Source organism: Drosophila nasuta, chromosome 3, assembly GCF_023558535.2.
Source record: "Drosophila nasuta strain 15112-1781.00 chromosome 3, ASM2355853v1, whole genome shotgun sequence".
In the NCBI taxonomy this organism is placed as follows: Eukaryota; Metazoa; Arthropoda; class Insecta; order Diptera; family Drosophilidae; genus Drosophila; species Drosophila nasuta.
The window spans coordinates 2,222,178-2,294,266 of NC_083457.1; the positions used below are offsets into that span (position 1 = coordinate 2,222,178).

At 35.9% G+C, this 72,089-nt stretch overlaps 2 protein-coding genes and 1 long non-coding RNA gene across 3 annotated transcripts; all 3 read right to left on the reverse strand.

Annotated features, from left to right (window-relative positions):
* Positions 1-41,789: 41,789 nt before the first annotated feature.
* LOC132791312 (organic cation transporter protein) lies at positions 41,790-43,691 on the reverse strand. The gene is given in 5 exon segments (XM_060800183.1): positions 41,790-42,288; positions 42,290-42,577; positions 42,579-42,918; positions 42,991-43,134; positions 43,193-43,691. Coding segments are annotated over 5 exon segments (1,488 nt in total). The 5' UTR covers positions 43,576-43,691; the 3' UTR covers positions 41,790-41,955.
* Positions 43,692-51,551: 7,860 nt separating this feature from the next.
* On the reverse strand, positions 51,552-52,654 carry LOC132790831 (uncharacterized). The gene is made up of 2 exons (XR_009632835.1): positions 51,822-52,654; positions 51,552-51,714 (listed from the first exon to the last, which is right to left on the reverse strand). It is a non-coding gene; the product is annotated as an uncharacterized LOC132790831 (long non-coding RNA).
* Positions 52,655-53,805: 1,151 nt separating this feature from the next.
* On the reverse strand, positions 53,806-55,366 carry LOC132789772 (angiopoietin-related protein 7-like). Its single transcript, XM_060798029.1, has 2 exons — positions 54,111-55,366; positions 53,806-54,041 (listed from the first exon to the last, which is right to left on the reverse strand). Exons 1-2 carry the CDS (start codon positions 55,301-55,303, stop codon positions 53,906-53,908), a joined length of 1,329 nt encoding a protein of 442 aa, XP_060654012.1. The 5' UTR covers positions 55,304-55,366; the 3' UTR covers positions 53,806-53,905.
* Positions 55,367-72,089: the final 16,723 nt, after the last annotated feature.

Genomic DNA, 72,089 nt, shown 5'->3' on the forward strand with positions numbered 1-72,089 from the left:
CAAAAAAATAATTATAAATGCAGAAAAATAATATGAAAATATTTAAAAGAGACGCCAAGCAATTTGCATAAAAAGCCAGAGAAACTTAAATTGTAATAATATACAAAAATGTGTATAAATTCCGAAGACCTATATCCATAATTGTTTGACACCTTGAAAATATTACTATTTTTGTGCAACGACTTAAAGCGCATAACAATGAAGTTGGAATACAAAATAAATTAACAAAATATGTGTTGATGTGTGTGTATTTACTGTGAATGGAATATTCGATTATTTTATTAATGAAATAAAATTCTATACTTTGATTTTTAAATAAAACCTTAATAACGAAAATATATTTATTGATCTGTGGCAATGTTTTAACCAAGAATACTTTTGATTTAGTGTACATTGTGTACTGTACATTGATCAGCGAAGAAACAGGAAAATTATCATAAAATTGCAATAAAAATGCTGCAAAAGGAAGGGCAAAAAGTTCAACTGCAACTTTGCTGCAAGTTGTTGTTGCTGATGTGGCATTTGTTATTGTCCTTATGACAACTTTGTCCAAGTGCCGCAAAAAGTGTGGACAGTCAAACATAAATCAATGCCTGTTGCAGTTGACATACTCTTTGGCGAATCGATGCTGGAACGATCTGACAATAAATTATTGCATATTTGACAGTAGCTAACACAGGAGAGAAGGGCCGTCGAGGATCATCAGTCTTAATTGATAAGTGAGTTTTTTGTTTTATTCATAGTTGAATTGTTGTATTTGTCTTATCACTGCATTCGTTACCCGTGACCACTCAACGTGTTGCAAGTTACGCCATAAAATTACCAACTACCGGCTTTGCTTGAGATCGCTCAGTGCTGAGTGTTGAGCAGGTCTCTGTCTCGTTTGTTGGGTTTATCAATTGTGTTAATCTGGCGACATTATGTCAAACAAGGACAGAACCAAGCAGCGTGTGATATGCTCCAAACGACGAATAAACGATGAATCCAACTAAGTACGAGTACAACTTATATTGGGCCCTCTCCAAAATGATCGATGGCGCGCAAACGCATTGACATATCGACATGCATCTTGCATTATTAAGCAACGTCTGGAATTTTAAATGAAGACCGAGACGGAACCGAGCCATCCACGGAAATGTTCTTGTCGCAATCCTCATCATCATTATCGTCATCTTGGTGCTGTTCTTCCTCATCTGTTGCCTGTTGTTATTCTTTTTGTTGTTGTTGTTGTTGTTGTTGGCAGGCGACGCGACGCGTCGCGTTGCGACGTTTAGTTGCGATTGCGTTTGAGATTGCTATCGTAATGATGCGATGCCAAATGGCATTCACATTCATTCTATGGGCATTCTCCTCTCACACTCACTCGCATTCACACGGCACTCAATGCCGTGGAAGGGCAGCTCCCACCAAGCAATAAGCAATAAGCAATGCAGCAAAATTAATAATTTAGCATCAACACCAATTGGTGGACCCATCAGCCCGTTCGCAATTGACAACAAAAAGAATAATAAATTATATTTTATATCTTTTAAATGCTAATGCTGATCATCATTGGACACACTCTCCCTTGACTCTAAGGTGTGCATCGGCTCCAGGCGGACATTTTGTTGGCACTCCATAAAATCTTGAATTTATACGTATTTTATTTATTTGCTGGTACTCTATAACAACGAATGTCAAGCTGGATAATATGGAATTTATATGTATTACATTTCTTTACTTAATATAATAATAATAATACATATATGTATATCGGTTCAATTCTTAATTTGTAATCATATGTTAAAAGTAATTTCTACTTTTCTTAAGAATACTATTAAAATTTAATGTTACTAGGAACACAAAATAATTCTTAGACTTAATAAACCAATTATATGAATTTATGAAGTTTATAGTACGACATTTTGTCTGAACTCACTAACAACAGGGTCCAAGATGGATTCATCTTTATGATTCCTGAATTTGTATAGTATATTTTGGAGATATATTTTGAATTTAGTAGAATACCGATTTATATATGGTGTCAATAAAGCTTATAGTAAATTTTGCTATTTTCGATATATTAATATGGTATAATTTAATAATAATATCACGCTGGCTCATTATTATTGATAATAAAAAGCGGAAATTTCATAGTAGAATTAAGTCGACTAAGGCATTTCCACTTACTTAAGTAAATGAACAATGGAAATGAACAGTTTCTATAAATGGTAAGTAACAAAATTCTTAAAATTAATAAAGACATAATAAACCAATTATACGAAGTATGATTTATTTAATTTGATGTTAATTTGAAGTATATACGGTATATAGGGTATATATATTTTTGTCGAACATTAACAAAATGAGGACAAAAGGAATTCATTTTTTATGATTATGATGACTATATTTGTATAGTATATATTTAATATATTATATATATATATATTTGTATTTTTGGTATATTAATATGATATATTTCAAAGATATTGCCAGACTGGTTTGGAATTACAACCTCGTATAATGTAAGTAAGAAAAACATTATTTACAATTCCTAAGATAAAGATTAAAATGTTAAGTTGCTAAAAAGAAAAAGTTAGTAGAAGAAGAAAAGAAGAAAAAAAAGAAATCTTAAACTATTTGATGTAGCTTACAACATTTTTCTGCAAATTGTTTCTTTAAACATGTTTAATTTACTGCAGCTGATGCAATTATCAATGCTTAATAAATAACAAATAAATTGAAATCAATTAAATAAGTAAAATCTACATTTCCTAACAAAATAATTGAAGTCTTAATCTTAATAAACAAATTAAGCAAATTGATGTAGCTTGCAACATTTTTCCGCAAACCGGGTTTTCATTGAAATATTTGTTTTATTTACTTCAGCCAATGCAATTAGGCTTAATAAAATACCAATTAATTATAAAATGATTTAGAATCTCAACGAACAGTTTCATTTGATTATCAAAAATGATGAACTCCAAAGCAATTTATTGTTTATGGCTATTGCAAACTCTATAATAATTGGCAAATAAAATTATAATTGAATCGCATATTTGAAAATGGGGAAAAGTGTTAAAGTGCAAAATGGAAAATGTGCGCACATGCTTTTTGCAGTAAGTAACTAACACAAATGCGATATAATAATTTGCCACGCCGTCAATTTCATAATGTGTATTTAGGGTTTTAACAATTTACACCCCTTTAGCAATATCCCCCAAATACTCCCGATGCAAACAGTGGAATAATGAGCAATGCTCAATATTTGATGCTGCAATTAAAAAGTATGATACTGTACTAGAAATGTGCATAAATAGTAATTATAATGCGCGTGATTTTTGGTCAAAATCGTTTCAAATTGCCTTTTGACACGTCTACTATCTGGCACATTTATATCAATATGGCAATAAAATCAATCAATCAAACTGTTAATTAACTAAGCGACTGTTTATTTACGTTTAAATTTTAATTAGTAAGTCTAGGCCTACAGATTTAATAACAACTCATAAGCGCATGCGACCAAATGGAATTTTTAAATGCAAATTAAGTGGTTAGTTCTCAACTGATGAATGAACGAAGTAAGTATACCAATTATTAGTAAAGTTATATGAATATTATTAAATAAATACAAACAAGTTTGAAACTTACAATTTGAAAGTAAAATAAATGTAAATTTTTCATAATTAAACAAGAAGGAAACCTACAGTCGAGTGCGCTCAAATAAAATTAAAAGTTTACACATATATATATACCATAGGATACATTTAGTATTGATATAGTACTACATTCAAGATATGCTATAGGATATACTAGGACCCATAGTATGTAGGCGTTATTTTTCCAAGCAAAGGAATTTTTTAAATAAGTTCAATAATTTTTTCTGATTGCAACTAAATTTTCGGGAATCATAAACACTATATTTATTATTGTATATACAAAAAATCTTTCGCTTATTATTTGTTTTTATTCGATTTGTGAGCGTGTCAAAAATTTAAAACAAATTTTATCTGCGTGCAAAAATAACAAGTATTGTCGAAAAAGAATGATTACTCTATCTCTCATAGCTTCTGTGATGTAGATGTTTATACAGATGGACAGGCAGACATACAGACATGTTTATAACGTCTCGGCTGTTGATGCTTATCTAGAACATATAAACTTTATGGAGATGACTCCTTCTCCCCGTTACATACATTTCCTGCAGGCAAAAAGTTATAATACCCTTCTACCCTATAGGTAGCTGGAATGAAAAATAATTGAACTAACGCACAGTACTCTAAATAGTTTTAACAATATTAATATACTTACTATATTACATAATATATTTATGAAATGTTTAATAATATATAATCAAATAATTAAAGATTTATTTTCCTCTATTCACTACCATTTTTGGTATTCTTATTAAAAAACTGAACACCTGTTTTATTAAGTATACATATATAGAAAAAAAAACAATAATTGAGGCCAGAGGCAATATAAATTCAATTATGTGGCGGCCACTGCAAAAACAAACACCCACAGACGCAGACCTCAAAAAAACAGATTGCAATTTGTTTGTATGTCAAAGTTCTAGAACTATGTCAATTGTCAATATCGACAAAGAAATCGCAACTTTAAGAACGCCGCTAAACTTGGCTGAAAGCCAGTGGCAGAGAAGAAGGCGTGGGGGGAGGGACAGAAGATAATGAAATGCACTTGGCCAAGCGGCAACTGCTGAAAAATTAAGTAGCCCGCCACGATTTATGAGTTGCCAGTGAGACAACTTTTCGCGGAGGGGTTTTTTTTTTGCAAAATCTTAAAACAACTAAGCAGTTTCCCATTGCAACTTTTAGTGGGGGTTATATCCATTATTTTTTTTGTCATTTTTTTTTATAAGCTTTTCTTCTCTGCGATTTGTCAAGACGCAACGTGGCCAACTGTCACTGCAACTTGGCTGCACAACTTGGCCTGCCAAAGAGCACAAATACAAAAGTTACTTGCTTAGAATTTATCTACTGTCAACTGTCTTTTGCTCCTGCTGCTGTCCCCTCATCGCCACCTCCCTCCTCCGCTCCTACTGCAATCCCAGCTTTTTGTTCCTGACCATTAAAAAAGTTATGACAGTGTCCTTGTTGACTGCGTTACAATTTTTCTGGCTAGCTCTTTGTTTTGGCAGCCAAGACTTTTGTCAGTTTGCGAGTGTGTTTGCAGCAGCTTAGTGTTTTGTTTGCTGTTGCTTACACAGAGGCTGCCACGCCCGGTGGCAAGTAGATGCTGCAGTGCCATGTATGCCATTTAATGTTGTAACTTTTATGCATACACTTGAGATTTATTGGGCAATGCGAGTACGTCTCGCTGCCGCTGGTCAATGACTGCAATAAAGACTTTTATATGAAAAAGTGTAATGCAGCAACGCCCTCGAACGCTCATTAGCCATGGCATGGCCATGGCGAGTTTACTAGACGGGCTTTTAAGTAGCAGAAGCTGAGCAGTAGCATCAGCACCAAGAGCAGAACCAGTTATGGCCAATGATGTGACATGATTGCAGACAGATTGCAATATACGAGCAAAAGCCGGCGAAACTGTGCAACAAACTGCTGCAACTGGCACATAAAACACAGGCCATACAAGTTGTCAGCTAGTTGGCAGCTGCACGGAAACATTTGCTTCCTTAAACAGTCAACCGATGCCAACTTGCCGAGACTGCGAGCTCGAGACTTCGAAGAAGACGGAGACAGCGACGGAGACGGAGACCGAGGCAGAGCCCGATACTAAGACCACTGTTACGAACATGACCAAGACCAAGACTAAGACTAAGACCAACCTCAAACTCCAAGTCCATGACCAAGTCCAAGTGCAATGCCAATGGCTTAAAATATGGTCAATGGAATTTTTATAGATTTTCCAAAGACACGGAGAGCCTGCACAAAAAGTGCGCAACAAAATTAAATGCATTTCATAATTTCAGAAGCCAAGTAAAAGTCGGGATCGGTCTATGGCTCGATTACTACACTCCAAAAAAAGGTATTGTATTTTGTTTCTAATATTATTATTAAAGAGTATGTTAAAAGTTATGAAGGAAATAATTACGAAGGTTACAAGCATAGTGAAGCTGCGCTACAAAGTCAATGTTTAACTTAACAGCCCTGTTAATTTGCATTCGACATTTGCCTTAGCTTAACAGACATTCAATAATTACTGCAAAGCTAAAATTACTTGTTCTGTTAAGAATTGTTTTGGATGCATAAAACTGTTAAAAGCATAAAATTGGTACTTTCAGTATTGCATTATTTATAATATTCTGGTCTGGATTACAAATTTATAAAAGTCTACATGGTAAAATCTTTTTACAATATATGTATTTTGAAATATTATTTTTCATATATTATTGAAACTGCAATATTTTTGTTTGACATTTTTGGTTTCCATTTCTAATTTCTCGACTACCGAACTGCTCAATCGTTTCTCTCAATGTATGCCTTTGTCATTTGGTTGTGGCTAGCTTCCAGCTACGGTTAGACCGTTGACCATTGCCCGGTTTATGGCTGCGGCAAGTGCAACAATGTCTGTCTGTTAACTTATTGACACCCATAAATGGATTGAATCATTAAAGCCAGTTCAAGCTTTAAGCACTGGCCGCTGACTCCATGATTCCGACTCAGGCCAGGCAGCGACTTTGACTTCGATTCCGACCTGGTTGGGTCCGTTTAGCTTTGTTTATTTGCCCATTGTTTTAGCCAGCAACGACAATGACAACGACGACTGCGGCGAAGACAACGATGACTGCAGCTAGACAAATTTTATTGGTTTACGCACGCGCATTGACAGTGACAATGCGACCTTGTCAGCATAAGTGACAAGCAGCCACAGCTGTTATCATAAGTATTCCTGCACCTTTTTGGGGCTGGGGTTGGATAAATGCGAAACGATTAAGCCATGTTACGAATTAAGCTACTGACGACTGTAAAACATTTAATCCAACTTAAGAATGACAGCGTGAGAAGCGAGTAATCGCTGGATAATTAGTCCTACTAAAACAAATACTATATGAAGCTATATTATAAGTAGCTTATAAACGTATAACTCTAAAATGTTTTTGATATTACACATATAAAACAAATATAATATTTTCGATTCTTAGAAATTTTTTTTAAGTGTTTTGTAATTATTAGTTGGTAAGAAAATATATTTAAATTCATATAAATAAAATGATTAACTATGTATGTACATATACATAAGTATAACTTAAAAGTCTAATGCTCATAGTCAAAAACAAATTTTCAAGAGCATAACTTTCAAGATTTGCGTAAAAGGGAATCGGAAATAAATAATCTGATTAAATATTAAATTTCAAATTAAATAGGTTTCAATACTTCTAATCAAAGGGTTTTAAGTCTCTCATTCTGCGCTAATATTGAGTCACATTAAGATGTCAAATTATAAAATCCGTTTGTCTAATGAGGCACTTAATTTAACTGCCAGTTGCATTCACTGACTCGCATTGCTATTTGTGTGTGAACGACAGTCACACCTGTCTAACGACTTTATTACCCAATCAATCAACAACACGATTCGCAATCATTATAATAACTCATCAAATCAAATCAAATCAAATGCACACGTGAGTTGCCCATAGCTCTTAAACAATTTACAGACGGTAGCCGACAACATCAACATAACTATAATAAACAACAACAAAAATATTCGTTACGAAAGTTCGCACACGAATGCAATGCAAATGCACTCGACGAACATCAAAAGCCCAACGCAAAGCTTGAAAGCACTGAAAGCAGCAGTCAGAAGCTTCCGTTCAAGGCACGAGTGCACGAAGCACGCAGCACGAGACACGACCTACTGACTCTTAACTCCCATTCTCTCACTCACACTCAATCGAGCGCAATTGGTCGAAGCACATGTGGAACACGTGGGAAAAAGCTCTCATGAGTATGAGTTAATTTTTTCGGGCTGGGCATGCACATAAGCTCATTTCCGTTCACTCTCCCACGCGCTCACGACTTGCAGGTTGTGTTGAGTTGCATCGAGTGTGGTGAGGTATGATATGAGGCTATGGTCAGGTGCGATGCAGTATGGCGAGGGGACTTTCAAAAAGATACCGGATGAAGGAAATTGGGTTACAAAATGCATTTCTCGTGTGTGCGCCGACATTTCCGTAGTCTAACAGAGTCATAACAGAGCGCAACACAACAGAGCTGAGTTCCGGTCATTGCAAGACAACTGAGAGACTCACACACACTCACAGTGTATCAAACGTACACATGTCTTGCATGTGGCTCATGTGTGAGAGCTTCGAACTGGTTGACAGGCGGGTTCTTGTCCAAGCTAAGGGCGCGCTGCACACGCACCAAATGCATTTTCAAATGCAATTAACGGCCTCTATAAACAATTATTTATATGCAACAACAGGTGAATGCAAGAAAACTATTATTATATTATTATATTAACTAAGTGCGGGTCTTAGCACAAACGATAGGCTTTTATAAATATGATAGATATTTTTCGAGTTACAACATTTAAAAGTATATTCAATGCTCACATAAAATATTGATAGAAGTAAAATATATAACAGTCCCCAGTTAAACTATATTATTTTTTTCTTCAAAAGCACACTAATTCATTTTCATTTATGGCTCACAAAAATATTAATGTAAAATAGAATAGATTTTCTTAATATGTGTTTGTAAATAAACCCTGAAAACTTAAAATTGTTTTAATTGAAATGTTTTCTTCCTTTTAATATTGTATTTTTGAAAATTATGTTTCAATAGAAATAAATAGTAGATTCTAGTAATACAAAATAAATGTAATTAACTTTTATTTAATGAGCTAGATGGAGTAATGGAGTAGCAAGCACTGCATAGTAATGAAGTTTACTTATCTGATCAAGGTTCTTTGTTAAACAAACACATACCGGCATCTATGGAACATAATTATGATACTTACGCCACATTTATTTGCATGAAGATCAAAAGCTTTTTAGCCTCTGGCTGCGCTATTAGAAGGAGTTGTGAATATTTACTGCCCAAATATGAGCGGGTAGAGCATCATAAACAACTCTTCACATGAAACTAAAGGGTTGCTCCTGTTGCTGTTTTGCTGGCATCTTTGCACAGTTGTTGGAGTTTGATGTGACGCCTGCTCGTCCAAACAGAGTCCATCTAGAGTCAGACAAAAGCGGGTTCTCCATACCCAGACTATGGCAAAATCTACGGGGAAAGAAATAGCTGGGGTTTTTTGAGTAGTTTTGTGTAATTTAAATATAAATACTCATTTAATTAGCAGCGCTGCTCTGAGACCGAGACCGAGGCCAGCAGCAAGCAGCAAGCAGTGCAGTGGGAGTGACAGGCAGACCTTTGATCTCCAGCGAATGTGTAAATATTTGACATTAATTACAAGTTGAATGCAGCCCTACAACATTAACTTCCGCCTCCTCTCCTTCCCCTCGTTGCGCCCCCGCACACATACAGAATTTCTTCCCTTTCGTTGCGGTGGCAATAACTGGAAAATTTATTTAATATTCACTTATAAAGCGAGTTGACAGCCTGAAATATCCTCGTTGCTGATGCTTTTGTTGTTGTTGTTGTTGTTGTTGTCAACGGTGGCAAATTACTTAAGCGCTTATTTGTCAACTACAATATGGAAGGGGTAGCGACACACACACAAACACTCGCACACACACACACACACGTGCTGCGAGTCTACTCGTATATTATGTACATTGGAAGCAGAAACTCATTAATAGCAAGTGCGCCAAAGGATGATCAGAGGCTGAGTCAGAAATGGGCAAAGCGAAAAAGGAGCTAGACATGATGATGCAGATGCGGTGAGGAGGGGAGTGGAGTGGAGAGGAGGAGCGGTGGAGCACAGCACACTCTTAACCCATGACAGCCGGCATCAATTATTCAGACGGCACGCGACGTTTGCCGAAAAATGGCCGCGGGCAAAATGGCGTCGGCGTCGGCGTCGCTGTTAACGTTGACGTCGGCGTCAGCGTCAGAGTTGGCGTTGGCGTAGTTGACGGCGAATTTCCGCCGCACACTTGGGAAATTAAGAGATTCAAATGTGCGTGTGTGAGTGTGTGTGGCACGAGCTCTGGCAATGACATTTAAATATGTTAAGCAACATGCAATGGCTTCAAAAACTGTTGCCTTTCTCCATGCTCAAAGCAACCAGTTATTGGGGAAATAGAAAAAAAAATATATACAAATTTATTTTGAAAAAACCTACATAACATAAATATAAATCTTAGCTCGAATTAGAGAATTTTCGATTGTATGTAAGAAAAGCCTTTCAAGGAATACAAATTTACAAATTTCTTTTGTAATCCCTAAAAACTGATTAGTTTCCACATAATACATATGTGTCTTTTATCAATCTATTAACGACTTTATGATACCAGCAAAGGCAGCAAATTTTATAAATATCTTAATGCCTAAGAAGTGGGTCCTTATAAGCACCTTGGTCTCAGGGACTCTATATTAAAGCTATGTTAGTACTAGTAAATTATAATATGATTACAGACTTAGGTTATATTAGAATTATTGAGATTAATTGAGATTAAAGTGCGCAATATTTAAATAAATTATTTGTCTTTATCATGGCATTTTCTGTAAATTGAGTGCATAAGTGAATTCATCCTTGAATTCTGGATCGCCTGAAAATGTAATTAGTGAAATGAATTGAATCAAAATTAATTTCTATTTTAGCCGATAATATTAACTAAACAAATAAACATACAAAATTGAGTATAATAACTTTTAAATTTAATAGGAAAATTAAATTTCATCTAGTGTTAATAAAATAATCAAAATTCTTTATTATTTAATTTACTGCACCTTAACTCTTTTAAAATCATTTATTGATAAAATTTGGACTGCTTTCTATCAAATTTTGTTTTAGTTTCTTTAGAAAATATTTCATTTAAAAAGAAAATTCTCAAATATATAAAATAATATTAACAACTCAAGGATATACATTTAAAACTCAAGCAATTTATCCGCTCTAAAAATACTTTGAATTTAACAATTCGAAATTTATTGCTGACTTTAATGCACAAGTTCAAATTGCTTTCCCCGATTTATATAAAAATGACATTTATTGATCTAGTGACCAAAAGTTTAATAAATTGGTTTGCTTCCGCCTGGTTATATAATTATTTTCAACCTCACAAAATTCTTTGAAGTATTATCCATTCATTTGCCATTGAGAGTGAGTGCAAATGTGAGAGTGACAATAACAAGCAAACATAAATTTCAATTATAATTAATTATTTCAGCTTCAGTGTGTAGAGTTCAATAAGAATTTAAAGTGCATTTACCACACTTACCTTCCTCCCAAAACCAATGTTGAAAAGCTCATCGGACATTTGTGTTATTAATGATGAGTAATGCGTCAGTAAATATTTGTTAATTAAATTTATTTTGCGGCTCAGTAGATGCAAAGTGTTAAATGCGTAGCATGCCTTTTGCTTGGACCAGCTTTCACTGTATTTCAATTTAGTTGAAAATAGCAGAGAAATGCAATTAAGTATACGTCGTGCATAAATATTGAAATATTCGTGAATTGTGGGGAAGACTTTGCAGCTACATCGTTTATAAGCTTATTTGAAATGGAAGAGTTGAGTGAAAAACAAGCAAATATACCAAATCAATATACCGCAAATATACTAAGTAATACATTTAAAATGTACAAGAAGGTACAAAATATACCACACTGTCAGCCAAAGCAGAAGTTTTTCTCCATAAAAAGCAATTTCTTAAGTAACTCCTTAAATTTTTATCTGTTCGCAATCAAATTTCAGAAATCGTCCAAAATTTGAAACAAACTTGATTTGCATAAAAACATAACAAGTACTGTCGAATTATGTTTCTATGACTTATAGTTTCTGAGTTATCATACGGACGGACGGACAGACAGACATATGGACAGATCAATAGACGAACCTGGTTATATTATCTTGGCTATTGACGTTGATCATATGTTGTAAATACACTTTAGATTAATTGATTACATTTGTTTTTTTTTTGTATAATATATATACATATATATATTATATTTAAAATACAATACTTTATTTGAGATCATATTGGAGCAACAATCTAATATTTAGAGACATTAACTTAGTAAATGGGTACTGAGTATCAATTCAAGTATTATTACTTATTTAAATCTAAATATTTTGGTACAACTGCCGTTGTCTATATGTAATTGTGTTTTACTATTACTTTAGTCTGTAATCGACTTTTGAATTCGATACAGGATTAATTTCCTGGTCAATATCTGAAGGTTTGAGGCATCTCTTTGGAATATATTGGACTTAATGAGTAGCTGATGCAATTGTCTTCGGAATAGCTTGAGATGATTGCCTTAGGACGGGTCTTGCTTTTAGTTGACTACCAATTAATTTACGCGCTCTTGGCCAACGATGCTTATCTGGCTAACGGAGAAGCTTCGAGGCCTTCGAGGAGCATATACAATATCATTTCATTATTACGAGTCGAGTGCGGAGAGTACTCGCTATTGTTGTTTGTGGCGCTCCCTTGACGGTTTGGCAACATTTTCAATTAATTAGCCTCCTGGCCAAAAGGCTTGGCAAACAATTTTTGACAGCATCAGCTAAAAGCAAAGCCAAAAAAAAGTCAGTTAACATTTCGGTAGTGGCAGATAGGTTCCCATTACCATTACCATTACACAAGCTGCACATCGCTTGGCTCTTTCTTTCACTCTTATCTGCGCTACACACGACAACAGCAACAACAATGACAACGACAACAGCAACAGCAACAGCAACAGCAACTGCAACAAAAACAACAGCAACGAAGACAATTTATTGACAAGACAATGGCGCTCAACGTATGTAATTAATCTCGACATAATCTGAGTTGATAATTTTTCGCCGTTCGTTGTTGTTTGTTCGTTGTTCGTTGTTTGCTGTTGTTGGTTGTTGCTTCTGGGTTGTCGGTCTATTTTGGCTGAGCTGAACTGAACTGAGCTGAGCTGAGCTGAGCTGGGCGGCTCTGGCTTTGGTCATGTGCTTTTATAGGCTGTGGGCCAGTCTCAGCTAGCTATAGCCTCAGCCTCTGTCAGCTTTATGAACTGCATGCCTGGGCTAGGGACTGCAGCAGATCCTTTTAAGGCACCTACCCATGCCATTGCGAGCCTTTTTCAATTAAGCAAAATGCCAGCGAGATGCTCATAAAGTTGCGCTGCTTTTCCGTTTAGTTTTCTATGTGTTTTTTATTCAACCCATCTTCCCTTCCTCTTGCAACATTTTCTTTTCCCCTCCCCAAATGTGGTCTGGGCCTGGCCTACATTCTGTAAGCACTCGTCATTAATTTTACAGCAAAACTGTGCTTTTTATGTCCCTTTTTTTTGCAGTTAAGTATCCGTATGTATTGTGTGTGTGCTGCTGCGTCTGTGTGGAAAGTTGCAACTTGTAGTCGATGTTGCTGTTGCTGTTGTTGTTATTGTTGTTGTTGTCTGCATATCAAAAATGCTACATGAATTGTTTTAATGCACGAGCTTCTCTCTGCTCGCCCAACAGCTGCAACAATGAATTTGCATTAATGATGAGCATTTGTGGCAGCTTCAGCACCATGCCACAGACAGCAGCCCCCTGCACCTCACTAGTTCACCCCTTGCCTCACCCCAACCTACTCCCCCTTTAACCTTGAGCACATTCTGAACTTTGCCAGCAGCATAAAACAAATGAAACTATGAAAACTTTTGCGTATTTTCTCAGTTTTTATTTTCCCATTTTTTTCCACATACCCAGTAAAAGCAGGATAAAGGTTAGCTAAAGTTTGAACAAATTATAAGTATAATTATTAAATGGGTAGCTAAAAAATCGTATAGTATTTAGTATAGCGTTTTTCATGTGAGAAAGAAATTGAAACGAACATTTTTTAAGTTAGTTATTTTTCAGTAATCTTTTGATAAAACACTTTTATCAATATTCATTAAATGGTTCCTTTTTTGATATTGATAGAAAACTACTGAAGTGAATATATACTTGCAAGTAATACTTTTATTATTTCTTTTATTATTATACCCCTTCAATATCATAAACAAATTATAATGCTTGCAAATTCACTAATACTGATCTAAATTCTAAACTCCAAGTACAATAAAAGCTAATACTGAATTTTATTTTATATATTTAAATAGGATTTGAATAAATTTCACTGATAATTGAACACTCTTTATAAATCAATAAAATTTTGTACATAATTGTGAAGTAAATGAAAGTGAAGTGCCAAAATATTGGGTGTTTACGAAATCACAGAATACAAGTGAAATTGAACTAAAATTCGTATGGAAGTATCTGTTTTTTGTGGCACCCCTGATTGTATTAATACGTAATTTGTTATTATGGTTATTAAATTGTATAAAAAATTGATAAATAATACTTAAAATCTTTTCAATCTAGATTATAAGCTCGCAGAACAATAAAACATATTTTTTATAAGTTGTTTTTGAGTGAATTGAATACATTTTCTTTATAATCATTTGGGGAATGCAAACTTTCTTGAAATATAATAAATAAGTGAAATGAACACATTTGTAAAGTTTTCATTTGAAAGGAAACGCATTTTTTTAGAGTAATTGTATAGTATCCTTTAGTCTAAGTCACTCGACTAGCGTAATTCTGTTTGTTGGTATTTGTAGAGCTTTATGGAAACTGAAAATGGCACAAAGTTGCTGGCTGTTTGGGCAATTTGCCATATTTCACTCTATCTGCATATTTGTTGTTATGGTTGTTGTTGTTGCTTTTGTGCTGGCGAAAGTGAATTTACGATCGAAACTAGCTTTAAACGTGAAATCGAATGGATTCGAATGGAATGGGATGAAATTGGTGGGTTTGGCCTGGGCTGCACTTAGAACACACCCACTTAATGGGAGTGAGTGAGGAGTACTCATAATGTCAAGCGGCATTTTGACAGCTCATCAATGCCTGATTGCCATTTAATAGCAGCAGTTAAAGTCTGTAATCGATATTAGACAATGTCCGCAAAGGCTCTTAAAACTAATGGAAAATGCCAAGTTACAAGCCATTGTGAAACCAACAGTTCAAGAGGGGAGAATTGATCTTAGGCAAACTGTTAAGTGTGTCGTCGACGACGTCGTCGTCGTCATCGATGTGTGTCTTGTCAACTGTGTTGCATGCAACAAAGTGCAGCAAAGGGTCATGCCAATATTTGCCAAACTGAATGCAAATTAAGCATGCGGTTTGCTTGCCGGCATATAAGTATAATATGAAAATATATTTATACCCGCTTCTAATAGGGTAAAGGGTATTATAACTTTATGCATCCATAATGTGTGTATATAACAGGCAGAAGAAGTCATCTGCAACCTCACAATGAAGACATAGCCATGTCCGTCTGACTGTCTGCAACAGTATATCCATATACCAAATATTGCCCTTGATATATTTTAGTATTTTTATACCCGCTACCATAGAAAGGGTATTATAACTTTATGCCTCCAGCAAATTAATGTATCAACTAGAAGAAGTCATCGTCTACCCCATAAATTATATATAGTCATATCCGTCTGTCTGTCTGTCTCCTGGATATCAGAGGCTATATGAAGAAGAGCTACTTTAAATGCCAATATATCATATTTTATACTGTATAGTATATATTGAGTCTAATAGTCTATTTAGTAGTAATAGTCTATTTACATACCAAATATAACCTTCGATATTTTTATTCATTTGGTACATTTTAAGAATAATACTGCACTGCTTTCCCTAAATTCAAACGGGTATCTAATAGTCAAGCACACTCGACTGTAGCTTTCTTACATGTGTAGTCATAAAAGAAATAAAAAATTTTGTATTTATTTTTAAGAAAATTTATTGCAATTTACAACAAATTCTCGCAATATTTATTTCTTTTATCGAATCGATTTTCTTTGGTTGTAAAATGTGCATTTTCGATTGAACACCTTCAACCCATTTATATTCAACTGAATATGGATGTTATTTTACGATTTGTGAACTACGATTAGAGATTGCAGCTTTCATTTAATGCTTTAGTCAAATTGTATTATTCCTTAAGCTTATCAACTTATTCAAATGATGCGAATGCAAATAACAAATATTGTGTAATTTGGTTAAGTTTTTGTAACAATAGTTCATTCGTAGATTGAACTATAATACTTTGTATAAAGCACAACAAACTAATGTTGATTCCAAGCTCATTTGCAAAATGCAAAGTAGCATTACACAATTTGATTGTGGTGTCACTTAAATAAACTGACCCACGACACAAAACATAACAACAAACATTCGGTTTTATTGCACATTTTTGTAGCACTGTATATTGATTTTTCTTACTAAAAGCCGCATTTATTTATTACAAGTACATTAAACCGAAAATGTCACGACATTAATTCTGTAAATGCGATTAATAAACGTCAGCATAATGTCATTGTTTGCAAATGCCCCATAGACCCAAAGCAATTGCTGCTGTTGTTGTTGTTGCTGATGGTGTTGCTGTTGTTGTTGTTATTGTTGCTGGGATAGACATTATGTTCAAGCCATTGACCACAAGTCAAGTCGGCGGTAGGCAACTAGACAGCAGCAATGCAAACATGATTTACACCCATCCATTGTCATATTGTCTGGTCGAAAAGTCAGCTTTGAATACTTCTTGAAGACACCAAGCACAATAACAACAACAACACTTTTAAAGGTAGCTAACTTTAGAATTGTGCGTGTTTCACAAGACACCTGATCATAGAAAAGAGTAAATGTTTTCTAATTCTTTATTTGTTGCACAATAGTAATAAGTTTTACAAGCAGAACACATTTATTTGGATACTCGCAACTCAATTTCATAAATTCCTAATAACCTGGAAATTCAATAAACGATTAGTTAACATTGGAATAAGAATTTGAGAAGGAAATAAATAATATCGAACCGCACATGAATAAAAAACAAGTAAGAAAGAGAATGAGTATCTCAATCTATCCGCTGTCAATTTTAAATAACAATGCTGTATTATTCTTAAATTTACCAAATTAATAGACACAATAATAATAATGGCTAAGTTTGGTATATTATTACATTCAAAGTGTACCATAGAGTTCAAAATATACCAGATTATCAACCAAAGCAATTAAAATCCGTTATAAGCAGCCGCATTTTGTCATATAAACACATTTCTTCTTCTTTCTTCAACAATTTATATGTGATTTTCAGGAATCATAATTACACATTGTAGTTATTATTATGTGTATGAAAGTGATCTTTATAATTTAAGACTAAATACAAATTTCATTTATAGAATCTCCCGTTATGTTATGTTATAGTAGTCAATAAGTGAATATATAAATATATTATTGGGTTAAGCTGCCAGACCGTAAAGAGTGAAATTTTAAATCTTATTTATTAATATAATACTTTTAATTATTTTAAAATTAGAATTAGCCTTCTTGTCGTAATAATTCTTAGATTAAACTTAATAATTAATTTAATTTATTTTAACTTTTAAGTGTACAATTATGAGGTTGATGCCAATATGTGTTCCTCTACAAATTGAACAGTTAAAAATATCATTGATAATTCTAATAAAGTGATATTCTTAAAGAAGTTAATACTTTGATAGCTAAATGATAGACATCTGGTGACTCGCAATGAGAAATTTAAGTCAACCTCGCTCTAACGGTGTGTAAGCATCGCAGATTGAAATCAGTTTGCTAGCATATAGAATTATTTAGCAGGCTTAGGTTTCGCCTAACGGTTGAATATGAAGCCTACGTTGACCTTATCTTAAATGAGTTCGTCCCTGAAACAGATTGAGTTTCTTTTTTGCGCTGTGCTCGACCATCTGAAGCATGACACGCTAATGAGTGGAGAGCGCGAGTGGAAATTAAAAGCTCACAAATTGCAAATTGCACAAACACAAGCAGAAGTGTGGTGCTGTGTTTGTGCCCCGAGGCTCCTAAAAAGGTGGCTGAAACGGGTAAAAAAAAGCAAAAAAAAAATTATAAATGGAAACCTTGAAATGTCGCACACATAAACGAAACGAAACGAAACGAAACGCAGCGAAACCGTTTTCCATGCCACAAATCGCTTTGGCAGCCGGGCGAGCACATGCAAAAAGCCAATCTTGATTACAATCAGTCGACAGTCAATGGGAGCAGCGCAGATGCAACACCGCTGCATGTTGCATGTTGCTAGGTGATAAAGATCAAATGAGGAATGAATGTCGCCGACGCAGCCTCCAACCAGCAACCAGCAACCAACTACCAACTACCAGCAACCATCAACCAGCAACTGGCTGCAAAATGTAAGCTGCATGCTGCATGCTGCCGGCCTAGTTGCATGTTGCGTAGATATTTGCATTTTGCGGGCGGTCTTTCGCCGACAAGATTTGTGGCTGCAATGCAACGCATGGCCACGCTGCAACTTGCAACTTGCAACCCGGCAGCAATCAGTAAATATGTAGAGCTGCGCCTCAAGTATTCGTAACTCTGCCCCAGCAGCAAGTGTTATCTGAGGGAAGCTGCCTTGTTGCAACACGTTTAGCTCGCAATCTCGAAATAGAAGCAATTCTTTATTGGTCTGCTGCCATTGCCACAACTACATTTATTTATTATTAATAATCTAGTATGTATATGCATAGTTCCTACGAAACAAGTCTGAAATATGCTTATTTAATTTGAATTTATATTCCTATATTGGATACACCATTGGCTTAAACTAATTTCGACTTATCCTTTACTTGTTCGCGGAATAACAAAGACACGAACTATTTTTTATACTTGCTACTCATTTTAGTAGAAGTATTAAAAAATACTAATAAATTTTATAACAAATATAAACTTAAAACATTTTTATAATATATTAAATTATTGTCCAAATGTTAAGCTAATCTGAAAATAAAAAAAGGCAAACTATTTAATTCAATAATTGGTAATCATTTAAGTTATTAATACTACACATATAAAGAAAGTTCTAATCAATATTATTAATACTACACATATAAAGAAAGTACTAATTAATATTATACCAGAATATTAACTCAAAACATGTTTATAATATATAAATGAGTTATGCAAATATTTAGACAATCCAACTAGCTAAAGCACTTTCTAAAGTATAAAATAATATAAAAGCAACGAATTATTTTGCACGCTCGTTAGTCATATTAGTTTTAAAAAAAGTTTTGTTTTAAAAAAATAACTAAAAAGGAAATTCAATTAACGAAAATATTTCATTAAGTTTACGAGTAATTTAATGTTGCGATAAAACAGAAACGAAAGAATTACTTTTCGATTTATTGTCCATACTATCAATTCGTAAAATGTATAAAATCGATTTAAACCAATCTTGAGTAATCGATTAAATTGTTTCAATGGTATCGAAGCAACGAATTGATTTGTATATTGTTTTAATTAGTTTATGTCTACTATTTCTAATAATTCGAAAACAGATATAAATGTTAATATCCACTTAATTCCTTTGCCTTTAGTCTGTTTAAGTAGAAAGGCCTAAGATGGTCAGCCTTTTCTTTCTCTTTTGTTAAGCACGTTCACATGTGTAATTTCTTTTCTCAATTTTCTAATAAAGTGTCAGAACTAAAATACAAATTTAAAAATACGTTTTTAAATAAACGAGTTATAGAAATATTCTGTCAATGTAAGAACAGAGCAAAATGTACCCAGGAATATTTTGAAGTTATTTAAGATTTATTAATTTGCATTTGTTAAACTTTTTATTCAAAAACATTTACCAAATCTTTCGGTCATAATAGCAATTTATCATGAAGCCAATCATACTTTAATTTGTAAAGCATCTCTGATGAGCTGTGCAGTATCTTGCCTTGTAATAAAAATATAATTTGTACGGACTTTATCAATTGATTTCGGTTGAAAAAAAAATAAAATAAAATGCAATGAAGCGTGTCTGGTTGATGTAGCTACAACTAATTGACAGCTTCCAATGGGGCGGTACTTTACCGTCTCAGAATCTTCAGGCGGAATTAGCAGAATTTCGTGATATGTCACATGGCTGAGGTGCATGAAAAAGTATCTGCAACATACATACATAAAACCTGCTTACAACAAGGTGGCAGAGGGAAGAGAGGAGTGCGGGTAACCGGCTTTACTTTGGCAACGGGCAAGAGTGTAAATTATTTTGCTCGCCTGTGCAAATTAATTTCAACTAACTGACAGAGACCGTCGAGTGACTAACTGTCGCATTGCTAGACTAGTTGACTAACTGGTGGAATGGCGAACTGACAAACTGGCAGTCAGCACATTGGATTACCGCCTTGCAGTATCAATTATGTATACTTTATGAGCGTTCTTTGACTTCGACTGGCAACTTCGACACACAAAAAAAAAAAACCCGTCACTTGCAAGCCCAAATTTGGCCAACGATTATGTCTGCCGTTCACCGTTTGCCAGTGACATTTTGGCCAAGTTTTTCATTTTTTTTTGTTGTAGTTGTTGTTGTTGTGTGGCTGCAACGAGTGACGCGTGCCTCGACGAAACAGCAATTAGCATTTTGTTAACATGGTCTAAAGCACCTTGTCCATGGTCTCTTTCACTTTGTTCGGCCTGAACTATGACATGACCACCAGATGCATAAATCAAAGCGCACTCCAGGTCACTGCAAAAGATGCGCCACATCAGAATTGTGGCCCGAAAGCAGCGGTAGGTTTGGCTTTCACGCCGCCTCACGCTGGCACACCTGGACCATGGCAACTATTGTATGAGCCATGGCAACACATCAACGGCTCTGCTAACTAAATCAACTGCAGCAAACAATGGAACACTAGCAAACATTCACACACACTCGTAAACAAAGCCGCGCAAATTAAAGTTAATCGAATGCTTTGACCTTTTCACACAACCACACAGAGTGCATGCTGGGTGCATGGGGCACGTTAGATTGGGTAGAAGGGGCATGGCCAGCCCTTCTGCCAATGAATGAATGCATCGCATTCGATTTGCAATTTCAGATAAACAAAAGAACCACTCAAGAATACTGCAAAAGCATTCATCCAATTCTTGCCCCACGAATACCCCGTGAATTGACTTAAAGATACAGATAATTGTGGCTTTTGAGTGACCTGCAATTAAATAATAATATTTCGAAACTGTAACCGTTTTAATTAATTTGATATCTTAGGTAAATTTGTATTATATAAGCCTTAAATATACTCTACATTTAAAAGTACTAAATCATTGAGTTACTCTGTTCTTTAAGCTAATAATACAATATAATAAAGTAGAAATCAAATAAAATATACATACATATATGTTATAATGTAAATGATTATAAATATTCATAAATAAATATAATAATTCATAAATAAATATTTTGATAAACACAAAAATTTGAAAGTAAGTAAAATTATATGATTTAATGGTACACATTAATTTACCCACTCTTTGTAAAATTCTTCAACATTTTTCCTCAATTAAAAAATATTTAATAAAATGTAATGTAATTAATAACTACTCACAAGTAATTATTTTTTAAATGCAAATTTAAGTTTTAAATAATAAAATTATAAAAATAAATAATGTAATCAACTTAATAGTAAAAATTCATTAACCAATTCTGGTTCTTATGCTTAAAATATGACATAATAAAATATTGTAAGCCAATCAAATATAATATTACCAGCTTTACTCCTTATGATTTCAATAAATTTAATATAAATGATTAAGAATTCATAAATAAATATTTTGTTAAATACATAAAATTAAAAATAAGAAAACAATAAGATGATCTTAATGATAAGAAATCATCAACTAAATCTGTTCCATATTTAATAAATATATTATACAAAAAACATTGTTCAGAAAAGCAATAAGATGTACATTTAATATAACCTTTTAGAAAAAGTCTTTAACCGACCAATATTTTTCACATTAAGAATGTAATTAGAAAAAAAATTAATTACATTAAAGTAATAATTCCTAAATAATTATTTGTTAAATTCAAAACTAAATTAACTAATATAAAATAACCAAAAGTATATTTAAAAATATTTTAAAAATATCTACATTTTGTATAAAAATTGTATTCCCTAAAGTTAATTAAACGAACTTTGCTTCATAACAATTTTAATATACCCCTCTCTAATTGCAATTATTCACAGCTAAAATATAGAACTATACGGTGAAGCAAGCCTTAATTAAAATGGTCATATCTGGGGGTTTTAATCTCTCGAATGCATCATGCAGCCAGAGTCTCGGTGTGCGGATGTGTGAATGTTGTACACTCGCTAATGTCACCGACGACATGACAACAAAATGTTTCCAATGGCGAAAAACGAAATCTATGTTAGAACTTGCTGCGATTAAAATCATTTTAGCCAAGTCTAACACACCTAATTGCTGGACAAACATCAGACAGCTAATTGAAATACCGCCTGCTTCTATGTTTTTTTTAAATTCATTTAGAACAAATGTTATTTTTTTTTTACATTTTCAAGGCCCGTCTTGACTAATGTTGGCGTTTATTTTTTCCATTTTGCATTTTGCTTTATGTAGACAATTATTTCAGCTTTATTTATTTTATTTTTGGGTGTGACCACGTTTTCCTCTGGGGACAAAAAAACAGAAAAAACTAAAACGAAAACCGTGCCAGCAATCGTGCAAATAGCAAACTGGCTAACGGACAATGCATTTTGCTGAGCTTGCAAACCGCAATTTGAAGTCGACTCTGGACCATAAATATGGGCGGTCGCCCGTTTTTATGGCAATCAAATGCGTTGTTTAATTCGAATTGACTTTTTGAACTTGACGTGAACGTGTCGCAAATCGAGCCAATGTAGCGAATGCCGCAAGTTGCCAATGAGGCAATGGGGGAAACCGTGAAGCACGTGCTTGAATCTCTGGTGACATAAAAAATATGTTAAACTGAGATTGCTCATAGACATTTGATGTGGTTTCATGTTAAATGAGTTGAAATATGTTCGAAGTGCATCTGTTCAGACTATTTGCATAAGTGAGGAAGTATTTAGTGTAAATAGTTAATACAAATATTAAGATTGGAGCAGAAAAAATATTAAAAAAAGTGATGCAAATAATAATTAAATTCCTTTCAGTATATCTTCACATTATGTATTTCATATTATGTACATATGTGTATAGCCTAAAGCCTCTGGCTCATCTCGTTGCAATAAGGATTCGTATTTGTTATTTCAATAATTTTAATCCTTAGTTGGAGTCTAATAATTATTCAGTATAAGTAAATTAGTTTATAAATATAGCTATATTATTATTAGTCTATAATAAAGCTGTAATAAATACCAGCTCATCATCTGGAGAAATATTTTAGAAGAATATTATTTTACGGTTTCTTTGGAAAACAATCTGGTATATTTTGAATTCTATGGTATATTTTGAAGTCTATGGTATATTTTGAATATAGTACTGTATATATATTTTGAAAATATAGCTCTTGGTTGAGTTTTAGTATTTTTGAGGTATATTAATAGCTTTTATATTTTTGCGGTATATTAATCCAGCTTGTGTTCTATAATATAGATATTTGAATTGAATATTGAGTTACACAATAAAAAGTATACATTATTTTTAAATAATATGGTATAATATAAATCTTCAATTAAAACTTAAGTAACAAAATACAAAAAAAAAAAAATATAAAAATAACTATAATATACAAAATTACGTATACGTGGTAAATTGAGATTGCATTAAGAGTTAAACGGAGTCACTTTTGTTTATTATATGCACTTGTCTGAACATAATCAGACTTTTTGGAGTGCTGCTTGGATATTGCAATGCAATTGAAATAGAATTGGATAAGTTTTGTTGTTAAAGTGGTAAGAGAAACTGATGGTCGTGCAATTGATAGTTGTGTATCATAAACTAAAGCCGAGTCGCTTTTAAAACTATTGCAAAACACCCAAAAAACAAAAGGCCTTTTGCACAGTATAGTTGAGCTGCCTCTGCCCCTGTTTCCCCTTTCCACCCTGGTGTATACAACTCCCCTTGAGGCTGAAGGGAAGCAAACAAATGCAATCAGAGGCTGCTCGGACACAAGGCAGGAAGCAAAACAAGTTGCAGTTGCAGGGAGAGGAAATGTGGATCATGGGCGTGGCATTGAAGCGATTTGTGTGCGGAGGGCAGCGGGTGGCAAGCGGAGACCGGTGCCAAACTTTGTGGCATAAACTTTTAATGAGTTCTTTTTATTTGCGATTTGCATGGCCACGCCCCCCATTTGTCACACAAATGAAATCTGCTAAAGCGAAATTGCATTAAAGTTGCTCTGGTTGTTGTTGCAAGCACTGTTGCCGTTGCTGTTGATGCTGCTTGTAAATTATTCACCCGCCGTGGCCCACTTCAATGACATTGCCTACTTCGACTCAAAGTTTTGGTCAAAGACCCCATCACAACCCCTTGCAGGATCAGAATCCCCCGCGCCCCTCTCCAGTTGTTCGTGGCTCAATGATGAGCGCAAAACAAAAATTGTGAAATAAAATAAATAAATATGCTTGGGCGCAAAAACTTTTAAATTGAAAATGCGCTTTGAATATTTCAGCGTTTTGCAAATTCGCTTCCTGTCCGCCATCTTGTGCGCCATTGCACTTGCTAACTGTACTTGTGCTCATCTTCATAGCTCGCTCTCCGTCTCCATCTCCATCTCCATCTACATCTGCTTCTCTTCGTTGTCTCTTCGACGAAAATAATTTGAAATTTTAATTAAAAGTATTTCGGGCAAAAGTTGCGGCGCTGCCAACGGCTCTGCTTTTCTATCAGCAGACAAATACGACAAAATCAAAAACACAAAAAACGAACGAACACAAGAGCAAGAAAAATTGAATAAAATTCCGCACAAAAATAGGGAAAACTATTTCCGGCCCTTTCATTTGCCGCTCGATGGCATCTCAACTTAAATTTTAATATTGCTGCCGAAAGGCACATTCAGCCGGAGTCCAAAACTCCGGACATGCTGCAGCTTGCAATTGTAGCCGATGCGACAAGTGTCTCTCCTCATCTGTATGCGTATTTGTCGCCAAGCATATGGCGTTCATGCGTACGAGTATATCGCGATGAGAAGGAAGCAATTTGCGTAGTTGTACTTTAGTTCTAAATATACAAGAAAGGAAAAGCGAGAATGATTGAATAAAAGAGAGGAATACAAAAGATAGGAGAAGAAAAAATGTCTGAATAAAAGAGAGAAATGTAGACTAATTGGTTTTAATAAAGCAATACTCCAGCCTGGAAACATGGAATATACTTATTGATTATTAATATTAAACTATAAGTATAGCTATAAATATGGAACACAGTTATTAATATCGAATACTAAACTACTTTAGTGCTTTTAAAATGAACATTACTATCACTTCCAATTATCCGCAAGGATCTGAAACTTAAAACAAATAATGCATTTTGTTTAGCGATTTAGAAATAGGCGAGTGCATATATATCCAAAATAAAAACGATTATTTGTCAATGCTCCTTTTTTGAATCACAAATATAACAAGAAACTCGACATTAAAACATTTTTTCTAACTTTGAATGTGAACAACTTTTTAGTGATAAGCTGCACCCGAATTGATCACGTGTAAACGTAAAATTATCCTTTCGCAATTCTTTGCATGCGTATGTGCTAAAGAGTATTGCCACTACTTAGTTCATGGCGTTTGTCGGCTTGCTTGCTATGCGTTTTCTTTTATTTTTTTTTTTCCTCCCAAGCTGTAATTAAACCTTAGTAGCTGCCGAAGCAAAAAAGGAAGGAAGCCTTAAGGCAGCCACAGAAAGAGATGGCAGCCAATGGAAGCAATAGTGACAAAGACATCGACAGAGAGAGAGAGAGAGAAAGAGATGGAAATTGTATAAGAGTTAGAGTTGGAGACGGAGACGGAGATGAAGACGCTCTCTTAGTGCAAGAAAGAAAGAAACTTTATTAATAAAAGTTTTTCCTTTGGTATTTCACCCAAGTATTATTAAAAACTTTCATATACGCAACTCTGGCGAATTCCACACGCTGACACACACACTAAAATACACACACAAGTAAACGTCCTCGAAGGCAGAAAATCAGACACATATGTCGACGGCTGTTCATACATTCAAGCGTTAAATTGCGAAGTCCTTTTTATGCATGTGACAATATTTGTTGCACTTGTTTTGCTATTCTCTGTTTTTATTAATTTCGTTACCATGGCATTGAGATTTCTTCCGGCATTTCTTCATTTATCCCTTTTGTTTGATGCTTTCAAAAATAGCTCGCAGTTTGCCCACAAGCAACGCGCTAAATATGAAACTTTTCTCTCATCTACCCTTGTCATAATTGGCACGTATAATATATGTAATTATGAATGTCCTCTTTGAGAAGTTGCTAATTTGTGGGAGCAAATCTCATAGATACTGTTTTCTTCCCGAAATACATAACAAAGGGTGCTTAACATTGTGGAATTGGTTTTATGATTATGTTTATTTATTATTTCATAAGTTTAATCCTTAATTATTATTGTATTTAGTTTATTTATTAATTTAATTATTTAAAAATATACGTCGCGGTCGTCGTTAGCACGTCTTGCTTTTCTCGTCGTCGTCACAAAAGTACTCTTCCAAGTCTATTCTATCGACTTCCTTCTCAATCGATACTCCTTCTCAATCGATACTCCTTTCTTCATATCATCGATACTCCTTTCTTCATATCATCGGTAGGGGGATAGATTGGCGTTGCCAGACCCATTCCCACAACTCGGCCATCCTCTCATGCATTCGCCTCGAATGCGTCGTCGTTGCAGTCGCCATCTGGAACCCATGGTTTCATGAATTCCGCACATGTGGTAGTTTGTCTCGGTCCCTCATAGAACACCGCATCTTTGGTTACATCATAGGTATCATTCGGTTTTGATTTCGTCACACGGTAGGGGCCAAAATATTTAGCTTTTAATTTAAGCCCACCTCCTAGTTGAGTGCGTTTTATAGCTACAAGGTCGTTGACTTTGTAAGTTGTAGCTGGCTTTCGTCGAAGATTGTAGGAGCGCTTATTCTCATCTTGAATATTCGCTATCTGCTGTTTGGCCTGCATTCGGAGCTCGTCTCTGTTGTCGTTAAACATCTGAATCATCTCGTCGGCAATGATCTGCTTCAAAATGAGGTCGTCTTTAGTATGCATCTTGATGCCAAAAAGCAACTCAAACGGCGTAGCATGGGTACTTCTACAATACGTCGAATTGATGGTTTGTTGCACCTTGCCCACGTGTTTATACCATTTGGTAGGGTCGTCGATCGACATCTTAGATAGCACTGAAATGATAATAGAATTTAATCGTTCAACTTGTCCGTTGGCCCTTGGTAAACCAGTCGTTATTAAATGATGAGCTATGTTCTCCAATTCGCAATAATGTTTGAACTCGTCTGATGTGAATGCGGAACCTCTGTCGGTGATGATTTGGATTGGATTTCCAAACATTAAGCTCTGCGTCTGTAGCCTCATTGTGACTTCTTGCGCTGACGTCGTCTTTGTCGGGTAAAGCCAACAGAACTTCGTGAATCCGTCCATAATTTCTAGGATATGCTTGTATTGCTTATGCGTAGATTCCAGAGGCCCAAGAAAGTCGATGTGGAAGGTTTGCAGTGGTTCTTCTTCTTTCGGAATCGGATGCAGCTATCCCTCCTACTTGCCACTTTTACGACTAAGCACAATGCAAGGTATGCAACATCGAATTTGCTGCTGTATTTCTCCTCCAACTTCGGAATGTGATACTGCTTTCCAATAATTTCTTTTGTCTTTTTTACGGAGAAATGACCTCTCTCGTGCGCTGACTTAATAATCTCGCGTTGCATACTCAAAGGAACCACAATTAACTCATTGTCGTCGATAAGTTTGTGTAGAAGACCGCCTTTCATAAAGTAATTATTATGAGAGCTTCTATCTCGTAGAACGTCAATAATGGCCTTCAACTCGTCGTCCTGCACTTGGATGGATTTTAGTCTGCTATATACGGTATCGTCGGTAATCATCATCATTGTAGGGTAACGGCTAAGAGCATCCGCATGACGCATTTTGTTGCCGGCTCTGTGCTCAGGAGTGTAGCTAAATTCTTGGAGAACCATGATCCATCGAGCAATTTTCTGGCTTATGTTATGTTTATTCATCGATTTTATGGATGCATCGCAATCGCTTATGAGCTTAAAGTGCTTGCCCAGAAGATAAACACGGAACTTTCTCAATGCTACTACCACTGCCAAAAGTTCTAATTCGTAGCTCGTGAGACGTCGTTCAGCATCTGAAGTTTTTTTGCTCATGTAGTATACTGGGTGTACACTTCCATCATCAGGTGATTTCTGTAGCAGGACGGCACCAAATCCATCAATCGATGCGTCCGTGTGCAATTCGGTTTCGTGTTTTGGGTTGAATATTTTTAAGACAGGCTTCATTGTTATTAGCGATTTCAGAAGAAGATTCAAGATTCCGCCCCTGCAAATCAAAAAATCGAATAACAAGCGTAATTGTAAAGCTAGAGTTACGAATTTTTAGTATATACAATAATAACTGTAGTAGTCATGATTCCTGAAAACTTGGTTGTGATCAGATAGAAATTAGAAGTTATTAAAGAAATACTTTTGTATGGGGAAAAACGCCTACTTACTAGGGCTCTTAGTTGCTTTGGTTGACAATCTGGTATTTTGAATGTGGTTCTACATCGATATACCAAATATACCATTTGGTACGTTTTTAATATTTTTGCAGTATATTCGGTATATTTTGAGAATAATACCGCAAAATATATTGCTTTTATTTAAAATGGGTAGCGGGTATCTCACAGTCGAGTACACTCGACTGTAGCTTTCTTACTTGTTTTCAATTTCGATTATTGTTTCGCAATTTATTGTTTTTGAAAAACTACTGTAATCAACAATAACCAAGAAATGACAAATTATGTGAAAGTTATATTATCGCTAAAATTATTATGCCGAGAAAATACTTTAAAATATACCATAGATTACTTAATATACTTGATTGAGAACGAAAGCAACGATCAGCCAACAGCCGCGGTCCTATCAGTAGAGGGTATTTTAAAGACTTTTCTTTCTTACTTGAATGTATGATAATTAGAGAGTAAATGTAAATGTAAACAAGTAAGAAAGTTACAGTCGAGTGTGCTCTACTGTGAGATACCCGCTACACACTTTTAATAAAGGCAAAATATTGCGGTACCATTTTCAAAATATACCGAAAATACTAAAAAAATACGGACGGACAGACCCACAGACGGACAGACGGACATGGCTAGATCGTCTCGGCTGTTGACGCTGATCAAGAATATATATACTTTATAGGGTCGGAGATGCCTCCTTCTACCTGTTACATACATTTCCTGCCGGCACAAAGTTATAATACCCTTCTACCCTATGGGTAGCGGGTATAAAAACAGCATTTTTGAACTGTAAAATTATGTAAATAATACTGTGTAAACAAACATGTACACCTCTTAACTCTTAGCGTTTAGGCTGTACTTTTGATAGTTCCGTCTGGAAGTGAAAGAATTAGTCAGTACTAATTGGTCAATCGAATATTTGCCAAGCAAACACAGTTATTAAAAACGAATTAGTTATTTATAAGTCGCATTATGAGTTGATTTTCATAACTGAAATGCCGAACATAATCTCAGAGCAAATTAAAAGCCGTTAGCAATGCCGAAAATATGGTTAGCTTTTGGCCAATTGACGCAAAAGCCAGAGAATGCAACCTCATCTACCCCCTTTTGACCAGGCTGACTAGTCGATGCCGTTAGGCAAAACTCCTGGGGCTCTTGAGCCTGAACACTACTATTTACCAACTGTAGTTGTTGTTATTAGTGCTGTTGTCCTTAGAGGCAGACTGTAGTCTGTAGTTTAGCTCTCAAACTATTTGCACATTGAGTGCATGCATATTAGCATGGAAAAGAGAATGCCTAATGAGCTGCGTACCGTCCATTAACACAGGCAAACGCATTTTCTCAAAGTTTAGTTCCATTAGAAGAGGCTCTCTCACTTCTCAGTCTCAGTCTCGCTCTCTGTTTGTTGTTTTTTTTCTAGGGTCATTCACTTAGCTAGACAAACTGACAAAACTGAACAACTAATTAAAGTAAAGCAACAAAACATTTGCGCACGCATTTCATTGGTCAGTTAGGCGGAAGCAATTGCAGATACAAAGATACACAGCAGCAGATACAGATTCAGATGCAGATACATTAGATGATCCTGCTAGGTAGCTGGGGACAATCAGTGCAGCGACCGCAGCTGTCACTGGAGTCTAGTCCCATGTATCCACTGGGTTTGACACATGAATATGCAAATATGAAGTAGTCATCCTCAATTCTCCCTCTTCTATGTTACCACCTCAACTCCAATTTCGATTCCGATTCCGATTCCAGTCCCAAACCCAATCCCAATCAGATTGCCATTCCCAGTCGCATTTACTTGTTCATTAATTTGCCGGGCCAGGACACTGACTGGGAATGCTGTGGCATTTGCTATCACAGCTGCTGACATGGACATCGATATGGCCATGGTTGACTTTGTTGCCTGTTAATTGATTGCAGCCATTTAGGCATCGACGACGGTGTCCCCATTTGCTACTCGCATCCCATCACCGCTATGCATTCCCTGCCTGTTTGGGGCATCTGGTGTGAATCTTTGCGCCCCACTCTGAATTAATTAGTGACGGCAACGTGGCTTGTAGATCCCTGACAGCAGCCTGAAATTTATTAATTGAATTTGAAAGCTCAGCACAGACTACAATCTTGAGCGTGCAAATCTATTTATTTTTATGTGTGTTCTTTTTCAAACAAAGTATACGTTAATTCTTAGAATTCATTGAATATTTCCGTTCATAATATTTGCACTTTTAGTATAAGTAAACAAATGTGGCTTACATACAAAATTTATTTATGGTTGCTTATCAGTTTCATGCTCAAGGCCAGTGAATAGAATGGAAGTTCGCTGTGTTGTGCGCCCTTTATTCGCATTTAGATTAATTTTGAGTTAATAAAATAGTAACACTAAGCTGCATCAATAATAGTTTCCATTCATTAGAGGTTATTTGTAAGAGAGTGTGGGAGAGAGAGAGAGAGAGAGAGAGAGAGAGAGAGAGTTAATTGAATTTGAAAATGAGGCCGTTTTTGCTAATATTTTCGTATATTTTTTCGAAAAAAGTGCGATGTGGATGAGTATTATATTTTCATTGATTAGCTGATTCTTCCACAAATTTTAAGCAATTTAATATAATTTCAGATTGCTTTGCATTTCTTCACAAAAACAACAATCTCGAAAACAAGGGAATGTTAAAAGAAATAAAGAAAAAACCAAACTGAGCAAAACTTTTTCCGCTGCATAATTTATGCAATTTGCTAATTTTCTATTGATTTGTTCTATTACCGCAAATATTCTTCATCTTTCTCCTGAGTTTGCCTACTTTTTTACCCCTAAGCAGCTGTTCGCGTGATACGATTTTGCATCGTAGAATTGCAACATAGAAGCAGATGCACTTGGTCTAAATAGGATATAAAATATGATATTAATATGAAAATCAGCATGAAATGAATGTAACAGGCAAAAGAAACCATCTCCGACCTCATAAATCTAGTATATATTGAACGTTATAGTATATCAATGTACCAAACGTCATATTCAATATATTTTACTGTATTATTTTGGTATATTTTAAGAGTAGCATCGCACCGTTTTGATTTAATTGAAAATTGGTAAAGAGCACTCTTGATTTAGGTTTTTTACTATTACGATAAAAAACAATAGTTTAGGTGAATAACTTATTCACTGGGCCGCGAATATAATTTGCAACTATTAATCGATTTTTGGTAACTAATTTCGTTTATTTGGAACTTATTTGTATGGTAAATATTTAAGACTAGACTATGAACAGTTAACAAAAAAATTAATTTGAAATAAATCACATTCAATAATAAAAGTGCTGATAAGGTAATGAATTTCAAAATTTTAATTGTAAATTTAAATTAAGGTGGACTTGCAGTTAAATTAAATCTCAGATAAGAAAGTCGCTTTAAGAAGTGAGTTGCACCGCGGATGAGAACTGCGTTTGCCACACCAATTAAATGGTTATATTTTATTAAATGTCTGATACAGAGGAGTAAATGGCATTGCCATAGCGATTCTCGCTCATTTTGCAGTGCAACTGAGCGTATACGCAACGCGATGTGCAGCAATGACTCGAGTGTGAGCCGTGTGCTGAGCAGGTGCGGTCGTACCTGGTTGCCATAACGCTGACGTGGCAGGAGCTACTCCAACTCTCGACTAGACGAGACATAGCGACGCCTGCTTTCCACATGCTGAAGACAAAGAAGGGAATGTTGCAATTGAATGCTGAGGGAACTGAGGAGGGCAGAACTCTAGACAACGGTGTTATTTATTCCGGATTTGTCTACCTTTTTTATTTATGTTTGGCAGACGCCAATTTTCATGGCGGCAATGGCAATGGCTCTGCCTTTGGCTTTCGTTAGAGCTTTGGCTTTGGCTTTCGCTATCCAAAGGATGCAGCTGCCTGCCTGGCTGATGGTCTCTCTGTTGTCTGCCGCGTCTCGTTGCGCGTTGCGCGTACTTCAAGTGGCAAGATATGCGGGTGCACAGCTAGGAATGGGCTCTGACCACGTGATTCGTGTGCCAGCCAAGTGGAAAATAAAAGAAATCCAAGCAACAGCCCACCTTTGGTTGTCTTAGCTCAAAGAAATGCTGGTCAGACATTCGCTAGCCAAGTAATGACGCGCCTTTTTATACCCAACACGGGGGTTGACGAGTGGTCGAGCAGCCCCTTTGTTTAAGCTGCAGAAATGCTTTGGCTTTTTGTTTCAAATTGTTGCAAAGCTGCCCCAAAACGCTTTAAGCCCAACTATTTTTGATTAAAAAACTTTGTGGGCCAGCAAGACAAAATTCAATAAGAAACGTTGAAAATCAATAACAAATCGCCAGCTGACTCACAGCAACACAGCACAGCATAGCACAGCAAATCGAAGAGCCACACGGTCTAAGTAATCTAAGCCACAAAACACAGCCACAGAATGCGTCGAGTGATGCTGAGAAGCGGACGAGGAGGTTGGGGGTGGTCACATAAATTCAAGATGTGGCCATAAGATTTATGACGATTGCGAACGTGGAATTTCGACAGCGGTCATAGACAAAGTGGGCAAAGAAAACGCCGCAACATTTGTGCGCCTGTGGCCTTTGAACTTCCGAATCTCTTGCTGTCTGTTAATGGAGACGGAGTCGAAGTGGGAGATGGGAAAGGAGATGGATATGGAGAATGTAGGGAGTTGGGAGCTGGGAGGCGTGGCTCTGGACAACAATTTTCAGTAGGCATATAAAATGTGCATAAAAATTGAAACTGCTGCGAGGCCTGTGCTCGTGGTGGTGCTACAAAGCATACAGGGCGTATACTTTACGCATTTTAAGTTTCAATTTCACAGCCGAATTTATGGGCATAAAAATGGCGGCATGACCATTTTATGGCCACTTCCGCTGACCGAGAGAACTCTAAGTGATTTCTGACATAAAAAACATTAGAGCCAGACGTCAGCAAATATTTCATATTTGCTTGAGTCCTTCGCCCCCTTCTTCATCTCCCTTTCTCTATAGTACAATAGGAATATAAATTTTCCGTTTGGTGCTGTCCGTGCTAATGATAAAGTTAGCATGACAACTCATCTTGAAATCAAATTTTTCGTTAACTCAAGTGAGTTCTTATTTACTTGCTGACTGCTTTAATGAAATCCGCCAAATATTCTTCCATGCCATTTGCTATAGCTACTCCAACCCCAAGACACGGCGTGCCATGAACTGGAGTGAAGCAATCAATTGTCAACGTCGTTGAGACTGCTCCATAATCCGGCTTATTATGCAAAGTGAATGCTTGGCCCTTTTAGGCGAGTGTCTCTCTCTCTCTCTCTTCCTTGCCAGTGAGTCGGACAGATAATCTTGGTGATATTTCATTGTCGTCACTGAAGCTTGTAAATGCGTTAACAGCGCCACAACGCGCCATGCTACGCGACACCACGCCACGCTTACCATGCCCCACCATGCCACGCCTCTTTTGCCACTCTCAGTCTTACGCCAATTGCGAAATATTTCCGTTTCCGGTTGCTGTTGGCGCTTATGCACTTCCTCGCTCATTTGTCCTCCAGTTTGTCGCGCCGGACCATTTGCTCAGATTCCTTTTTACGATGTCCTCGCCATATTCTTTACATGTCCTGCACCACCGCACCGCACCGCACCCCACCCCATCAATCCATCCATTCATCCGTTGCCCACTCGTATGTGGAAATTTCGTCTTATTATTGTCATTATGCTGTTGTCCGATTGTCTTCGCGCGTAATTTTCCAATTTCCATAAACGGTTTCAATTTCACTCGTTCTTTATTTTATGCCCCTGTCTTGATATGGCTTTCTTTTTTCTTTCGGGTTGTCTACCAAAAGGGTTCTTAAAATTTGGCTACGCTTCATTAACATATTAAATGTTTCCTTAGATTGATAAAGTATCAAATTATGCGGAGCAGCATTAAAATGCTGCTATAACTATGTCACATTATGGACACGTTTTATTCAATTTGCATTCTTATTGCTATTGGCATGCAAATACTTTAGTTTATTAATACGGGGTGAGTGGCAATAATTTATCGTCTTTTGTATTCAAAGAATATCATGTTTTATTTTGAATTTATGTAATTTGTCATAAACTCTAAAGTTAAATTACAAAATTGATATCTGTGATTGAATTACCTTTAAATTGACAAATATGTGCATCATGTATAGAAATAAGCTTGTAAATCCTGTTCAATGAAAGACAATTAGTAATTCAATTGTTTACTCAATTTATTTTAAATGTCAATCTTGGTCAAAAGCTGCTGATATAATTGTATAATTATTTTTAAGATGTTATTGAATTAATTGAATTGTTTGTTTTTCTTAGGTTTAATTTGTTTGAGCTATTTATTGTTTCTTTTTGTTTAGCTAAATGTAGTACTATATCAATATACCAAATATAGCCATAGTATTTTTGAGATATTTTTATTTGGTATATTTTAAGAATTGTTTTGCTTTTGTTCAAAATGGGTAGCGAAAATCCCTCCGAACAGCTTATAGTTATGTATTTTTAATTATTTATTTATTTTATATTATTTATTCTTATTTCTCTAGAAATCTTATATATTTTCTCTCTTTTATCCCATTTGCATACTATTTCTCTTTCGTTATTTTTTGCAAACTTTACAAATATTGGTTCTCATTTCTTTTTTGTAAACTGTGGAACTCCACTTCAGCTGAAATCTGATGACACAGACTGAGCATGATCATCTGCTGCCCGTGCAGTGCATATTTAGCAGGTTTCTCCCTGCCCATTATGATGAAAGAGAGTAGAAGGGAAGAAGTGTCGAAGAGGTGTCAGTCGAATGACTTCATTTTGGCTACTCAGCCATGCAAATTCGCACTTGATTTTATGCCAAAAATCATTGTGAGATGGCGTAAAGGAGAACGATGTATGGAAAATGCAAAAACGATTTAAAAACTCTAAAATTAAGCTATCATCAGCTCTTGCAGCTGACTATCAACTTCTCTCTCTCTTTTGTTCTGTCTTTTTGCATTCTCGCTTTCAAGGTGGAAAACATGCAACTACAATATGTGTATAAAAAAAAGTCAAAAAGAAATAAGTGCAATGCAATGTCATTAAAGTAGACAAGCAGACAACGAGGCAAGCATGGCGATGACTTGAGGGGAAGGATAGGCGAAAGGAGTTGACGATGACTATGGCCAACATAAAATCACAACAACACACACACTCACGCAGACAGCTGCACATATTTAGAGGGACATTCGGATGGCTAGCACACACATATACTCAATACGTAACCCAAGCCAGATTCCTGTCTGTGGTCGCTTATCGGACATTGTGTGTCTGACTCTGACTCCGGCTCCGGCTCCAGCTCCGACTACGGCTTTGGCTTTGGCTCCGGGTCTAGCCATGTCCCCGACTCTCATTCTGGGTCCTTCTGTGCGTTACGTAAAGCTGTAATCTGTGCTTATAAAATGGCAAATGGCAAAACTGCAGAGGGTTTTTAATTGTCTGTGCCGGATGGCAGCCTTAAATGCCCTACGACACTACAAGGACACAAAGCTACACTGCAAAAAAAGAAGGAACAACAACAACAAACTTAATCCCTTTAATAGTAGATTCTGACAAGGAAATTCTTCTGTCGATGTTTTAAAATTTGAAATGTTTTACCATTACTTGAATAGTTAAATAAATTTGAAATTAATATTGATAATAGCACAAAATGCGTAGAAATCAAACTCATATTATGTTGTTTGTGTTTTTGATACTTAATTTTATTTAATGTCGGAAGTAATTTTCATTGAAAATCAAAAATTAATATAATAAAATTTCAGCATGTTATGTGAGTTGAGTTGCGAAAGAATGTAAGACATTCTATTTGAATCTTCTATTGTTAACTATCTTACAAATGTTCCTTGTAGTATAGTACATAAATTAATAAAATTATATTATAATTTATATATTTTCTTATATACGTTTATTTGACAAATTTGGTAGTGGTGCTATTTGGCAACTGAATTGTTGTTCTTTGATTTCGTTCAGTGTACACACGTCTGATATGAAACGACTTTGTTGAGTATGACCGGAGAAATGGTTTGGGTTTTTTTTTTAATTAAAATCCCTTCATAATATTATGTTAATGTTTGCTTACCTCCTGAAAAACTACCAAGCAACCCTCTCTCAGAGAGTTTATTTCAGCAGCCATTCGCCGGTTGTTTTTTGAAATCAAGGCAGGGCCAGCGACTGAGATTGAAGTGGCAGCTAGAAAGTTATAAAAAGTAATTGTTGCCACCCGTTGAATCTTGCATTTTTACATCTTTTGTATGGGTTTGCTCGTTTCTGTTGATTTCACGACCAAAAATGCAAATTGACTGCGCTATCAGCAACTGTCATGGCAGCCCATCTACTCTTCTACTCTGCTCTACCCAAAAGCATCTCCATTTGGGGGACAGCATTCGCCCATCAGCATCACACGTTCACCTGTTTTGGAATTGAGTCTCCCTTTTGCCTTTGCCTTTGCCTTTTTGCTGTCACGAGTTCCGCTTGATGTCGGTAGATTTAGCGCACGTAGCAATTTAAAAATGCCGCCAATTGTCATATTTTCCAACAAAAATGGTCAACCATTTTCCTCTCTCATATGGTTGTATCTCTTGTTGTTATTGTTGTTGTTTTGGGAGCTACTGCATTTGAAGCAATTAGTTTTCGTAAATTTGCAACTAGCGAGCAATAAAAAGAAATGCGAGTCAGAAGTGTTCATAAAAAAAGAGTGTATAAACTCTGCTGATATATATCTAGATATGTTTGTGTATAGAAAGGTCTATGATAGTGAGATGGGAGAGTGACTGAGAGAGAGGCATAAAAAAGAAAGGCTGAGAATTTAAAGTGAGACAGATTTCACATCATTTAGCAGCTTTTGAAGGGTTCCCACGTGTCTTAAATGGTATGACGAACGAAATACTGAAACCGAAATATTGAGACTAGAGTAACATGTATTATTTGCAATTTAATAATTACTTTTGTATTAATTTAAGTTTGAATATTATCGATCTGGATGATTTAATTAATAGTGCTTTGTAAACATTCTTATGTATGGTAAGCTAATATGTCAATATTCGCATTCCGTTTTTTGTTTGAAGAATAATAAATTGTTATTAACCTTTGCGTTTTTAAATTTTACGGGTACGCCTCTGAAAATAACCACTTTCAACAATTACCTAGAGTAAAAACATTAAAAATCAAGAGATTTCAAACTTGAGACCAGAAAATATATTTTTAAATCTACACAATACCTATAGAATATTTATAAATAGGTCCTTTGTTATGTATTATAAATTTTATTGTTTTGAAGGAACATGTTTATGTCAAGTATATATTCTTCATTAAGGCATGGAAAATTTAAAAATAATACTGTAAAACTTTTACGAAAACATAATCTATTATCTGTATATTTAGATACGAATATACGCTTGCTATTCTTTTTTATTATAATTTACAATTTTTTTATTCTAATTTTGAACACCTGCAAAAAAATTCACAACATCTACCTCTATTAATATGAACATTTTTTATTTTTATTTATGGAATAAATATATATTTTATAAAATAGCTGGTTCTAAAGAAATAATCATTTTTGGAGAAAATTGTCTAATGTATAAAAAATCAAATTCCCAAGTTTGAATTGCAAAGAACAAAGAGATCAGACAAAGTTGTTGTCGTATATTATTTCAAATGTAATATACAAAATACATTTTTTTATTTTATTTTTTTTTTAAATAAATTATATTATTTTATAAAATTCTCGACAAAAAAATATACAATTTCTGAAAAACTTAAAGTAAATGAAGTCTGACAAATTCATATTCGTGTAAACTTGAATTTTGTCCGCCCATCAGTCAACTTGTAATATTTATTCTTTATTTTGTATCTCCCATTTTTATGTAAATTCCGTTTTATTGGCTTTCACATCAATTGACAATTTTAATTGTCGGCAGTTGTCATAACTCGAGGGGGGAGCGGAGCTGCACTTTTAATGGCGCCCATAACGCATTTTGTTGTCCATTTCTTTATGGTTATGCAACAGAGACAGAGTCAACAATGGAATATTGTTGCTGAGCCGCTTTGGCTGTTTAATATGCTGCAAGTGGGGCAACATATTGAATCATCTGAGACGATGCCGCACGTTCCGAGCAAGAGAGAGAGAGAGAGAGAGAGAGTCCATGTCGCATGTCCATGTGTCATGCTGATGAGGTGAAGTCACGTAGAGATGATTTGAAAGAAATCATACATTAAATCGTTTCGACTGGCCGCATTTAATTGCGGCCGATAAGGTGTGCAGTTCCACAGAATAACCTTGCCCAGCGGTAATCCCCTCCAAGCAGTCGCAATTAGTCAAACGAATTTGTAGCGCCCAGCTGAGGAATTAATCAGAAGTCGCATTTAAAATGCAAAATGCGTGCGCTAAATTACAACGAATTCTAAAGCACAAAAGCCTAGACATTTTTTAACGTGTAAGCAGCATGCCCCGCTATCTCCTCTCCACAGTCTCCTTTCTACTCATTGCCAACAATGAACTTGGCTGTCGGCAAAAAGACTTTGGAGCTGCTCGGCCATTGGCAAAGAAGCTCCCAAGAAGCAGAGCGCAGAGCGATGATGACTCGTTTTGGCTTTTGTGCTCGTTGACGCGTCCACATTTGAATACTAATTGCATTTGGCCAACTTGGAGCTGACGAGCCAAGAGCTGAGAGCTCAGAGCTTGGCCCATCTTCTCAGGTCAGTTTAGTTTAGTTGCCTTGTTGCGTTTTTTTCCCCTGTTGTCTTGCGGTAAATATGATAAACAACAAAGCGCGTCATTTTGACATTTGTCTGTTTAATGCGCCCACGTTGACGTTGCCACCACGTTGCCAATTCCGACTCCCACGACTGACAGCCAACTCCCCCCCTCTTCGTCTGTCCTGTCCTGCTGACTGCTGACTGTCTGCTCCCCGTAACCGCAAATAGATATGCTGCTCAGATAATGATCGGTACAAACCGGCATGGCGAGGAGCTCTGCATACCTTCAACTCAAGCTCAAGCTGCAGCTTTAGCTCCAACTTCAACTGCAAACTCCTGACTCTGGCGGTTGTCGCGCTTTGAACTTAAATGGGTCTTGCTGCTGTTGCTGTTGCTATTGTTGTTGTTGCTGTTGTTGTTGACATGCAGTCACTGGCAAATTTGCCATATGTTGGCAAAATGGCAAACTGCTTTTGCTTTTGCCCTAGCCTACTATTGTGTTGCGCTTGCTTTATCGATTTTGGCCAAGTGTCAGATTCTTGAACATTATCTAGTCAGGACATATTAACGAATACCTCGTGATGGTGATACAATAGAAATGTGAGACAAGCAAAAAATATTATATAATATTAATTTTAATTTGTTACTATTTCTTTTGTCAGGTGATAAATTTCGGACAAGATTTGTTTAAATGCGAGAAGGAAGAGAAGAAAGTTAAAGTGTAAACTCCTCTTTATTATACCAAGTATTTATTCGCAGTGCTATACAATTGATTATTAGCTCAGCGATAAGTTCTGTTTAACGGACCTTGTAGTTGAGTATTTTACTTTTGGATGATACACATCACGTTCAATAAACCCAATATATTGCGGTATTAATCTTAAAATATACCAAATAATTAACCGCAAATATACTAAATATATTTGGTATATTTCCAAATAATAAACCGTAAAAATACTAAATACTATTTGGTATAATAGGACATCTACGATATATTTCGTATGTTGTACTTCATCGCCATAATAAATATGGCCTTCGGTATATTTTGGTAATTATGTGGTATATAATTTGGTATATTTTCATAATATTACCGTACTGTTTTGCTTTAATTTAAAATGGGTAGCGAGTATCTCACAGTCGAGCACACTCGACTGTAGCTTTCTAACTTGTCTAAGTAAAATTTTCAGTAGATTTAACCTTTAATCTATAACATTTAATCTAATAACAACATTTATACATATGGTACATATATGAAATGGCCGAAGCTAAATAGCTCAACATAAATTTATTACGAAATTTAATAAGTAATATTTTGTCTCAAATTTTATTTTAAATTCCCCCCCCCCTCAGATTAATAAGTATACATATATCGAAGTCTTTTAAGATATTAGCTTGATTATATGCTTGCAAAGCATTCGATGACATGGCTTGTTGCTTTTTGGGCAAACAAAAAACTTGAGGAAATTCGTTTTTTATGATTTCGGGAGCCAAGACAGTCAGAGGTTCAGGGCTGGGAGTGTAATAAATAATGAGGCAAGCACAACATGAATGTGGCACTTGTAATTAATTATACAACAGGAACAGCATGAACCAAAAGGATCAGCGGGAAACGAAACGGCAAAGAGGCAACTAAAATGTCTGGTAATTATCACTAAGACGCGCCGCAGCTGATTAAAAATGCGACGCCGACTCGGACTCGGACTCTGACTCTGACTCGGAGTCGGACTTTGATGCCGCAACCAAGCATTGCCATTACCGCTCTCCCTCTCTCCCCACAGTGTTGCTACAACAGAGTCTAAAAACTCGAACTGGAACTGGAATGAGTCGGGACAATGTGCATTGAGGCAGCAAACGTTCAACGCCAAACTCCAAGTGCAACTCGAATTCTGACAGTTTTCGTACGGCTGACATGACAAGCTGCCAGCGCCGATGACGCTAAAAACTTGCCTCAGCCGACGGGGGCAAGTTGCGTCCGATGGCCATGGCTAGCGGGTGCCCCCAACCGGTGATTGACTGCCCAGACAACACAGAAGACTTCAGGCAGCATCCCAATCTGAAGCTTGAGTGGCGATTGAGCATCGCTGGATGAAAGCTTCAACATGTTGCCAAGTGCCGACGGCGACTGCTCTTTTGACTTGCTGGACAATGAGTAGAGAGAAGGAGAGAGAGAGAGAGTGAGACGCACATACATGATGGCAACACGGGTGTTGCATATAAATGAGGCGTGCCAAAAGTTGACAATGATATTAACCTTGACTCCAACTTTTCAGCAGATTTCTCTCTCTTTCTCTCTTTGAAGGTCATTCAACAAGCGGTTGCTCTCTCTATGTCTGTCTCTTTCTCATTCTCGATCACTTCTTAAATTCTTGGACTCTTTACTATACATTTTATTTGCGCCAATTAGCGGCTAGTGCTTTCGTCCTTTTATTAGTTTCTTTACAGCTAGAATTTATATAATAAATATTGTTTATACCGGAATTCACATTAAATTTTATTTGCGCCAATTGTTGTCTTGTCCAATTAAAATATACCTTGCGTACTTATTGCAGATCTTTTCCACTACTGACAGCTGATCTTCCATCTGCTTAACAGTATTTGCTGTGCTCTTTGACTTCTCTCCACTTTACTTAGGCCTCTTTACGTCCGAATGCTTCGCCGTCCTCCAATGTTTCAGGCAGTGGATGACCTCTTGTTTCTGGCAAGAAAATTGTCGCAATTACCGCTATTATAGAGACGATGCCGAATATTAGGGGCGTTATCCACAGCTTAATGTGGGCTAGATCACAAATCAGTGGCGCCAAAAGTCCGCCAACACGACCCAACATAGAGCAAAGTCCCATGCCATTGGACCGTACAACTGTGGGGAACATCTCGCCACCCCAAAGATATGCATTCGGAAATGTTATCGAAGCGCCAAAGAGACCAAATGTTGCACAAATGACTTGAAGCTTGTCGCTCGCATAGACTAAAAAACACCAGAAGCAAAAGAGCGATACCGCTGATCGCATTTGTGATCATCATTGTGATCTTGCGTCCCAAATACTTGGTCATCACCACGCACAGCAGAGTTCCGGGAATTCCCAGACCAGCGGCAATCAAATTGTTGAGGAAAATATCACCGCCGAGATTGGAAATGTATTGAGCAGTGCCGTAGTATACCATGCAAACCACAATCCAAACGATGGCCATGCAGATAGTCTTCAATCGTAAGTAGGGAGTGCGAAACAGATCAACTAAAGTTCCCTTTTTTCGCCGGTGTTCTAGCGGCCAAAACCTTGTAAGCAGCCTCGATCTCGGGCCGAATCGTTTCCGTTGGCGCCTTGTTGCGTTTGGCAATCTTCTCCAAAATCTTGATGGAATCATCCACTCTGCCTGTGGTAAAGAGCCATCTTGGTGACTCAGGTATGAGGCATATGTAGATGAGGAAGACTGCTGAGAATATTGTGACGCTGAACTGGAACCATCTCCATTCGCGAATGAAATACGCAAAGACTGCCAATGAGGCATGACCCACATTGAAAGGAATCTGGTATAAAATGGCGATTAATTCACGTCTCTTTGGTCCAATGATCTCCATAATCAGCACAAAGCTGCAAAGAGTGGAAAGAGTGTGAAGCAATAATTAAAATATGTAGAATTGTATATTGTAATAAACAAATTACCTGGTGCACATTGTTCCGCCTGTGGCGAAGGCAGTTAGAAATCTAAATATTACATAAAACCAATAATATGGGGACAAACACACGATCAGTCCGCATATCAACTGCATAAAACAACACCCCAAGAAAGCAGGTCGCCGACCAAAGCTGCGTAAATAGAGTTACTATTATATATAAATTGAGCGAGTACTTTGTATTTATTTACCGATCCGCTATCATTCCAAAGAACATGCTGCCAAACATAATTCCCATCATGACAAAAGACTGCGATAAACTCGACAGAAATCTCTTTTCGCAGACCAAACCCCATTCGGTGACAATTGTCGTCTTGAACACACTCGTATCGAACTCCCTCTCATCACAGTCACTGCTGCAGGCATCGGTCACGTTTTCAGTCTTACACGAGAGTGGAGTCGGAGCCGCAAGGAAAATGTGTGCCAGCGTGTGCCATCCTGTTCCGAATTTACTTAAAAACACAAGCATACAGAAGAAGAACTGATATATCCTGAAGTCGCCAATCTGCGAGATTATGGGATCGCCAGTCTTCTCAACCGGACGAATCACCGGCTTCTTCGCTTGATCACCCATATCCAAATTACACTTATGTTACGCCTTGTCCTGTTATTAAAATGACAATAAATAAAAATTTTGTTAGAATAAAAAAAAAAAATTATAGAAATAATGTACAGCTTATAATTTGGAAAGTAGAATGATGAGAAAGGCATTGTTGTGTTGGTAGAAAAAAAATCGTTGATCATTTTTTCAAATGAAAGTTGATTCTTTTAAAATGACCAACATTTTGTTGCAGAAATAATTATGGTTAAATATGTCCAAATTTAAATAGTTATATATATATATATATATATATTATTAATAAACAAGTGATTTTAATTTAAAATTACTTTAAATTTAAATACATCTAAATGTATGCGAAATAAAATTTAAGACTATGTGACTGAATTTATCAATAAGTTTCTTTTGATAAATCATAAGACCAATTCCAAAGGCAGAAGCCGATATAATCAAATCAAAACGCAGTCATTGCCACCACAAAAGTGCCTGATTAACTTTTTCTGATATTTAACATAAAAGCATGTGCAAAGTGCTGCAAAAAACAACATATTTTTACTTTCACTTTTATAAAAGTAAAATCGGAATCTTGATGTAAAAGAGTATACAGAAATGATTTGTTTAATTTTGAGTATAGAAGAAAAGTGAATTAAGAGTTTTAGAGTGTACCAAATATTGTATTAAATTCGAAATAATCTAAAGAATCGAACAAAGATTCTAAGCTAGAGCTTAGTTTTCAATTCCTAGCAAATAAGTTTATGTTTAATGAATAAGTTAAGTAGCTTCAGAATAAATTGAGATTTTAAATAAGAATATCTCGTCTAAATGTGGGTCACACTGAAACTTAAAATAAGCTGAAAAATACACAATTCCGATCCAGCGGAGCCTCTACTCACCGAGCGAGCTGCAACAGACTGGCGTTAAAATACGGAAGATTGTGATTTCATACTTGATCGAAAGAGCGAACCGGTTTCACGTTACGAGTATGGCCTGAGATACATACGGCAGTTGAGCTGGTAACAGATACAGTTAGCGTGACAACTTGGCCAAGCATTAGCACCTGAAAGCTGACACATTAAGGTTCGCTTGCAATTCGGCTAAAATGCCATTTAGCCAGAATCCGTATCAATTGCAGCGAGCAGATCACTGCAACAACAAACTTCCAACTTTTACCAGGTCTCTACGTAAATGAAGTCAGTCGATTCATTAATTGAAGGTGCGCCAGCGAAGCAACAAGTATGCAGCACGGCAACTATGTGCCACAGATAGCAGCTAGATGAACCTATTGTCTGCAACCAGATAAACGCTTTGTAACTCTGACGATGAAGCAAAGAGAGTGAGAAAGAGAGACTCTGCCTTAAGATGGCTTAATTACGACAATTGAGTGAAAGTTGGCCACAGATTTGTTGCTGGCGACAAGCGACAATCAACACAGGCAACTAACAGAAGCCAAGCAGCAACAGGCAACGTGCAACAGGCAACGGGCAACCTTGCAACATGTTCCCACGACTGTGGCAACCTGTTCAATGAGCAACAGAGGCAAGTGTCGGCGCTGCTTGCGCAAGCAGAAAATGTCACAACAATTGAAAATAAATTATATGCAAATTGGATAGCCAATCAATGTGCCACACACTCAAATACAAACTCTTGCAGATAATAAATCTTCCAACAAATCCACGCATAAGTGTCTCGCATTGTCACCCACTAAGATGCCCATTGATGAAGTATACCAAGCTTTTTCTGATTTGACACTATATAGTAAATTAATCTAGAATTCATCCGTTTTGACAGCACTGACATTATTAGACTTCGATGTCTTTGCATAACTTTTTAATTGGCATTATATGAATTTATTAGCAGATTGCGCCAAATAAATTCTGAGCTAATTCTTTATGATGTTGATCGTCTCGTTTATGTAAATTGCACTTTAGTGTACTTTGTTTCGTTTATTTATTTATTGCATGCACTTTTATTGGTGGCATCTCAAACGAATGTTTACAATTGAATTATCAAATACATTTCATAAGTTGCGAATTGCACTTTATTGTATTTAGTTTACTATTTGCACACTCACTTTATTTGATTTGTGGAATTATTTAAATGAATTAAAATATTCACATTTGTTTATGTTTTGAGTTTTCTTCTCAAGCACAATCAGTTTTCATACGTCTTTCAGAGTCGAGCAATCGCATCGCACTTGTGACACAATGAAATAAGCTGAATGAGTTCGACGCATCGAGTAAAAATACTTTGGCTCGTGTCGAAGTCTCATACTGTGTCTGAACTGATAGAGATTCAAGTAGACGTCAACATCATCTTACTGCTGATAAGCCAACACTTTATTGTTTTATTATTGAAAACTCGTTCTTTCTAGAGAGACATAATGTACCAGTCAACTATCTAATCTGGAGTATCTCAACAGTACTTTATTATTTTATTATTATTAGTATTACTTTACTCTTTTATAATTATTATTAATGTGGCAGCTGCTGTTATGTGACATCTCGGGTAATTCGGGTAGAGAATTCGATATTCTCTGAAGAAACATAATAAGTAGTTGATCACAGACTCACGAGCTTGACTATGAGATTTGTTTAAGCAATCAAACGATTTGTGTACAATATACATTCGTATGTTCAACGTTGCTGAAATATTTTTATGCCCTCTACCCATAGGGCAGAAGTGTATCAAACCTTGTGCTTCTAGCAACTGTATGGGACATGCAGAGGGAGGCATCTCTGACTATATAAAATATATTCTTGATATAACTTTGACGGTCTGTCCGTCCGTCTGCCTGTCTGTCAGTCTCTGTATCCGACCGTCCATCCAAAAGAGCACCTCGATCTAAGAGATTATAAGAGATGGAGAAATAAATAATGTCCCCGGAAAATCAAAAAAAAAAGAATACTAAGTTTAAAGTTGTGATTTATAATAATAACAACAGTATGAATATGAAAATTTAGTTGCCATCAGAGAAAAATTGTAAAAGTTATTAAACAACTAAGTTTGTATGGCAAAAACTGATACTGAAATCAGTATCTTGTATAACTATGTATATTTTGAATGCTTACCAAATATAGCATCTTTTATATATATTTTTAGAGTATGGTTTTATAAAAACCACGAACGTTTTTAGTGAAACATATTTTAAATCGATAACATGAGAAGATTTAGAATTGTTGTTATTAATTATACCCGCTGTTTATTAAGTAAAATACTATATATACACATGTTCATAAATAATTGACAAACGGAAACATTAACATACATATAAGTACTATGTACATACATACATATAATATATTTCGTTCACAAAATTTATCACATTTCGACAATCTAAAAGTGGGTCGCAATCATTTGACTTTCGATTGTGTTTTTGTTGTTCATATATAATGATGTTGTATTTATTGAAATGCTATTCAGCTCGTAATAATCAAAGCTTTGTATTGCAGTCAAACCGCAAGTTGAAGAGCTAATCGAAATGTCTGATAAAAAGCTTTTGGCTGGCCTTAGGGCAAAGTGAAAAAGCATTTGTCGAGAACTGATCCCAAATTTAACCACAAGACTAAAGCAATTAGAGGGCATAAAGAACGTTTACATTTTGGGCGCTCTTAAGCCGATTTTGCACGTCAGAATGGCAAGTGTTTATGCCGACAAATATTTTGCCAAATATTACTAGCAACAGTGCAGCCAAAAAAAAAAACTAAACCAACAGTTGTTTGGAGTATTTATTGCCTAACAACGCTCCAATTAGCACACAAAAGGATTACAAGCCAAATGCCAAATATTGTGTTGGGGTTTTTTGTAGAGGTTCCTCCAGCCTTGTTGCGGTTAGTGGGCCACACTCTTTGGACTGGACAAGAGATTTGTGAAATCCACTTGTAGTCGAATGGCCAACAAGCAATCGAGCAATGAGTGTGTAGCTAAAGACCAACAAGCATTTAATTTCAACGCACATGAAACACAATCAAAATATTTTATAGTTCGTCCATAAAGAAATTCATAAAGCGAATGGCGAATAGCGACTTGCGTTGCCATGGTGGATGTGGTGAGATGTGAGCGAGCGAGCGGCGTCGTTTTACCAATTCATACTAAAATTGCTAACTCAGCGCTCATATATATCATTTTTATGCCCCAGCCACGCCCCTTTCAACTCGTAGTAAATTGACAAATGCTACAACTCGCTGCAGCAACGCGGCAATGCCTGAAATGTCTTTGCCACTATTTAAGGTCTTTTATGAGCTGCCAGTACTATGGGATGCAAGTTGGAAGCTCAGCCCGCAGCCATAAAGAGAGTAGGCGAGAGACGATAGGCGAGAGATGGGGCACAAGACGGAAGGCGGCAGAGACAGGGAACAAGGGATGGGAGTGCAAATGAAAAAGCGCAGCAAAAACTATGAGCAACGCTCAACGAAATAAAACTGCTTGTAATATGTAGCGAAAACATTTTAAGCACTAACTCGACTATCACATGCTATGTAAAATTAAAAGTAATGAAATTAAATATAAAGAACCATGGTTCTACTGTCAATAATATTATATATTAAGTAAAAATGAGAATGTGCAAACTTGTTTATCTAAACATACATAAGATTAATTACTTTAATGCTTGTGTATAAATAAATTATTTATATGGCAAAAAAAATGGATTTCAAATAAGACAATTGTTTGATTTGTTGCTAAGAGATTTTAATTGCAATGAGTATGATTTTATTTTATTTATTTCGAGTATGAGCTGTAGACAAAGACAAAATAAGAGTTTAAATTGAAATAAATTTGAATCGAATAGTTAAAAATGTTTGATTTAAAAAATAATATAGGAAATTACAAACTTAAATTTAATTAAATTAAATATAGAACTAAGTACGTATTATAAAATATTCCAAAATGTGCTTTAAGTTATCATTTAAACGGAAACTAAATAATTCCTTTTGGCTTACAGGGTATCTACAGCATCACTTAGGTGGAAAGAAGGCAACTAAAAACAAAGCGCCGCATCAACGTTTCGCTGCCATGGCTTCGCCTGGCCCTGGACTTGGACATGGGCTTTGGCTTTGGCTCTATTCCTCTCTAAATCCTCTTTGATTAAGTGCTCAGTCTTTACTGTGGAGATTTTTTAATCGTTACCTCGTACCTCGTGCCCCTTGCCACGTACCACAGAACGATGCAGCGCTCCACACTCACTCCACAAAGCAGGAGAATGAGCATGTGACCATGCCCCATAGATTAATCGCTAATCTGTCCCTAGAGGGCGTATGGACATTTTTAAAACTGTGCACAAAGACGCTGCCTCATCTTCAGTCCCATGTCCAGACGCAGTCTCCGATTCCGTTTTCCGTTTGTGATTCTCGTTAAATTGTGCTGTGTATGTAACATACTTCTGTGCACATTGCGAAGGGCTGGACCGCGTCTCTTTAAGTTCGCATTTGCACCTCTTTTTGTGCCTTTTGTTTGGCTGCCCTTTTTTGATTTTATAAATAAATTAATAAATTTAAAGTCTGCATTAATTATTATGCACGTTCAGCTCCCTCGCGTTCGCGTTTGCTTTAGATTAATGTTTTAATTTTGCTAGTCAGTCGCCTAGTTTGCTGCTCTCTTGCCGCCTGCCTACCTGCCTGCCTGCCTGCCCGTCACCTGACTCTGTCAGACCTTTCATTAATTTATGCGCCATTTTTGAGTAATTTGCTTAGCCAGGGGCGAAAAACTGCATTAAATTGGAATGCAGCAAAGTGCTGAGCTGCAATTCCCTGGCCGCAAACCTCAAATCGTTAATTCTAAAACATAATAAAATGCAGTAATATGTTTCAGTTTTCCAGTTTTCGTGGGGCCTTTCAATTTGCCTTATGCCAACTCCAAACGAGCGCTCCCTAATGTATGTCACATAAATCAGCGCCAGCTACGAGAATACGAGTGTGGAGCTATAGACATGCTAGTTGAAGGTGATACTTATAAGCGCTTTCAATGCTCACTTCAAAAAAGATGTTTTGATGATAGAATAACTTGACATGGAGTCTGTAAGAGCCATCATGTGTTGATAAGTAATGTTGAAAATATTATATAAACAATCAAATAAAAAACTTTAAAGCTATTTGAAAAAAAAAACAAGTAAGAAAGCTACAGTCGCGTGTACTCGACTGTGAGATACCCGCTACCCATTTTGAAGAAAAGCAATATATTTTGCGGTATTATTCTCAAAATATACCAAATATAATGTAAAAGCTCTAAAAATATACCAAATGGTATATTTGGTATATCGATATAGTACCGCATTCAAAATATACCATAGACGGCACAATATACCAGATTGTTAGCCAAAGCAACTAAGACCCCTAGTAAGTAGGCGTTTTTGCCCATACAAAAGTATTTCCTTAATAACTTCCACAATTTTTATCTGATCGTAACCAAATTTTCAGGGATCATAACTACTATAGTTATTACTGTATATACCAAAATTCGTAACTTTAGCTTTAAAATTACGCTTGTTATTCGATTTTTTTGATTTGCGGGGGCGGAAGTGGGCGTGGCAAAAATTTGAAACAAACTTGATCTGCGTGCAAACATAACAATTGCTGTCGAAAAAAAATTATAGCTCTATCTCTTATAGTCTCTGAGATCTAGGTGTTCACACGGACAGACGGACGGACGGACAGACGGACAGACGGACAGACGGACATGGCTATATCGTCTCGGCTGTTGACGCTGATCAAGAATATATATACTTTATAGGGTCGGAGATGCCTCCTTCTACCTGTTACATACATTTCCTGCCGGCACAAAGTTATAATACCCTTCTACCCTATGGGTAGCGGGTATAAACAGTATAAAGCTTCAGTCGAGCTTGCTCGACTATGAGATACCCGCTACCTATTTTGAATAAAAGCAAAATGTTCCGGTATTATTTTCAAAACATACCGAAAATACTACAAACATACTAAAAATATACCAATTTACCAGATTGACGGTCAAAGTAACTAAGACCCCTAGTAAGTAAGAGTTTTTGCCCATACAAAAGTTTTTCTTTAATATCTTCAAAAATTTTTATCTGATCGTAACCAAACTTTCAGAAATTATAAAGGCTGAAGACATTTGTGTATGTATAATTGTATAAAAAGCTATAAAATTACACTTGTTATTCGATTTTTGTCGATTTGCGGGTCGGAATAGGGTGTGGCTAAAATTTGAAACAAACTAGATCTACGTGCAAACATAGTAAGAGATGTCGAAAAACAGAATTATATCTATATCTCTTAGAGTCTCTGATACAAACGGTATAAACAGTTTATTGGGGGTATACCATTTGCATCTTCCCTTCGTAATTGGAAGTGTATCACTCTGGATATACACTCTTGCCCAAAATTATATCACACACGCTTAAGTTTGAGCTAGGCTGCAAGTGAATCAAAACTATACGACTCGATTTTAATTTAAATGATTCAAAATACGCAAAACTATTTATATAAGTATACTTACAAAAAAAAGACAAGTAAATTATTCACATTCATTTTAGATAGTGAAGTATATTTAATCGTAGAACGTCTTATCAGCTTTATGCGTAAGGTCACAAGTCGAATATGACTGTATGTGATAAGAAAATTATATAAACAGTTCAGTTTTTGTGAACAGCTTCTAGTCAATACCACATTTTGTTAATTTTGATAATTTTTCCATATTTAAAGAAATGCCAGTGAAATAATTTCAACACAATATTTATGACAATGGTATATTTTCAGTACACTTTGTATACCCGTTACCCATAGGGTAGAAGGGTATTATAACTTTGCGCCGGCAGGAAATATATGTAACAGGTAGAAGGGAGCATCTCCGACCCTATAAAGTATATATATTCTTGATCAGCGTCAACAGCCGAGACGATCTAGCCATGTCCGTCTGTCTGTCTGAATCCTGAATGTCCAGCAATATTGTGTCCTTTAATTAACCAATATTATATATTGGAAAAGATTAACTTATTCAAGGCAGAAAATAAAGTTTTTGCGTAGACACAGAAATTTAAAATTTTATTCAAAATTTTTAATTCGGTTTATGTTTGACATCTAAATTCAATCTTTTATGAAGAAGTCAATCTTTAAATATTTTTTCAAAGCACTGCAAAGTTGGGTACCACTCTTTGTGAGGATCAGAGTATGCTTCTTCACTCTACTGAAAATACAAAAAAATTCGAATATATAAACATATAACTTATAATATATATTTTTATTTTAATAATAGTATTAATATTATTATTATTATTAATATTATTATAATACCTTCTTTCCCAATTGCTGAACCCAAGGTGGCAGATCCGCAACAAGTTTCGTATTTGGCTATTGTCTCACGTAATTCCAATATCTTTTGTTTATTATTATCAGTTTTCGATTTTAAATTCTTTATTTCATTCTCCTTTTTGACGATTTTTGTATTAACGTTCTTAAGATCTTCCTTATTATTTGAAAGGATTTGTTTTTTTGAATTATAAGATACTTCATTTTGGTGCACTTTTTCATTTAGTTCTTGAATAGTTTTATTCATTTCAGTGATTGTACTGTTCAACTTATTAATTGTTCCGGCTTTGTCTTTATTTAAATTAATTTTGTCATTTAACGCAGTTAAGTTTGATTTCAAATCGATCTGTAATATTTCAATTGTATTTTCTTTTAAAGTCAGACTTTTCTGAGTATCGTTAAGATTTTTAATAATACACTCAACTAGATTTCTTTCCTTGTCAAGATTGTCAGATTTACTTTGCAAGTCACTTTCTAATTTTTCGATAGAAAATTTCATATTTGTTGCTTTCAATACACATTCATTTGAGAGTGTATTTTTTAAATGTATATCTTCTTTTTTATGTTCAATTAATCTTCGTAAATCGGAAAAATGTTTTTCCCATTTTCTTAACTCTTTTTCAAAGTTTTCGACGGTATCGTTAATACAAAATGTTTTTCCCAATATTAATATTGTTACGCAAATTAAAAGATTTATTTTCATTTTAAAAAATTAGTTTGCGTTTGGTTTACTTAGGACACACTGGACGTCAACACGAATCGGAACAGAATATGTTACTAAAATAGAAAAGATTACTCGTGACAGTTCTCTGTCGGTATTCGCTGATGCTCTCTCTGAAATATTGGCTTATCATCTAAAAGCTTCGTGTTATTATGTATGATTTTATATAAATGTATGTTAGCAATTTTTCCATTATAAATGTAGAAATTGGGTATATAAGACTTGTGTGAAACGGCATAGCGATATAGTGATTGTAAATACATATTTATGTCTTTATATTTTGGTTCGAAATATATATGACACACCTTAATATTTACAAGACACTTCTTTGATTTTTTCGAAGTTGGCTTGCTGTGTGAATTATAATATTGATATTGGCATTAATTATTAACATCAATATCAATATCGCTATTTGGGGACGATGAAATCAATGGACACTGAGTCTTTAGCAGCGAGGCACCTGTCAAACCGTAGCAGAGCAATCTTTAAACGAGTATACAAAATAAATATAACAATATTACCTAATCAAAGGGTATTTTTGGTTTATCGCATACTATTAAATTCAATATATATAAAGAAAAATATACCAAGATTGTCGGTTTTTTGTCATATTGAATTATTTGTCAAACTACTTCTACAATTTTTAAGAATCCGAACTTTCAAAAATCATGATACTGATATGTTCCAAAAATATAGACTCTAGTTTGAAAACGACGAGTGCTTAATTCGATTATTTTCGATTGGAAAGGGCTAAGTAGGAAGTTGAATTCAAAGCTCAGCGCAGTGTGTGTTTACATAAAATATTCGACGTGTACATTTCCCCAGAACACGGCTCATCTGCTGTGTTTGATTAGAATATGCGATTAGTAAGATCTATTTAATTTAATTTAATTTTCGTTATTTATATTCATTGGAGAGATTCAAGGTTAGATAAATATTTATAAATATTATTTGTGATATGTTTTTATTAACGCTAATCACATAAGTGTAATATTTAAAGTAAATCGCACACTCGCTCTCTTGCTTGTTTAAATCAAAATTTGCTTCCCAATTTCTGGAATTTCATTTTGTATTTCTGAAATATGACCTGTAATATTTGAAAATTTAATTTTTGCCTATGACATCACAACGTTTAATGCACACCAACAACGATAGGAAAATCAATATTCTGTTCTACAATTAACATAGATTTCCAAACAGATTTGCATATTTAATAGAGCAAATGAGATTAATTTAAAGTCAAACATGTACATAAAGAAAATGTAAACTTTAATCAAAATTTTCTATTCGTTTGGCTATTGGAATCAAGAAGTTATCAACATGTTGTTATTATATTTATGAACTAAAATTACGTCTTCGAAGCTGATAGTCTATTTGGTCGTATCATTATTTGAACTGATTTCAGATATCTCTCAGTATTGCCATACCAGAAGATGCCCTCCTTGCTCTCATAGCCATTTTTCAGATAGCGTCCATTCAAGTTACTGGAAACACAATATAAACATTGATTAATGGAGTGTTGTTTGTATGTAATTAACATAAGGTTAACTTACGCTAATGCACAATCGCTGTACCACCAGGCGCCGTGTAGAGTCTCGGCACAATTTTCGTCAACATCACTGTCGTTGTCCCGATCATAGGAGCTAAACTTTTCACCCACGTGTTCGCTTAGTAAATCTTGGTCATCCTCGTTGCCTGACCATGTACCCAGAGAATTAAGTGAATATAATTCTGTTTCGCTGCCCACTGTGAAATTGTCGTATTTCGCAGAAAATGTATATCCATTGAAGTCCTGGCATTCAATGTAAATATCTTGTTGCTCAGCTACTGTCATGTGATGCAGCTTTTCTAATCCAATAAAGAACTCGTTCTGGAGAACGCCGAATCCATTTCGATACTCAGTCCAGTTGCGATAGAAATCAACGTTGCCATTGATGCGTCTTTGAATGACAGTCCAGCCAGGACCATTGACTTTACCATTACATAACACCTCGAAGGCCCCGACGCCAGATACATTTATGATATGGACATCAGTCGAACTCCCAAACATTTCGCAACTGGTGGCTATGCAGCAATTCGCATAGGAGGTGAATGAATTATTTAATTTAAATATCGTATTTTCATCTGAGTTAATTTGATTTATTAATTCGGTTATTTCGTTATTCTTTTCATCAATTGTTTTATTAGCTCTTGCAATATCTGCTTCACATTTCTTAAGATCTAAATCTACGGTAGTGAGATTATTTTCAGTTTGACGGACCTTTTCATTGAGTTCCTTAATGGTAGAATTGAGTTTTCTAATTTTATTATTCATATTATTAACCATTTCTATGTTGCCATTCAGTTCGTTTATTTTATAATTTAAAGCTGTTTTATTTGATTTTAAATCGCGTTCTAATATCACAATAGTCTTTTCACTTAAAGCCAAATTATTTTCGGTCTCATTAAGAGTTCTATTATTATCATCAACGCGTTTCGATTCTTTTTTAAGAATTTCGGTTATATTTGTCAAGCCACTTTCTAAATTTGTTTTGTTAAGCTCCAAACTTTTTGCATCTGCAATACATTGATTTAGCTCTTTAACCTTGAGAGTCTCTGTTTTGTTTAGAATGCTAATTATTTCTTTTAAATTGTCCAACTTGAGTTGAGATGCTATTGAAATTTTGTCATAGTTGACGTCATTACAATATGTTTTTCCCAAAAGCAATATAATGACGAATAGTGCAAAATGACTTTCAACAATCATGTTGAAGAGATTGCGTTGAATTTACTTGTGACACACTCAAAGCAATCGCGAGAACTGAATCTGTTCATTGCAGACATTGAATATTAAAATACAAAATATTTTTCGTGAGTATTCTCTGTGGCTCTCTTAAAAGCTTTGATTAATTGTGTTTTAATCTATATACAAATATGTGTATTCCAAATGTTAACAGTGTATGTGTAATGAGATTATTAGTTATGTTTAAGAGTTTGTCTGTCTTAGTATGTGAATGTATTGTAAATGCTCTTAGAGCTTTATAATGTTTCAAGTTGATTTTAATTCATTGATATTATTAATGAAATCCTTTTTGGTATCAATGGTATTGTTAACAAACACCTTCGGAACTTCATTTAAATTTAAATGTGAAATTTTAGTTAAGCTTATCAAAAAGAAATCTTTTAAAATGTATGAGAGATCAACAATCTTTTTAGTTTCTAAAAATTAGTTTAGGAGCTTTCAAAAAAATTGATTGTAATGTTTTCATGAACATTTATACTTCAAACAAGGTAGTTTATAGCCGTGGACTCTTTTTTGTGTTCTTTTCTTTCTATGTACACTGATTAAAAGTTGAGAGCGTTTTTCTGAAATCGAAACTAGAAATCAGTTTTTATTTTTAAGTTCTCAACCTACATTTACTATATGACACTTTTAGAATATTGACTTAAGCTTCGGCGGCTTCCTAGGTATTTATATATTTGTAAAAACAATCCAGTTTTTGCAAATTACAAAAATTATTTTTATTATGAATGTGTATATATTATATTTCATTATTACATTTTATTATTTTGATCTTTCAAAACTTTTACTAAAACAGGGAAAAATAGATTTAATGTTGTTGGTACAAAATACAGCTTGTTTTTTGTTATGTTATTAGGTATATATATCAAATAAGCTAAAGTCGAACAGAGGTTCGTGTCATTACATCAAGTAAAGACGCGATTAGGGAAGTCCTCATATTTAGATACGTTGATTGTGTTGTGGTCTTTACATAAATTTTAAATTGTTCTTAAAGCTCGCCAATTGGCAAATGAACTATCGGAATGTTGTGTTCATAACTTTTTCGCATCCAAAAAGTACTGTTGCATGTCGGGATGTGCCCCGATGTATCCGAGCAAAATATGTTCACCGTGTCGGATTAAAGATATCTGTAATATTTTGTATTTGTCTTCCGATAGTTATACGAATATAATAAGGCGTCTTTAGGAAACTATTAAAGGGCGTGAAAATTAAATTAAATTAAATTTTATCATCACCGATTTAGATGATTATTGTGATATGCCAAGGGAAAACAGCAGAAGTGAACTATTTCAAGGTTAAAGTTAACATAAGTCCAGTGAACAAGAAAATTTAATAATAAGGAAAATAAAATTTAATTCATTAAAAAGAAATTTAATAAGATGAATGAATTTCAAATTTGATGGCCTCTATACTCAGTGTGTACAAATGATTTTATGCATTGATATTATAGAAGCAATAAAACTAATAGTTTTAACTAATCAAACAAAAAAAAAACACAGTAGCCTAAAAATAAACCAAAAACCTACAAACAAAAAAGAATAAAAATAAAATAAACATGCAGAAAGCTTTATTTGGTATATTTAGATTTAAAATATACCCTAGAGTACAAAATACTCAAAATATAAAACAATGGAATTTTTAAAATAATTTCGACAATTTTTATTCAACCAAAAATACTGTAGTTATTATTGTCTGCACCAAAAATCACTCTAGATAGCTAGACTAAATTTCCTTGGTTGTTGACACTGATCAGGATATATATATATGTATATATATACATTATGGGGTCATAGATGACTCCTTCTATCTGTTACTTACGTTACCTTTCGGCACAAAGTTATAGGATTTAGGGAGTACTTTATGGGAAGTGGGTATAAAGAGTTCCTCACTTAAGTCATTTGTTTGCCACTTACTTAAAGCGAACAAGAACAAGAAATTAATATTGAAGTATAATATACCAATTTTATAGCACAGGTTAATATGGCAGGAACTTTTTCTCTTACATCGAAGCTCAGCTTTGACTTTGTTAGCAAAGCATTCGTTTCGTTGACGAGTTCATAATTGTTTCTTAGGCAATTTGACTGACTAATAAGGCTCAATTCGACCATTTACTGAGCTTCATTGTCATGCATTTATTTAGTTTAGCAGACTTGGGTGTATTTTACTATGACCTGAAGGCTGAAGGAAAAAGTTAAAGAATTGCACATGTAAAAAACACGGAAGCAAATTCATTGGAGGAGACTGATTTATGCGTGACCGCCATGCAAAATGCGAACTGCTTAATTTCCGCTCCCGACAGTAATCGACCATAAGTCTGTCAGTGAAAGCAGCTGTCATAATATCCCCGTTGCCCTCTTTCTAGGGAGGAAGTGAGCTGGCTGAGGTAGTTTGTTAAGGGGGCTGCATGTCCTTTAGAGCAAAAGGTAAATAAACTGCGATACGGCTCGAGGCTTTATGCATAATTAGCTGCAACTAACATACAACACAAACTTGCCCCGTTACGAAATTTGCAAAAAAAAACTTTTAATTTATGCCGTGAAGTCTCGACCCGTCTCTCTCCCTGTCTCTCCCCCACTCCGTATGTGTGTGTGTGCTGTTGACTGGCTCGAAGCTAACGGTAGCATCAGCTAGTTTGCCGTATAGTTTGCCTAACGTAAGTAAACATATTTTAATTTGAGGTTATGTTTACATGCCTCTGTCTCTCTCACTTTCCCCCTTCTCACCCTTTCGCACTCACTCTCTTTTACTTTGAATGTATGTTTACTACGCTTGAAGTCACACAACATCAGCAACAACAACAACAACAACAACAACAATAAGTGCCACAAGAGCAACCTTACCTAACTGCATAATTTCCAAACAGGAACTACACATTGCTGCAAATAATAATTAAACAATTTGGCCAGCAAAATATATAAACCGAATCGAATTGTATATTCTTTCCAGTAAAAATACAAAAAAAAATATATTTAGGAGAATGTTGCAGTCAAGTATGTAACTCAAGTAAGAAATCTGTAATCGAGTCGTTGTAAATCGTTGTAAAATATCTTTTTCCCATTTTTAATAAAAGCAAAACTATGCGAAAACTGTATTATACATAACAATTTTCAAAATTATTAAACGAAAAATATGAAAATATATATTTCAAATATATCGATACATTACTACATTCAAAATATACCATAAAATATAACAGATTCTCAATCAAAGCAAGACGCAAGAGCTGCAGGTGCTGTAGGCAGTAATAAATATTAAATATAAACGAAAAAATCATAAAATATACCACACATATCGATATACTACAACGATATTCAAAATATACCACAAAATATACCAAATGGTCAATCAAAGCAATAAAGATGCAACTGCTGCAGGTGGTTTAGGCAGCAATATATATTACAAGATAATCCGAGAAAAACTTCGTATTCTGTTATGTTAACACTTTCAATACAAGTAAAACTATTTGTAAGATTTTGACCGAAAAAAAATGTATCACAAATTCAAAATTGTGTTGAGCAGTGTAACAGAGCATGCTGAGCTTGGTTGCGTTTCCGTTCGATTCGGTTCTGTTCAGCTCACCTGAACCATACCACATAGCCATGTATATTATCGGCTGTGTGATATCAGACACAAACATAAATGCAAACAATAATATTTGCTTAAAATTGGTTACGCCCTGGACATTGTGGCAACACGAGAAAATAGGCAGAAGCTTTGAGAATGGTTTGAGTTGAGTATGGCCAAAAGAAATAAGAGCGAGCATGTGTTTTACATGGCTATGACTCTCGTGACGGTGATGGCGATGGCGACTACCCTTTAGCCAATTGGCGAATGTTGATGACGTTGGGGTTAGCTGAGGCAGCATACGGGAGACAGGAGACAGGAGACGATAGGCAACTGGCGACATGTTTGCTGTTCAATCAGTCGTTCAGTTTATGGTATCCACGGACAGAAGAGAACTCAGCCCATTGACAGCCTTCTGTGTTGCAACTTTACAGCCTTGTTTACTTGCCGTGGCTGCAGCAGCAGCTTCGTATTGAGTCCGCATTGCGTATACGCCGCGTGCCCATTTTGCACCTGACATTTTTGTGTCGCTATGTTGCCAACTCTGGTGCTGCATTTTATGCAAATGAAGCCAAATATTGTTATAGGAGCAGCATTCTGCTGGGGCATTGTGCCCCATGTTGCTGCCACGTTTTTGTTTGCAGCTACATACTACGTGTTTACTCTAGTGGCCACACAAGAGCAAAGCGCACTTGCCGCTTGTCGCTCGCCGCATGATTTTCATGTATTATTTGTTTTGTCTCTCATGTTTTATGTTTTCTATACATTGGTATCTCAGCACAACACACATTCATATACTTCTTGCATGGGGCATGAAACTAAATCTATATTCTGTTTATTTTTAGGTATCTTTGTTTATTCCACAAATTAGAATTAATTTATATCTCATTACAATAGAATTGGAAATATTGGGCATATGTTTTATATATAGACAAGAAATGGTAATTATTAAAAAATTTTTGTATAATTCATTAAATAAATATTCATATTCTCTTAGAAGATTCCTATTTCATTAATTTTTTGAGCAGATGCATACACCTCAACTGTGTAACTGAAATCTTTCTAGATGTGCAAGTTAAATTAAAAACGACATATATAGTACATTTCTTTTTTTTAGTATTCAGGCCAATAATGACTTCATCGTTCATGTTTTTACACATTAATTTTTAACAAAATATTTGTATACATCTTTTGCTGGTCTCATTTGTAGAAAAAATACAAGTTATTTTATTACGAAGTAGAATCAATTGTATAATATATGTACATATTATTATGAATAAAATTAATTTTAAATTTAATTTACATAGTTTTGTATTTACGTAAACATAAACTGACAACTGATGGTAATTTTCTAAATTAATGCGTCTGTTTATGTTCATCAAAATGAAAATACATTTTAAAATAACAGATGTAATTTGACATTTATTGCTTATCATTTATGAAACAACTAAATATTGGTTAACTAACTCAAAGGCCAAATTAAGTTAATTAAAGATGTCTATTTTATTTTATATATATTTAATCATTTAATAAAATGTCCTTTTGTAAGTTTGACATCTATATTTTTAAATGTATCAACAGCGGCATTGTGAATTTTCAGGCTCCTTAAAATGCACAAATAAAAACAAACAAAAAAAAAATAGAAATCCTTCATCAATTGCTATTGATCTTTCACATATTAAAGTTAAATATAATTGTCTTTTTAATTCTTATTATATTTATAGATCGGCAAGTATTAAATTTCCCTAAAAGCTATTATTTTTTATATTATATTAATAACCTAATAAATATTTTCCACATTATTTACGTACTATTAAACACAATTGTTTGTTTGCTCGTCAACTAATAATTTTATTTATTTTCAATAGTAAAGGCGCCGCCGGGAGAAGCTCAGCGAGAAACAAATAAAGTTTTAAGCTTTCGCCCGTGCTGGAGTTTTTAATTAATGTATTTGCAAGTGCACTTTAGGCCACTCTGCACGTCCATTTGGCTCATAGCATATTTTCCGAAAAGCCTATGCTGAACTTTTCTCTGACTGCCACCGTTCCTCCTCTCCCCCTCCTGATGTTGTTGTTGGTTGCATGCCCCTTGCTGCATTTGGGTGGCGAGTAGTGCTTTTAAAATGCGCATCATAAATGCATTCATTTGTGACACTTGATGTAATTTGTTAGTGCCGTAATTACATAAAAGTGCAACGGCCAAACAATCACACACTTAAAAGCTTTACTGCCCCGCCTCCCGCCTCGTACCTCTCACCTCGCACCTCCCACACATCGCGGAAGAAGGCGATTGCAATGCATGCGTGTGTACGAAATCGCATTAAAATTAATGTAATTTACAACAATGAACATTAACTTAAATTAGCGATGAAATGCAACACTCAACGGCAGATGTGCAGTCTGTGGAGAGAGCAGGGGGGCGTAGGCTAGGAAACCTGTTAGGCGTGGCATGTGGCAATGCAGTGCGTATGCCGCACAGTTATGTTGATCGTGTCGAATGTCCCGGTGTGCCGCTGAGTGTGGCATGTGTGGCATGCAGTCACGTGCAACCATCTCCGTCTCTCTCTCTCTCTCGCTCTTCCTCGCTCCTCAATTTGCCACAGACGTTGTCTGTGTTCAAAAGCTTTTGTTTCCCAAAAACGGGCGCCAAGGAAACAAATCATTTACACACAGTCCCCTCCCCACTCATTGCTGCCCCAACAAATTAACGGCTATAAAGCGTTTTTGCCACTGGACACAGGACACAGGCCTGCAAGGAGGAGGAAGAGTGAGAAGGGGGAAGAGCGGAATGTGGTTTGGTTTTCGGGGTGGTAAATTTACGAGCGGCGTCCGCTTTGCGATGCGATGCGATGCGATGCGAGTTGTCTGCATCGCCCCAAAAATTATAGCGCACATAAATTGTTAAATGCGAAATCCTTTGATTTTAATTACGTCGAGAATTTTTATTGCCCCCTCCCACCGGAAAGGCGGATGCGAAGGACTTTAGCGCAGCTTTCGCCGTTTCCGGCATGCGTTTGCTTCAATTTTCCTTTGTTTTTCTCTTGTTCTCTTGCTTTGGCTTTTTTTCCTGATATACTATATAAAATTATACTTTTTTTTCCAGTAGCATCTAGACAGGCAAATTAATTTTAATTGTGGTTTGGCTGTCGTAATTAATTGCAATTGAAGATAGGTGCAAGCAGGACGCATAGAGAAAGTCGAAAAGAATAGGAGAAGAGAGAGAGAGAGAGAGTTCGGATATGCTCCTTTGTTGGCCTATCAAAACAAATCAAATGAAACGCATATTTCTGCTTCAATTAATCAAATTAATTGAAATTTAATGAACCTAATTGTTAAGACCCTAAACGCAACGAACTTCAACTAACAACGCAAGCTTCCAGGTAACAACGAAAATATGCAAAGCGGAATCAACGCGCACTTACAAAATGGCCGCAAATCAAAGGCGGCCGCTCGGCATTTCCTTTTTTTGATTGTTGTTGTTGTTTTTGCTGAAAAGTTAATAAAGTCGACAGAAATACAAAATGGCCACGCGCCCGTCAACGATTCCCACAGGACCCACGCTCAGGACCTCAATGGAATTCATCGCTCCAGATGCCTTGGCATTTATTTGACTTCCCCCTCCTCCCCCTTCCATCCAGCTATCCCCCTCTCCCACTCCACCTAACATCAACGGTCTCTCTTTCAAGTGCTGAAGCATTTTTTCAATTTCTTGTGATTTTTAGTATGGCCAACAAATGACAGACTCAACATTTTAACAACGTATTATGGCTAAGCAGGATAATAACACTTGGGTTTCCTTTGCGTATGTGTATCTAACATATATACTATATATGTAAGTATGTCTGTGTGTGTGAGTGCGAGTGCAAACAAAGCTAAAATAAAGATACTTCCGTCCCGTGACCAGTGACAAGCACTTTAGTTGCGGCAAGCGAACAATGCCAACGTCTTCTGATCCAGCTAGAGATGACACATTAGCGGCTTTCAAGCTAAAAAAATTAATTGTCTTTGGTCACTTCACTCTACTAATGCTAAAAATCGTGAAGTAAACGTAAAGGCTTTTTATTAAAACAGAATCTCACTATAATATTACATTTCAAATTAATCTTTTTTTTAATGTGAGTGATATTAATTTAAACAACAGAACAGGTTATACTTTTGAATGTAATCTAAAAAGTCCTAATGTTTTTTTCGTAATCAATTTTCCTAATTTTTGTCATATATTTTAAATTATACATATGTTATTTCCAAAATAAATTCTTAAAACTATATGTGGAGGTAGAATTGGATAATAATTATATACCACTAAAGGAAATTGCGTCTTAGGAAATATTAATTACTTTTTTTTAACAAAAGTTATCTACTATTATATGTTTATTTTTTTGATTTTTATTATTTATTTATGAATATGTATTATTATATTATATTATTTTATTTTGTAAGCTGCGTCAATTTATTGACAAATCATTCTTCACTTCTTTAATTGGCTTGTTAAACTACGCAAAGTTTAGCTGCTTTTGGCCAAATTTAACAGCTAGTTTGAAGCTGAGCGATTTCGGCGAATCCCGCAGCGAATGTCCTCTGGTAAATCTTAGTTGATGTCCGTTTGTTTGTGTTTTTTATGAGCTGCCATGACAAGGACGAGCAGCAGAAATAACAGCAGCAGCAGCAGGAGTCCAAGGAGATATGGAACGCAGTGTGATGCTGGTCAACACTACACAAATTGTTGCTCTGACCGTATCCGTGTCCTTTGTGTACTGTTCTTGTTGTTGTGCTTCAATTTTTTGTGTTTGTTGTTGTTGTTGTTGTTGTTGTTGGTGGCTGCTGACTCGTTCATTGTGTTTGCGCCATAAATCGCTTCCGTTTATGTTTTAGAGCCACACAATGGGCCAAAGTGCGAGCTGAGCCAGAAGAAGAAGACGAAGAAGAACCAGAGACAGCAGTCAACAAAATGGAGGCCATGACGTCGCCACTGACGTCAACTGCGACGCTGACTGCAGCGTCGCTGCTGATCACAAGCGTAAACAATAAAGTTTAAAACAACTAAGCCAGATACAAAATGTTCTACTATGGGGGACGACTCCAGCGATGGAATTTCATTTCGCATCTGTCTGTGTGTTTGTTTTGCGTATGTGTGTATGTGTGTGTGTGCGTGTGTGTTGGTGTGTTTGTTGTGTCTATTTTATAGCAAGGGCTCGCTTCACGCTCTTGACCATGTGACCAGCAAGCCGTGTCAGTCATTTTGAGCGCCGTTACGCTTTTGTGCCCCTCGAAAGAAATGGCCAGCCCTCAAACAATTGGAGAGAGAGTACGAAAGAGAGAGAGAGAGAGAGAGAGAGAGAGGGGGCAAAGCTGAAGAAAGAAATCTCATCTTTGTTTGCACTTAGCCCCAAGCAGTGTGTTGTCCTGTCTTGTACTGAAATAAAATAAGTTAGTTGACGGCAACGGCGACGGCAGCAGCACAAGCAGCAGCAGCCAACATCCTGTCCCAGGACACAACGCACAGCTCATGTTGACTTTTCCTATTTTAAGTCCGTTTATTTCTTTTACACTTTGCTCTTCTCCCTCTTTTCCTCTTTTCCTCTCCCTCTCTCTTTTTTCTCTTTTGTCGACTCCTACACTTCCGGTTTGGCTGCACAGCTCGCGTTGTTGTAAAATGAAAAGTTTTCCACTCGCCTGCCAAGTGGCAAGCACAATGTCTGCCTGCCTCACTACCTCTCTCCCCTCTACCCGCTCCACCACACCATTCCTTCACCCACAACAGCAACAAGAAGAACACGACAAACAGCCAGAAAATGCAGTTGCTTAGCCAAAGTTTTAATGATCCAAGAAGAGCTGGATCTTGGAAACCAAATCTCATTGAGAGAAATGTAAGAAAATCCCAAAAGAGTTTGAAAGAATGGCAAACAAAAATTCATTTTATAGTTTCTTCAATAAAATTTAAGATATTCAACTTTATTTTAAAATATTTTTAGCATTAAAATGTTCATTAAGCACATCTGTAGTGTCTTTGTATTTTTATTCCTAAAATATATTTTATAAAAACATTAATTTATTCTGGTTTTTTTTTATTAATAGACATAATATTACAAAATCCATAACTCTATCAGAGCTATAACAGTTTTGAAAAAATACATTTCAAGTTTCTTAAATAAAATTAAATATATTAAACTTCTGTTTATTTTTTAAGTGTTAATTTCCATTAAATATCTACTCTTGCTATGTTAAAATTTAATATTGAAAACAAATTTTTTTTTATTTAAAGAAATAAAATTTAAACATGAAATTAGTTTGAAAATAAAAGCTCCGTAGACATTATATTTTGTTTGAATGTTGAATTATTTTCCCTATATTCAAAAAATTGAAAAACTTAAGTATTAACACCAGAAAAATATATTCACCTTTTATTTTAGACCTTTTAACTTATTCACTTTTATCGATCTGAAATCGTGCAGCTGAAATCTAATCATTTACATTTATATAAGTGTAGTTTTGTTTAAGTGTAGTTGTCATGTACATTTTCAATGTCTAACTATTATCGATATTATTCAAGTAAATTCGTTACTGATTTTATTTACTAAGTAAATAAATCACACATATTGCATTAAATGTAATGTGTAAAGTTCGTTTCAAAAGTTGTCAATATTTATTTTGAACTAGTAAAAAGGTGTTTTCAATTATACTATACACAATTCAATCACCTCTCTGCTCTTGATTAATTAATGTTTAATATTTCGTAAAATTTAATGCAAAACTTAATAAACAGAGTAGCAAGTCTTTTTACCAATTTTCCTCTTTTATTATTTCTATTACACCATCTCCACTTCACCTGCAGCAGGCCTTTGCCCCAGCCAGAGTTTCTGTCAGTCTGCCTGATATAGACCCCGACCCCAAACCCCTCCACTGCCATCAGCCTCCCTCCACGGTAGACTGTCATTTCGCATGCCTTTTGACACACACCTGTGCGCATTCTCAGGCCGACCCCTTGGCTTAATGTTGTAACATACAACCACAGAACAACAATGGGTCGTGGTGCAAAACACCTTAACATACACCTCAGACACACACCCACACACACACACATAAACGCGACTCACATGAACAACTTCCACACCATTTACAGTTCATTGAATTTTCCTGATAAATACGCATAATTTGTATACATTTATGTAGAATATGTATACAACATACACCTCGAACTGAAACGAACCGAACCCTTGTGCTCAGCAAAGTTGGGTGCGTGATTTGCCGCATTCTGCTTCAATGAGTTGGCAACAGAGCTGACAGGACGACAGTCTTTGGGTCCGTCTGACTGACACTGAGACTTCGACTGCGACTCTGAATGCGGAGGAGTCTTAGAGGGAGCCTGGGAGCCGACATCGGGTTGTGCCCATAATTACTTTTAAATAAGCAAAATGTCTGCCTCATGATAAGCTCTGCTCTACCTAAGCAGCAGCAGCAGTTGTTGCTCTCTCGCTCTCCTGAGTTGCCAGCATCAGTAAAACATCAAAAAGTTTTGTACATTAAATCAAGCATCCTTCGCATTTGTTGCTATTAACAGGCAGCTGCCTTTTTCGCCTGCTCTGCTGATTTTCCGTTAATTTCCGCAACGCGGCAATCGTTGACTTTTCAACGCGACCTATGCCGCCCCCCTCCTCTCCTCCATTCCCAATCGACGAACTGGGGAATTGGGATTGAGTTTAGGGCTCCACATCGACGCGACGTCAGCGACGACGTCAAACACACTGGAGAGCCATTAGCGGGCGCTTTGGGGAGGCGGCGAATGTTATAGGGTTTTTAGTACTTTCACACACCACATCACCCATACGCCCCATACGCCCCATCAGCCCCTCAATCCCTCTCCCTCCCACACATGCTAATACACACATTTCCCTTGCCCCGCCCGGTGCTCCCTTATTGTTGAAGTCGTTGATTTTTCGCATTTCAGCCTTTTTCACGCTTCCTTCTTTCTCTTTTCGCTTTCGCTTTCCCTTTCACTGCTGCTTTGTTTCCGCCTGTATCCGGCAAGTAAGGCGATGTTGTTGGTGGCATTGGCGGCGTCTCTTTTAAATTCGCGTGAATGAGTAATTTTTGTTTACACTTTTCTAAATAAAGATTTATGTCGCGGGACGGGGTTCATGCAACAGCAGCAACAACAGCAACAGCGACACGTGCCACCTGCCCGATAATAAACCGTGTGCAGTTTATTTACGCAAATTGATTAGTTCGATTATGTCGAAATGTTGACTACTAATGCGAGAGCTTAGGTCCAACAATGTAAGGGCTAAACACCATTAAATTCTGAATTTAAATGGATGAATGCTTACTGAGCGGGCAGTTAATAGGCAATGTTGCTGCATTGTGACAAAAAAAAAAATAACTTGAGAATTTCGTATGAAATCAAATATTTTGACTTCCAAGTAATTCATTTTTATGAATTTAAAAACTTAAGTAGGCTTAGGAATTTACTTGTACGTTAATTAATTAGGCGAATTTCTTGGAATCGTTTTCTTTATTATTAAAACCGCGACAATAAGTTGCTTTATAAATATTATTATTAAGGTATGGCGAAAAACTTTAATGATTAAATAAAAAGAAATATCAATTAAAGTTTAAGTCTGCCAAAGAAGTGAAAAGCAAAATAAATACAGACAATTAATACGATTGGAAATATATAATAATATTAAGACTTGTTACTAAATCTCGGCATAAAATCAAATTGGGTATTGTATTATATAGCTCCAAATTTCTATAGTCGCTATATTATAACACTTTGCCATATCTCATTGTTTGTTTGGCAAAAAAAAAGAGTGCTGCAGTCCAATCATTGTTGCTGTGGTTGATGATCTGACATATTTTTTATTCTATATATAGGTATACTAAATATTATCTTTGGTATATTTAATATTTATTAATTTGTACTGTTTCTTTCTTACTTGTTTTTTTTTTCAAGCTGGTATCTCCCTGTCGAGCACACTTGACTATAGATTTCTTACTTGTTTTTTATTGAAGTGTCGATAAATTACTTTGAAATAAATTTTCAATTCGCTAGTTATTATATTTATATAATTTGAATTTCACTATAATTTTGGAATTACTTAAGAAAGCCAGATTTATTCAGGTTACTTTCGCATATCGCATATCGACAATCAAGCATTTAGTAAACCAGAGCTGTCTAATTTTGGAATCGAATTCAACCAATTAGTTTCAGCCATTCAAGTTCAATGATTTGTTATATTCGCTGCGATTGCAACAGCCTTGACTCTTGGCTCTTGACCCAGTCGCAGTCGCTGTCGCAGGCATTTCTATCGCCAGGTGGCATTCACATAAATATTTAATCAACTTTATCAGCACCCAAAACGAAACGAAACGAAACGAAGCAAAACAAAAACTTTTGCCGGAAAAGTGGGAGTTGAGGCGCGTGCCAGTTATTAGTTAATAACTATTTGGTCTTTTGTTTATTTATAATGCCATAATTGCCGGGACGTGGCCAATGTGTTTGCCACCTGCTGCAAATCAACCCAAAAATAGAAGTCAACCCTCCGCTTCCGCACCTCGCTTTGCCATCGCTTTGCTTTCCCTGTGTTGACGTCCATCTAACGTTGTCCATTGGGCATTGTAATTTAATGGCCGTCGCACAATTATTTTCCAATTCACAGCCCAAATAAGGACCCGTAGCAACCCAGCTGAGCGGGGTATTTGGCCAGGCGTGTTGTCAAGTTAATTTGCTCTGCTCGCACACAAACACACGCACACACACACACACTCAGCAGGTGTTGAAGTTTGGCTAATTAATAGGCACACAGATTTTTTAACTCGATGCGACCAGGCGAGCCAAGGCAGCTGTGTGGCACTGGGAACGGGCAACGGGTCACGTCGTTGGATTCAACAATGCGGGCAACAGCTGCGTTGTCGTTGTCGCTGTCCTCATCCTGCGTTTTTGCGTGTCTGGCAACGTTTTGTACTCCCAACTTCAACTTCAACTTCAACTCCAACTCCATCTACAGCTTTAGCTTCAGCTTCAGCTTTGGCTGCAGCTCAAACTGCGCGTTCCAAAGTTATTACTAATTTTAAATTTATGTGCATTTAATTGAAATTCGGCAGAGCCAATGATTGAGGCAGAGTCTGAGGCAGAGGCAGAGGCTGAGACTGTGACCCACTTGCCTCGGAACGCAGTCTGCGGTTGCAGGTCCAACACACACATATGTACATGCATACGAATCGAACATGGCAAACAAGTTGCAAACAAGTCACCAAAATCGCATGCAACATAAATTTTCGCACATTTTTTTTCGGGCCCCGCAAAGTCAATGCCAGTGCCACGAACCTGGCCACAAAACGTTGCACGAATCGCAAAAAAAGAGAAAAAAACAGTCAGCGAGAAAGAAGAATTAAACGAACGCGCATTTTATTTTTCTGCCTTGCATCCGCAAATTTATTACGTTAATTAAAATAATTCTTAATTAATATGAGGCAGCAACTGCAAAGGGGAACAGAGGATGCTGCACACGACAATAATGGTTGCCACAAAACGCCGTTTCTTGTGCCACATTTTGCAGCTGTCCGGCAGAGAGAGAGAGAGAGAAAGAGAGAGCGAGAGAGAAAGAGAGAGAAGTAGTAAATAACCCTTCTGATACCACTCAACGAGCATTGTCCGCTTTTTTTTAATATTATTTTTTTTGTCTAGTAATGCAGGGCGCATCAATTATGGATACAATGTGGTGCCAACTCCCCCCTGATAGACAGCCCAACCCCCAAGGAACTCTGCGCCCACTTGGTGAGTTTCTCATGGTGCATGCTTAAAAATGAATTTAATATGCTCTTTGCACTATTTCACTCTTCCCCTCAGCTAAGCAATTCAAGTGACAGTGGTTCAAAATACAACTGTAATTATCAATAAAATCTTAAGTGACTTTTGGATTATAGTTAAAATTGATCACTATATGGATTTATCATCAAACGGTTGTTATACTATTATTGCAAATCTCATTCAGTTGAAGGTGACTTTACATATCATTCATCCGTTTCATAAAAATTGTGAACAGGAAGTTGTAATCCACACTTTACAAGTTTGACGCACAATAAAATTTTGAAAGTATTAACGAGCAAAATACTAGATTAACAACACTCCGTTTTAAAATATAATTCTTACATACCATACATATCACTTGTGTATTGGTGGTGGATAAGTTTATAAAAGTTTCACGATTATTTAAGTTGACAAAAAGAAAAATACAATACTCACAATATGCTCTTACACTTTATTATTTATTTAAATTAAAAATTATCCTCGTAAGCTTTTAGAAATTTCAAACAAACAAATAAATAAATTGCATATACAAAATATAAAACAAAAAATATGAATTAAAGAAAAAATGTCTAAAATACTTCATGAATTTGTTAAATTCTGTAATACACTACTTAACTTTGGCGTACTTTATGTTAACTTATCTTATCTTAATATAAATACAAATAACAACAATAATTGATGGCCGCTTTCTCGGCCATGTAAACAAGTGGCTAATTTTAACAAGTCCCCAGTGATCCTCTAGGCTTCACATTGCTTAATACTTTTTTTTAAAGTTCAGAACATTCCAACAAAATGTGTTAATTAATTGAGTTACAACTAAATGCCATAGATGGCGTTATTAGCATTTGGCGTTGCCAGATTACATTTCAATATGTTTTACGGTTGCAATGCAATTAGTTCCTATTGGATTTGTATTAAACTTGAATTGCCTTGACTTCTTATACACAACATACAATAATAATAAGAATATTAACAATTCGAGTTATAGAGATAATAGTCATAAAAAGAACTTAACAAGAATATATATGAAAATAATAATTAAGAATTAGTATTTTGCATAATGAATTACGTATTTTGCCCACTGTCACTGCACTCTCAGCCTAAGCTGCACTTGTCCCACTGCCTGCTGCCACTCATTACATTATTTTGGTGTGTTTATTGTTTCTTTGCGCTGCGCCAGTTGCCGCCATCCACTGACCATGCAACGCAACAGCAACAGCAACAGCAACAGCAACGACAACGGCAGCAGGCTAACTGGCGCCCTATTGTTTCTGACCCTGCTCCTTTCCCCCCACTTCCCACTTCCCACTCCCCAGCCCGGGCACCTTGGCGACTGCTGCTGCTGCTGGCTGCAGTTTATTATGCAGCAACGCACCCCCCAATGCGGATCGGGTTGCCTCTTGTTTGCTGGCTGGCTTGCTTGCTTGCTTGCAACTTGCAGCGAGCAGACAGCGCCTGACAATGAGTTTTTAGTTTGTGCAACGGCCGCGCTCATTTCGCTGCTTATCTGACGCCGACGTCAACGCAGGCGCTGCCAATGTTTGCTGTCATTGCAAATTTTCGAGTTTGACAGCTAACAAGCACAGCCAGTGACAGAGACGTAAACGGAGACCGAGACGGAGACGGAGACGGAGACGGAGATGGAGGCAGAGTTTCAGCTCGAGCCGGAGCCGGAGCCAGAAACAGAGACAGAACTCTGACTGTGCTACCTTCTGCCCTCTGCCTGCTTGACGCACAGCGTCTTTACTTAAGTGGCGCTACGCATCAACATCACCAACAACGACAACAACGACAACAATAAGCTGCCCCATGGTCGGTTATTAGCTGGCCACTGCTTAAGCTGTACTGAGTGGTTGCCCATACGTTGTCCGTTCATATGTATATATGGTACAGAGTGCTTCTTCCTCTGTGGCTCTGCTCTTAATGATGTCCATCCAAATGGTACTATGGATCTTTTGTTCAACTGGCGTATGAGGGAGTTTGGTATTAGAACTTATTAGCAATGAACCTGTCTCGCGTCTATTGTTGAATTCCTCGCTGCTGCTGTCCTTCAAGTGCTTCTTCTTCTACTTACTGCACAATGCACGCATTTAATGTGGACTTGTCTGTTTTTGTAATAACTAGCAAATAGTAAATGATTCGGTCAAAATGCTGCAGCTACAGTTGTTTTATGAAATTCTGTCTAGCTCTATAAAAATGATCAAATAATTTAATTGGTTTTACTTATGTTACAAACTCTAGTTATTTATAATTATAGGAGTACATTTTAAATTAAAAATTATCGTAAGAAGTATTTAATTGTTTTCATAAATACAATAAAATAAATTACTTACCACATAAACTACAAATTTCCACAACTTTATTATTTCCATTATTTTAT

What these genes read in the sequence shown, in the direction of transcription:
- LOC132789772 (XM_060798029.1), bottom strand. Translation starts at nt 55,303, where the DNA reads ATGATTGTTGAAAGTCATTTTGCACTATTCGTCATTATATTGCTTTTG. An exon ending in TACAGCGATTGTGCATTAGC is followed by an intron (nt 54,042 to 54,110) that starts GTAAGTTAACCT and finishes TTGTGTTTCCAG; the next exon opens with TAACTTGAATGGACGCTATC.